The sequence below is a fragment of the Paroedura picta genome, chromosome 6 (assembly GCF_049243985.1).
Source record: "Paroedura picta isolate Pp20150507F chromosome 6, Ppicta_v3.0, whole genome shotgun sequence".
Classification (NCBI taxonomy): Eukaryota; Metazoa; Chordata; class Lepidosauria; order Squamata; family Gekkonidae; genus Paroedura; species Paroedura picta.
In genome coordinates, this window is record NC_135374.1 from 122,968,608 (window position 1) to 123,040,128 (window position 71,521).

The 71,521-nt window shown below is 46.4% G+C and overlaps 2 protein-coding genes across 11 annotated transcripts in view; both read right to left on the reverse strand.

Moving 5' to 3' along the window:
* Nucleotides 1-1,273: 1,273 nt before the first annotated feature.
* Nucleotides 1,274-45,683, reverse strand: AKAP11 (A-kinase anchoring protein 11). Of its 8 annotated transcripts, XR_013232207.1 has the most exons (14): nucleotides 45,569-45,635; nucleotides 39,220-39,462; nucleotides 33,639-33,734; nucleotides 32,700-32,807; nucleotides 30,055-30,099; nucleotides 26,255-26,389; nucleotides 25,597-25,858; nucleotides 19,853-24,437; nucleotides 15,693-15,848; nucleotides 10,098-10,181; nucleotides 9,365-9,411; nucleotides 7,320-7,474; nucleotides 4,473-5,027; nucleotides 1,274-2,447 (listed from the first exon to the last, which is right to left on the reverse strand). XR_013232207.1 is itself a non-coding variant. In XM_077344065.1 (13 exons), the coding sequence occupies exons 3-13, from the start codon at nucleotides 33,696-33,698 to the stop codon at nucleotides 4,878-4,880; spliced, it is 5,787 nt and encodes a 1,928-aa protein (XP_077200180.1). In that variant the 5' UTR covers nucleotides 33,699-33,734; nucleotides 39,220-39,462; nucleotides 45,588-45,638; the 3' UTR covers nucleotides 1,274-4,877. The 8 variants fall into 8 exon arrangements, 7 of the variants coding, with proteins under 7 accessions (XP_077200180.1, XP_077200182.1, XP_077200184.1 ...); XM_077344065.1 differs by having other exon boundaries at nucleotides 1,274-5,027; nucleotides 45,588-45,638; XM_077344067.1 differs by having other exon boundaries at nucleotides 1,274-5,027; nucleotides 39,224-39,462.
* A 12,107-nt stretch (nucleotides 45,684-57,790) lies between these two features.
* DGKH (diacylglycerol kinase eta) overlaps nucleotides 57,791-71,521 on the reverse strand; it is a 115,531-nt gene continuing 101,800 nt past the window's right edge. For all 3 annotated transcript variants that reach the window (XM_077344072.1, XM_077344073.1, XM_077344071.1), the window contains one exon: nucleotides 57,791-66,110. In XM_077344072.1, the coding sequence (XP_077200187.1) occupies nucleotides 66,021-66,110 (90 nt within the window). In that variant the 3' untranslated portion in view covers nucleotides 57,791-66,020. The remainder of the gene's footprint in view (nucleotides 66,111-71,521) is intronic.

A 71,521-nucleotide genomic window follows, 5' to 3' on the forward strand; every position in this document is an offset into this window, starting at 1 on the left:
GACAATGCCGGCACCAATGGTGATGGTGGTAGCAGAAGAAGCACCAACAGCAGCAGTGTGGTGGGCAGCCTTCAGTGCCAGCCCTCGTCAGCTGTCTCAGCACCCATTCCTCCAGCCACTGTGGCTGCAGGCCCTGGTCTCCTCCTGGATATATACCAGGAGAAGGAACTGGGGCTGGGGGCGGCACTGGCTGCGAAAGACAGCCAGCGGAAAGCGTGCTGGGGCAGGAATCAGAATTTGGCAGATCATGTGTTCCCACATAATCTGTGACAATCTGATTGTCCCACTTTTTTGTTTCATGGGGGGGTTGTTTGATTTTACTGTCAGCTGCCATAAGCCTACATGGGAGTGGTGGGTTATAAATTAAATTATAAACAAACAATTAGAAGAGTTGGTTCTTAGATGCCACTTTTCTCTACCTGAAGGAGGCTCAAAGTGGCTTACATTTGCCTTCCCTTTCCTCTCCCCACAACAGACACCCTGTGAGGGAGGGGAGGCTGAGGGAACCCTGATATTCCTGCTTGGTCAGAACAATTTTATCAGTGCTGTGGCGAGCCCAAGGTCACCCAGCTGGTAGCATGTGGGGGAGCACAGAATTAAACCCGGCATGACAGATTAGAAGTCTGCACTCCTAACCACTACACCAAACTGGCCAACAAGTTGCCAGAATTCTTGGTACAGCAGGGATGGAAATTGCTGTGGTCTGTTGGGCTACACTTTATCAGTTTGAATCCCAGTTTTGAACGTGTTATAAACCTGGTGTTGGAAAGGCAGAGTTGGTTATTCATTTGGTGTTCCACCTCCCCACCTACCAGTTTCTCTGCCTGAGCTGCTGAAAGGGTTCTCAGATCCAATATTGATGTCACCTTGCCTTGTGCAAGGAATGACTAGGCATAACCTCTGGTTTTAGATCCTGTCCTCTCCCCAACTCCACCAAAGCTCTAATCCCCTCTCCTCCCATTGTAGCCAGGCCATCCTCGTCCCAGCGGACTAGAGGCTGGCCACATCTGATCGACAGGCCTCTGTGGGGGATCCTTTGGTCCTTGGCTGCTTTTCCCCTTGGAAGGGCTTCCTCTGTTCTCTTCCTCAGCTTCCCTGGCTAGGCCAGTTGCCACATCACTTCAAATCCTGGCCAGAGTGGAAGCGTAATGAGATGTTTGCCCGTCAGTGCTTGGCTGCTCCATCCTGCCAGCTGGAGTGAGTAGGGCAGCATGCGGCAGTGAGCCCTTCAGCAAAGGAAAACAGAGAGGAGGAATCACTACATCACACAGAATTGGTTTGCACAATTTATTTCAAGATATTGCTAAAACAAGGATTAATTTTGTGGAACCTGAAATCACATCTGATAATGACCACATTTCTAAGAAGAACAAAATGTCATTGTTACTCAGTGAAAGATCTTTATGTTGCTTTCATTTAATATTATATAAAGATTTTTTCCAATTGTTTTTAGTTTATAAATGACACATTAAGGGCCACTCTGCATGTCATAACTTTTCTGAACATGAATCTATCCTGTGGGGAAAGAAGTAAGGAACCTATGTGTAGATGTACAGTTGCACACACTTATATATTTGTGTCTCTATGTACACACAACACATGTAAACACCACATCATGTACTCTCCATACAGGAAAAGCACAACAACCCTTCTGTGCCAGCTGAAGTGCAGTACAGACACCAAAGCTTCAACAGTTTACATCAGGACCAGCTGGCTTTGCAAGAGGCCTAGACAGCAAACCCCATCGGCACATCCCCTTCCCAGCCTGTGACTCCCAGGGAGGACAAAGGCTAGAGATTCCATGCTCAAGCTGCCCTTCTTAAGGATCACGTTCCAGAAGTTCCTTACTTCTCATCCTCTAGATGGACTGGAGGATCCTCTGGATGGACAGGACAAGTCAGGGAGAGAGGAAAGGTCGAAGCCTATGACAGATTGGGCTTTTCAATCTTTTCCCAAGCTGTACTCCAACTTTTCCCTCCCCCGGCAGCACATCTGTGCCTTCAACAGCTGCCGCTCAACAGGAGAAGCTGCCTGCTGTGCATCTCTGTGCCAAGGGATGCTATACATGGGCAATTTTTGCCCTTCACAAGATCCCTGCCAGACTAATAGGTGCCAACTCAACCACCTTCTCAGAGTGCAATGAAATCCATGGCATGTGGGCTGGAGGTGGGAACTATTTACAGCTTCCCTGTGAAGGAACCTGACTGAGAGGGGGCGGGGGGGGGGGGGCTTGCAGAGGGGGAAACTGCTTCTCTTTCTCAATGGCTACCAGCCACCTCATTTCTCAAACGTATTTGAGAAGCAGCTCTTTGATTTCACTTCCCAGTTAACTTGCTCAGGCTACAATTTACCACCCCCCTGTGCTATTAACCAAATCAACTGTATTCCCAGATAATTTGAAGACGTTGGATGTCACCAGGAACAGCAACTACCAGCTACATCTGCACCTGTAACAGGAATGGATAAAGACGTCTCAAAAGATAAAGCAACATTGACAAGAAGCTGAGTCGCATAATGCAACAAAGGCCATGCAGTAGGCGAAGTGGCAGCCCTCAGCCTTTCCCTCCCAGACGCCAGGGCTGCTTTTGTCTCTTCTGGAAGCTGACATGGTATCTTCTGACAGATGGATCCAAATTACCAGCAAGGAAGGGAGGGAGGGAGGAAGGAAGGAAGGAAGGTGGAAGCTTCCCATGCACTCCTCCCTGCCAGCAGTCCACCCTAAGCCCAGGAAGGCAGCTACTCAGGGATGGGGAATCATGTGGGTCAACAACTGTGCCAGCTGGGGGAATACAATGTGAAGAGAATAATGTTCCCTTTCCTGGGGTCAGAAGAAACTGCTGCAGGGAGAGGAACTGGGCAAAGAGACATTCCTTCAAGGGCTGGAGGGCACCTTCCCAGTGATACGGATCAGGTACAGAATGATGGCTTCCCTCCCAAACTGTTTGATTAGAACAGCTGTGCAGTTTCATCATCTCTCATCCAAAACATGCCATTTACCATGTGTCCCACTTTCACGCATATAACTGCAGACAGATAAAAGGTCCCAAATAAAACTAGTCAAGAGTGAGGTTAGTCCTGGAACCATACTCAGGGGTGTTGGCTTCCCGACACCACGGGAGCTACCGATGGGCTAATCATTCTTGCATACCTGATGCTATGGGCTGGATTCATGAGGAGGCGTTCTTAGATGCCTGCTCCCCGGTATTTTCTTTGCACATCCCGACTCCTTGTTAAAATATTGTCAATGTTGCCACTGAAACTTTTACATACTGGGGCCTATCCTCTAGAGATCTCTCACTAGAGCTTCTTACAAAAGGTCCCAAAGCATTACAGCTTTTTAGCACAAGACCTTCTGCTGAAAGCACAAGAGCACTGCGGGAGGCCCTCTCAGCAACCACAGTTTTCACACCCCCCTCTTTCTCCTGCAACTTGCCGCCAGGTGAAGACAGAACCCTGTTTGTCATGGCAGGCAGGGCAGGAGAGCCGGGAAACAGGGCCCGGAAACAGCACTGCTTGGGCCCCATGGGAAGCACTTTTGCCATGGTGAGGATCTCCAAGATGGGAACTGTCAAAAAGGACACATGAAGCAGAACGGATTGAAGACTGCTTCTGGCTACATTTCACTTCCAAATAAAACACAGAGAGACATGCTTTGAGGATGACAATTCTATCTGAACATAAACAACGCTTTTGAGGGAACAGAAGATCAGGATTCTCTGCAATTTTATCTCCTAATGACCTGAAACTTAGGAATGTGTTCAGTGTCACGTGACAAGGCAGAATCCATAAATCTAACAACAGGGCTGTTGATGGGGACAGCAAACTGAGCGATCATATGTGAGTACAGGTGGTTTCATCAACAGGCAGCAAAGGTTTTCCTGTATTAAGGGCAATTCCCCAGTTCCCCAACTCCAGAAAGTCACATTTGACCGGTTTGAAGGAGTTGTTGGTTTCTGACAAATGGCAGGCTTTAAAGCTACAGTGCATTTGGGAGGCTCTGCTGGCATCTGGAAAGCAGCTTCCTGGGAAGCACTAAGGTGCTACGACAAATGTGGACCATGGAATTCTGCCCTCATTCACCTGTGCCTGGATGGATCCTTTTTAAAGGCCAAATGACGGCACTTGTTCATACTATTACTAAGAAACAGTCCTCTAACCAGCATGTTACATTTTCTAATCTCCACTTGCTTGTGTCAGGAACTAGATTTTCTGGAGGGTCATCTGAGTGGAAGAGAGCCATGACAAGCCAAGAGACCCCTCCCCCCCCCCATATAATCTTCCCTTCTCAAAGGGCCTTCCAGCAAGAGGCAAAGTCCAGCAGCTGCTTCTGCTTCCCTCTCACGTTCCTTCTCCCCAGGAGTCAGCCGCGATTCCTAGTCTGCTGGCCTCACCCGCCAACCACAGAACTCAGCTGCTGCACGCAGCGCCCAGGCACAGAGAGGAGCCCAGCACACAAACCTTCCTGCACCAACCTGGTCTCACTCGAGAGAAAGCAGCAGCAGGAGGCTCCATGCCGATCCCCTGCTCAGGTCCTGGGCCAGGATAGGAGAAAAGGGGAAAAGGAAAAGGGAACCCGTTCACAGTGGAAGGCGCGGCATGCCGGCGTCTTGTGAGCCTGGGTTAGTGCATGGCAGTCTTTCTCAGTGCTCTGAATGCAGCACAGCTAAAGAGACACACACATGGCCTGAACAGAGATGCCCATGTTGAAGACGTGTGCCAGATGAACATGACAGCACAGCGACATTAGTTTTCCAACCTAGGTTCCTCACGAGGCAGACAGCAGCACATTCACGAGGAGAAAAGTATTATACACATGTTCCTTTCCTTTCCTTCAGAAGCAGAAGTTTGCCACGTGGCATCAACCTCTCCGCAGGTATTCAAATATAGTCCTGCAGCCATCCAAAGAGCGTTTGGCTTTCCAGAGCTGCCTCCCCATCTGCAGCCTTTTCCACGGCTTCACAATACTTCAGCACGGCCTGGAAGAGGTCCCCCACTTTCCAGCCTCTCTCTCGCAAGCTCTTCGAAAGCTACAAAGAAGCAGGGGGCGGGGAGGGGGGGGGGAGACGACAAGAACAAATTCGGCAGCAGTGAGAATCCCTCTGCCACAGGAACTTCAGTGATCGCCTGAGAAAACAATGTGGGGATCCCCACAACCCTCCCCAGGGCAGAGAGAGAGAGAGAACGCTGGCTTGTATCCATCAATCACAACCATGAGACAGGCTGGCCTTGCAAAATAGCCCACAATGGACTCACAGCTTATAGCCAATTGGGTGTCATTTGGGCCCCCTTCCTTGAGGGTGGTAAGAGGCTGAGCCAGGCATGAGCCCATCTCATGGGCTCTCAAAAGCATCCTCTAGGCTCTTCTTGCCCCTTCGTCGCACGTTGTTCTCCAAACGGACCAACCACAAGTATTAAGAGACAAACCAGGCCAGAATAGCTCAGGCTGGCCTGATCTCGTCAGACCTTGGCAGTGAAGCAGGGTCAGCCCTGGAAAGCATTTGGATGGGAGACCACTAAGGAACACCAGGGCTGTGACAGGGGGTCCCTGTAAGTCACCTATGACATGACAGCAGTTTCCACCACAAGCCACAAAAAATTAATATTTCATTGCTTTATTAACAAATCTTTAAAGATCAGATACTTTCTTCCTGGTGGACCACAAATAAAAGCAAATTATTCAATGACCATGAATACATTTCCTGCCACTGCCAGCAATGTGCACGCCACTCACACAGCAGATGTTCTGTAGTTGGTCAGCCTCAACCACATGCCTGATGGAGGAGCTCCCCTTTGCAGGCCCTGCTTACAGATTACATTGATAACCTGATTTTCTCCCATTATTGAAGAAGAGTTGCTTTTTATGCCCTGCTTTTTACTACCCAAAGGAGTCTCAAAATGGCTTAAAATCACCTTCCTTTCCTTTCCCCACAACAGAAACCCCATGAATAGGAGAGGCTGAGGGAGTTCTGACACTACTGCGCAATCAGATCAGCACTACCGGGGCTGTGATGAGCCCAAGGTCAACCAACTGGCTACCTGTGGAGAAGCGGGGAATCAAGCCTGGCTTGCTAGATGAGAAGCTGCCACTCTTATCCACTAAACCAAGCTGGTAACAGTTATATTGTGGCTATTTGGTTTCATGCACCTATACTTGTGAGTTCCTTGTGATTCTTGGAATGGCACTATATGTGAAATCCCTGCTTTGAATTGCTAAAGGCAGGTCAAGGCAATTAGGAGCAAAATTAAAACCTAGGGACAAGGGGCACATACTTTCCACATCTACAGTTCCTTTAGACCTCGGAGATGTTGGCTACCCCCCCCCCCCCACTTTTCTCTCAATGCTCCTTAACTTTAGCCTTCCTTTCCCTAGTTTCTTGGTGTACTTTAGCTGGAATTCAGTCCCCACTTTTATTTTCTCTCAGTCCGCATGAAGCCCAATGGACTTATTTAAACAGTGCCAAAATGTGGGATAAGCACCCAATTTCTCATGATCTCTACTTCAGTCTGCTGCTTGGATTAGATCCACCAGGCAGATTTCCATCCTCTTTGCCTAAAACTTATTAAAAATTAATGACAGCCTGACTCTCAAAAAGTATGTGGAACACATACCTGCTCGGGGGCTCCTTGGTCCCTCCTCTCTGAAACATACACATACACACAAACTCCTTCCTCCCCATTCCCCCTTATTTACATTTATTTATTTATAATATTTAACAGTAATCATCATCCCTTAGCTCTCGCTATTCTGACCTCCTCCCTGGCCCCTCATCCTCTCTGGCACACACCACTTCCCTCCCCATTATTCCTCCTCCCTCACCACTGGCACCTCTCGCTTCCCTGGTCCCTCCCCCCTTCCGCAGACCCACCCTCAGGTTCCTTTCTCCCTCTCGCTTCCCTGGTCCCTCCTCCCTTCCTCAGACCCACCCTCAGGTTCCTTTCTCCCTCTCGCTTCCCTGACCTCCTCCCTCCCGCCTTCCTCAGACACACACCCAAAGCCCTTCATCCCTCCCACCTGACACCATCCAGACTCCTCCCCCGACAGCCTGACTCTTCGGACAGTGTCGGGGTGGCCTGGCCCCAGCCAGTCAGCAGAGGAACCGACTGCCTAAGGAGGCGGTGAGCTCCCCATCACAGGCAGTCTTCAAGCAAGAGCTGGGCAGATACTTGTCTTGGATGCTTTAGGGTGATCCTGCATTGAGCAGGGGGTTGGATGAGATGGTCTGCATGGCCCCTTCCAACTCTATGGCTCTAAAGTTTGCTATAGCCGAAAGGCCACCGTCTCATTCGGTAGAGTGGAGGCATGCGTTATTTGTACTCACAAGAATAAACTCCTTTGGAACAGCGTCGTGAAAATGGAGCTCCGCCACCCCTGCTTGGGAAGCTGAAAGCCACTGCAGTGTCATCCTCAGCTGGGAATCCACCAGGTATGGCTCTAGGTCAACATTGATGATCACTAGTGACTTTCCTTTGCATCCTAACAGGGGGAACAACAAATCCAGAATTCAGTAGGAGTCCATTCCGGATAGACTGGGAGTTTCTAAACTAAACATACCCAAATTGACAACTTGTAGAGCATAAACAGTAATCATTTATGGCTCCACATAATACGTACATACAATGAAAACTACACTGCCAACATTGCAATCCTATGAAGAGTTACTATGGGATAAATATGCAAGAGATGGGACTGAGAAACACTTGGCAAGATCTAAAACAGCACATAACAAACTTGGATTTTACTTGTACTTGGAAGGCTTAAATAGATTTTGGCCTTTCTTTCCATTAAAAAAGGGAAAATATTATTTTATTATGAATTTGTAGACTGCCCCTCTCTGGCAACAGTATCGGGGCAGCACATAAATAGTGCTGGCTGAAATTGCTGCTATCTCAGTATGTACCCACCAAGCCATACCACTGACTGGTTTCTGCAGACTCCCCCCGAACGTGAATCCCTGACTTGGTACAAAAGATAAATTTTAATAAGAGCATCAAGTTAACCCAAACAATGCTTTGCCAGAATCAAAGTTCAAGAAAACAAGGTCAGCATATAACCAAGTCCCCTCTCCTGTGAGAACCTGAGAAGGTGGGAAATCTTTGAAAGGTAAAACTGTCCTGATACCCAGGCACTCTAAGGTCAAGACTTCGCTGGCAGGGGCTCATGGGAATTGTAGTCCATGGACATCTGGAGGGCCGCAGTTTGATTACCCCTGCACTAGACAGCCTGCCTGAGTGACTTGCTACCACAGGGGTTTGGTAACCTGAATAGAGTTTCTACAGGCAGCGGCTAAGAAGGAACGAGGGAAAACTGAGAGCCGGTGGTATAGTGGCTGGTGTCAGTCTAGGTAGGATATGGTTGACTCAGCTTCAAATTTTCACTATGCCAAGGAAGGTTTTGGGGGGACTCTGGGCCTGTCACAGAAGCATAGCCTAATCAGACTTCACAGGGATGCTGTGAAGATATAATGGGGGAGAGGAGAAGGATGTAAGCTTCTTTGCATCCTCACTTGGGATAAAGGTGGGGTATCAATGTAGCAGATAAATAATAAATAGGGTTGAAAGAAATTTTGATGAGTCAGAGGGAGGGAAGGAAGCAGAGAAACGGGAGAAGATATGGGGACTGCCAGGAGAGTAAAAGTTAATGGTGTAAGGAAGGGGATACAGGGAAAGATGAAGTAGCCCCCACAAGTCCTACTGGGCTCCTTGTTTGTTTCTCTTGATTACTGTGCTATCCCTAACACCAAAGTTCTGGTCCAAGCACTGCAAAAACTTAGCAAATTTTGGTACAATACATAAAAGAAAAATCCAATGTTTTATAGTAGCGATCCCCAACCTGTGGGCTGCAGACCACATGTGGTCCGTCAACTAACTGGAGGTAGGCCACGAAGGATGCCTTCTCCCCCCCCCGCCCCCGGCCCTTTACTTCATCCCCCCCCCGGCCCTTTACAACACATTTTGGGTGTCATTGTCTCTCATCACTCCCAGATGGGACTATCTCGTTGCAGAGAAACAAGCTCAGGGTTCCCATTGATGTGTCATTGTCATGAGTTAAAATTTCCATGAGAATAAAATGTTCCTTATGTTCATTGTTGTGGCGTGTCTGTATCTTATTTTGAAGGGATGTTTAAACATTACCATAGCGATCAGAGAGCGTTAGGGCAGTGGCTGAGAGTAGAGGAGTAAACTACCCCCCCCCCCCGGGCCTCAGTAAAATTGTCAAGCGTTGAGTGGTCCCCGGTGATAAAAAGGTTGGGGACCACTGTTTTATAGGGCCAGAAAACTTTAAAATGGTCTCATTGGAACTCTGGATCACACTCCAAAAGATTATCAGCACAAGAAACACTGCCCCTAGGACTAGCAATATTACCTAGAACGGTATTCTTGAGCTCTTCTTCTTTATCTTCTGTTCCATCACTGGAAAAAAGGCATAATTATTGTAACATACGAACTTGTTGATGCTGTCTATTCCCATAGGCCCAGGATGAACATTCAAGGGGGAAAATAGCATGAATGCATGAGGAATGGATGTGAAGGGAGGCTTTGCTTCTCACATCATTTCCTGTTACACAGCTTGCATGTAAAATATTTTTTATTTTAAAAAGCTGATTGATTTTGAGAAGAAAAAAAATCACAATGTTTTGCAATTTAATGTAACAAGAAACGCTTATATCAGTTCTAGAATAACCCAGTTATTTCAACCATCTTATAAGCATTTTACTCTATGAAAGGTTCTAACTTACAGCAGAGAGGGGAAAAAAGATATGTTGAGAAGAACAAATAAAAACACAAAACAGAAATCTTGTAGGAAGCAAGCTCTCATTTTATAAAGAATTATTATATTAAATGAAAGCATCTAGAAATGCAAGCAGGACATGCATAAGAACTTTAAAAATATTTTTGCTAGAACATTCAGACTGTAGCAGGTAAAAATGAACCCATTTATTATGAATTTGTTAGGGACAATCATGACTACATGAAAAGCAGTTTGTTGGTAATGTATCACACGTCATAAATACAAGATTCTTTGATCCGAGAAAGGAATGACTTCATGCATTAAAAGATGAGGAATCGATCTGTTTCAATGTCTTCGTTTGACCAACCTGTCTGACGTTGGAAAGGATAAATTCTCCTCATACATATCTCCTTCTAAACCAAGACTGCTCCAGCTACTGCTGTTACCAAGACTGCCAGAGGAAGAAGAGAACAGAGCTGAACTAGAAAAAAAAGTTAGCTCAAACTAGAACTTTTTGGGTCCTCAATGCTGTGAGTCTAGAGTCCAGCGTCCTTTACAAGAACAAAGAGCAAGCTCAGTTATTAGCACCATTTTGAAGGAAGGGGCCAATTCACAGTACCCTTTTTTCAACAGCAAAATTTAGACCAGAAGAACTTCATTCTCCAGGTTTCTAAACATATGAATGACCTTATACTGAGTTTAGATAATCTATTCTGATTAGCATCAGCTCTCCAGGATCTCAAATCAGCCTCCAGTCCAAGATGTATTCGTTTTTCTAGCGAGGGATGCTTGGGAATTCACCTAAAACACTCGCAAGACACAACGTACTGAATCATCACTGGCAATAATGCTTTGCTCAGGCAGCAAATTTAGAGAGAGGCTCATTAGGAATATGTTTCTTTTTCCAAATCTACCTGAGTTCTAGTAATTTTTTTTAAAGCTTCAAATTATACATTTCATTAAAAGGTACCTAGCAAATATCTAGCAACAGTACTCAGGAAACACTGAGGATTCAAGGATTTATTTTCAAACGAGGGGCAAAGCCTGTTGCACCCAGGAATACAACGGGCACTAGGATGCACCCCTGCACTGTGCCCTTCGTGGGAGCTGGTCCTCCTCCCCCTGCGACTTCCTCAAACGTGAAATCCAACATGCTGAACCATTCCATTCTATGACATAAATATCTATATTTAATAAATAGATGAAAAAATCTAACAAAGAGAAGCACTTGGGTTTGAGGGAAAGACACCATGCCAATCTAGATCTTCGGAATTTACAGTTTAAAGAGAGAAATGCTGCTATTGCCACTTCTAGCAGCTTGGCTCACATTTTGTACCCTATGATGTATCCCTATTGGGTTTGCATGCAGCTAAGTGGTTTGGATTCAAAGAATCACATAGTGAGTTCCACATACCTAAGATCCATTGTTCCTCAAACTACAATTCTGCCCCAGCGCCACATGGCAATAAGATAACACAGTGGTCACTAATAAAACCAAGGGGAATTTGAAACACAATCCGCCATTCAAACAAAACCAATAAAATCTCAAGATCCCTGCCTGCACACGGGAACACTGCACATACAACAAAAGGACTGAAGGAACTAGGGAAAGGCCTTTTCCTGGCTCCAGGGAAGGCTCCAGGGCTCAGTAAAACCACACCTGTTTGGCAAGCAGAAGGTCCTAGAAGCAATCCCCTGCATCTCCATTTAGAAGGATCTGGCAGCAGATGATATGAAGGACCTCAGGCCAGACCTTGGGAGGCCTGCAGCCTCTCAGAGTAGGCAATACTGTCTGTGGCGGGACAAGGGTTTATATGGAAATAAAACAGGGAATAAGCGAAAAGGTATTCCCAGAGGAAAGTGCTGAAGCGGAGGGGCCCCAGACATACAAATCCTTGCTGGCCAAGTCTTGTTGTAAATGGTAGCAAATTGAGTTCAGAGAGATAAGTACTTTCATTTTAACGTAACTATGGGGAAGAAGACTGGGGAAGGCACTGGCAAACCACCCCGTATTGAGTCTGCCATGAAAACGCTGGAGGGCGTCACTCCAAGGGTCAGACATGACTCAGTGCTTACACAGGGGATACCTTTACCTTTATGGGGAAGAAAGGGATGGAACTGTATAGACCTACTCTGGAAGGGTGGGGGCGATGGAGAAGCACATGCCTACCCCAGCCCTGTTTCTGTAGGCTCCCACAGCAGCCTCCCCTTGGTGAAGAAAAGAAAACTGGTGGACAGCGCAGAGTGCAGGTATGGGTCTGTTCACAAATCATCTGAAAATATTTCTGTGCTGTTATTTCTTGTACTGTGGGAGTGGCTTGATGATGTCACATCTAGTGGGAGCATCTGGGTGATGCCATTTTTTAGTTTCATGTGTCTTCTGGATGTGTGGCCTGCTGTCCTCCAGGGTTTCTTTCAGGGGTTTCTCAATGGTAAAAGGGATTAACAAAATTGATCTAAGCTAATGAACACGACTCTTGCCTCTTGTGGCGCAGAGTGGTAAGGCAGCCGTCTGAAAGCTTTGCCCATGAGGCTGGGAGTTCAATCCCAGCAGCCGGCTCAAGGTTGACTCAGCCTTCCATCCTTCCGAGGTCGGTAAAATGAGTACCCAGCTTGCTGGGGGGTAAACGGTAATGACTGGGGAAGGCACTGGCAAACCACCCCGTATTGAGTCTGCCATGAAAACGCTGGAGGGCGTCACCCCAAGGGTCAGACATGACTCGGTGCTTGCACAGGGGATACCTTTACCTTTACCTTTAATGAACACGACAAATGTTTTGTCATGGACTAAGTGGGTGGAGTCAAAGGATCTACAGCAGGTTTGATGAACTGCGTGGGAACAGTGACCACGAGGCTATCGAATTCAACTCTCTGGCAAACAATTTAATTTCCAATGAGGGAAATGCTTAAGATTGCCAAAAAACAAAATGTCAAGATTGCCAAAAAACAAAATTGTGAGAGTTAAGTTAGGAGATACTTTCAAAACACCACCACAAAGACCCAGACCAAGCACATGTCACAGATTAGTCAAGACCAAAGCAAGGCATGACCAAGCAGCAAGACAACGGAAGCCCTGAAAAGGCAAGGCAACTTGTGCAACCAAAAGAAGGCAAAACCCATGCTATGTACAGAAGGACAAGCCAAGTAGGAATCTGAGGAACAAGTTTACAGCAATATAGAAATGGAACACAAACAGTTCCTGAAAAACACCCAAATGAGGAAACAATGCAGAGACACAGCATGAATAGTACAGGAAAAGCGGTGCTTGTGGGTTCAGTTTTCTTCAGTGTGTACAATAAGTATTTATTTTATTGTCTATTATTAGTATTACCAACAAGAAACTGATTTAGATGGTTTATGTTAGAGGAAGATGAACTCAATCTAGAGTGCCTTGTGAGCTAAAATTGAGAGTAATAAGAAAGGTGTTCTTAAAGGCTTGGAAACTGCTTGACCCAACTTGAGAGACCTCTAACCTCCCCCCCCCCACGGTGCCACAAGCTCTCTCCTCACCACCACCATCTTTTTCTCACTTTCCTCTGCCTCTTTGTTTAGAGTAGGGGTTCACAAAGAGGGTGGTACGATAAGGAATTTGGAGGCAGTAGGGGGGCAGTGAAGAATTTTGGGGAAGTAGGGGGACAGTGAGGAATCTGGGGGCAGTAGGGGGACAGCAGTCTGACTCTTCTTGCTACAGGGGTGTTTTGCTAGCGAGAGACATTCCAAGGTGGCTTGTTGCTGCCTGCCTCTGGGTAGTAGCAACCCCGGACTTCCTTGGTGGTCTCCCATCTCAGTGCTGACCAGGGCCAACCCTGCTTAGCTCCCTGATGGAAATGACGGCTCCAGAAGGTGGAGTGGTTGGGATAATATTCCGATGAGCTCCTTGCCCTCCTTGGACTCTGTCTTTCCCAGATCTCCAGGAATGTCTTAACCCAACATTGGCAGCCCTTCCCCCAAAGCCTCCATCTTTGGGAGGCTGGAAAAGCCTTCTCTTGCTTGCTCCTGGCCATGGGATTCTCCATTGCCTGCTTCTCTTTCTTTCCCCATCTTTCTTTCTCCTCAATGAGGATCCAAAGTGGCTTTTACAAATAACTTTTTTTTCCTTACAAAAATATGGCTGCTGCACAACAGTCCAAAAAGTATAGGCAATACATTGTTTTTTGAATTTTCAGCTGACCTAACAACAGGAAAGAGTTGTGTGTTAATATGGGGGGGGGATGGGACAGGAGGAGGGAGCGGCCTGGGAGCCAAGGAGGTGAGAGCCCCAAATAGTTTGGGAATGACTGGTTTAGAGCAACAACTCCAGTTCTCTCTTCCTCCTACTGTCCCTTCCTCCTCACTGGAATGCAGCCTTCCTCCTGTCCCAAGACACTCTAACACTGGGACACACAGAATTCCCAGAGTGCCTCAAATACTATAATAAGGAGGGGGGTTGGCAGAAAGAAGAGAAACAGAAAGTTGGAACAAGTGCCAGCCACATAACAAAGGAGCAGAGCAGTCAGAGAAAGAGCATTAATCAGCAGCTGCAAAAGCCTTACAAGTAGGTGGGAGAGCCAGACAGTTTGCAAGAGGACTAAATGGGATGATTACAAATCAACGTTTCTTATTCTGAGACCAGGAATTACAAACTTCAGTAATATTACTGTTTTTATATAGATAAGCAGTGGGGCATTTTCTATAGATGAAGGGATCATGTTGCAGCCTCAAAAGGTTGTACAGTAGTGTCCACAAAGATGACTATGTGGAACTGAAATTAACAATGAGACGAAGACATGGGAGAATTTATCTAGAAACTCCAGCTGGTTAAGATGTTAATATAATTGCCCCGTGAGATGGCCCCGGGTGCCAAAGTGGTACAGTGGCTACAGTGCCAGCCTAGGACCTCGGACACCCAGGTTCGAATCCCCACTCTGCAGCAGAAGCTTGCTGGATGACCTTGTGAGGGGTTCTGCAGGACAATGCAGGTGAAGGCAACAATAGAAGCCACTTTGGGCCCCTGCTGAGAAGAAACATGGGGCAAGCGTAGTGTAGTCGTTAAGACGGACGGTCTAGGATCTGGAAGATTCAGCCGAGAATCCTCACAGTGGGAAAGATAGCTGAGAAAACCCGGGTCAATCGCTCTCTCTCCACTGAACCTATCTCACAGGGTTACTGTGAAAACAAAACAGGAGACAGGAAAATTGCTGTGAGCTGTTCAAGAGAGCCTGTTTGGTGTAGTGGTTAGGAGTGCGGACTTCTAATCTGGCGAGCCAGGTTCGATTCTGCGCTCCCCCACATGCATCCAGCTGGGTGACCTTGGGCTCGCCACGGCACTGATAAAGCTGTTCTGACCGAGCAGGAATATCAGCGCTCTCTCAGCCTCACCAACCCCACAGGATGTCTGTTGTGGGGGAGGAATGGGAAGGCGACTGTAAGCCGCTTTGAGCCTCCTTCGGGTAGGGAAAAGCGGCATATAAGAACCAACTCTTCTTCTTCTTCTTCTTCTCTCCGTTGGAGAGAAAAGCTATCCAATCCATCCATCCAAATAAATATATTAAACAAATATATAAATAGAATGATTTAAAGTCCATGATAAATAGATTGGCATGCTACAAATCATGTAAGAGCCATTGGTGTCGTGGTCCCGATACTGAAATCTGTTATTCAGTTTGAGTATTTTGGTTGTATGGGCTTGTTCCACGATATCTGCAGACCCCTAAGGTAGCACAACAAATCCATACAGGATCAGACCCCACACAATTAATACTTGATGTGAAAAAGTTTGGAAAGTTACACTAGTAAAACATGAGTTTTATTTAATCACACATTAAATATATTCAGAAATGCATATATATTTGGTTTCATCAATGAATTACGCTATACAGTCATGCTTTACGGTCAGGCTACAATAGAACCTTTAAAAACAGAGGTAACCACATCAAAGCACACTGCCAAAGGCAAAATACGTGAAAAGTGTATTTCCAGTTACCTCTCACTGAGGTGGAGAAAACTGCTGTTTTCCTCAGGCTGCTCATCATCAAAGCTCAGATTGGACCAGCTGCCGGAGCTGCCATCACCCATGCTGAGACTCATCTGCTGGCTGGCTGCGGACTCAGCAGAACGGAAGCCCTCTTCTCCCACAGAGCTAAAGGGCAAGGAAAAGGACAGCATCTTCGCTATTGCGCCACAAAGAGATCCACAGCAGTTCCAAATAAAGGGGGGGGGGGAGCAGCGGCTGGCCATTGATGTATTCTGAGGTCTTAAGTGCTGACAAGCCTGATTAGGAGATTCTTCCTTTTTGAGGAGGGCCTCAAACTTGCAATTAGCTGATTTTAGTAGCTAATCCACATGGTGTTCACAAATATGCCCTTGGTCTATGAACTGAAAGACCAGGTAACGCAAAGCAATATCGGAAGGACTAAATCCCACAATATGTCCCTGGAGGCAAACGCTCTGTAAAAACCAATTTGCTGGTGACCCCTAGCTTCAAGGACGTGCACCTGGTTCAGGTGGAATGACTTGCCAGTTGAGATCCAGGCCTTGATGAAGCTGTCAACGTTTTTTCCCCCTTAATTGTATTTATTTTTGGATTTATATCCTGCCACTCCCAGACGGCTCATGGCGGGTTATGTAGAGCCTGCAAAACGGTGCTCTTTCACCAGGCCTTCTCCTTCTTGGCTCCCCCTATTGGATCTCGTCTCCAGTCTGAGGTAGCTGGCAGAGGGCGCAAACTAGGTGGGGTGGGTTTTTTATTTTATTGAATGTTTTATAGTTATGAACCACCCTGAGTCCATATGGGGAGGGATGGTACAGAAAATTGTTTATTTATTTATTGTTATTATTGTTATATATCCGGCTGAATTAATACCTGAAAAATACCGATAAAGTTTTTTTCAAGTGTTTTTTTGCTCAGATTACCCAAATGCACATCCCTGGTTTAAAGTTCCCAGACATGAGATTTGGGGGAAAGGATGCCAAGAAGAAGATTTTGGAGGGCAGCCATGTTGGTCTGCAAGAGAAGAGCCTGATTTGAGTTCAGTAGCACCTGAGAGACCAAAAGATTCCCAGGGTAGGAGCCTTGGAGTGTCCAAGCGGAGCTGTTCAACTACAAGATGTGAATTCAGAGTGTGCATCACTTGATACGTGGATCTTGCTGTGAGTGTGTGAAAGCAAATTTAGAACTGCTACAGTCAAAATAAAATAAGCAGATAAAAACACAAATAAAATATTATTACGACCAACTACTAGTGGAATATGAAAACTCAATAGATTCCATGTCGGGCAAATAGATGCAGAAGCCATTCCAAAACCAGAGCGAACAACCGAGGAGGCCTCGTATCTTGTAGGAGCCCATCACAAATCATAAGAGTAGGAGGGAGGGGCCTTCACGTGGCAGACACATTCTCAGAAACCTGGTGAAGGTTGATCAGGTAATTAATGCCTATAATGCAGCTGCTGCATTTTATTCTAACAGAAGCTTCTGAACCATCACTGTAGGGCTAGTCCATAAACACCTAGTTTCCTTAAATGAAATGAAGTCCCCCAGGCCAGATGAATTGCATCCAAGGGTACTAAAAGAATCATCAATCTTATATGGCACTTTCACCCTCTGTCCACATGCCCCATGCTTACCAGACTGCGTCTTAATGTTGGTGGGGGTTGTTACTCTGTTAAATTACTGACCAGGTGTCCTCTACATCCTTCAAAGCCAAAGAGGTTAAGATTTCAGGTGCCTTCTGTGTACTGTTGAAATTACTGAGGGAATAGCAGCTATCCCTTAGAGGTTTCGTCCCCTCAGTTGGATATGGACTTCCTCACCTCCTTTTAAGCCACCAGTTCTGTCCACAACCACCATTCTGCCTGACTATAAGGGGGACCTGTCATTTGCTTCTCCCTTGGCAATCACCTTCTTAATGGCTTTCACCAAGGGCTATTGCTTTTATTGGCGTGTCCTACTCCATGTGGAAGAGTCAAAACCCAAATCTTGGTCCGACTACCCCAAGGAGATTCATTCCAGGGCCCTGGGAAATCCAATCACCCTTGAGAAAGCATGAGGGATTGGGACCCCCACCGTCTTTGGACACCAGGAACACCTTTGTTGAACCATGCAGAGGTCTCTATTAAAGGTGTCTTTTCCTCTGTATTTTTCAGTTCAAGTATATTGGACATGACAAAAATGAGGAATTCCCAAAACTACCTGGATCCAATTACCAGTAGGGCAATAAAAAAGCAGGAGCAAAGTCACTAAAAACAGCTGGAGGGCAGCTCAGTTAGGAATCTTTGGTTAAGAAGAACAGACTGGCCCAGAGTACAAGTATGGTTCTGTCCACAGATCATCTGAAAATATTTCTGTGCTGCCACTTCCTGTACTGTGGGCGTGGCCTGGTGATATCACATCTGGTGGGAGTGTCTGGGTGATATGTCTGCTGACATGCAACTTCTGGGATAGAAGATTTGAATCTGTTTGATATATGGAGATTGAGAAACGGGACTTCAAAAGGTTATACCTTTTATTCTGATAGATATAAGTCATTCTCTAGAACTGACATGATGTGGGTTTTGTTTAATATTGAAAACATTAAAAGTAGATATTGAACCTAAAGTATTCCCAGATCATAATGATGCATCAATGGTACTTAAAGACACAAACATTGGGAGGACGATGTGGAGAGTAAATGAAGAAAAATTTTAAAACAAATGTGTGGTGGAACAATGCAAAAAGCAAATAAAATAATTTTTCGAATTTAATTTAAATAATCAAGCTAAGAACTACTTTGTATGGGGCATGGCAAGTTTAAAAAGGAAACAGCAAGAAAAGGAAAACAATTATTAGGTGAACTGGGAAAACTTGCTAATTAAATTAAAATAGATCTCTCTAATGATTAGTTAAGGTAAAAACAGAAAGATCTTCAAAGACAAATCTCTATGTTAATAGTTTCTGATATGGAGCTCTCCATAATATATTTTTATCTACCGTATTTCAGATTTTTTTCCAGCATAGAGTCCCCATTATTACATTGTATAAGAGTATTTAAATATTACACCACTGGAGAAGGCCCCAAGAGGGGCTGAAACACTTTTTTAAATCATTCATCCATGTGTCAAAATGCTTTGGATTTGTGCAACAGCAAATGACTAAAGCTGATGCTTTAAAATGTTGTATGTTTACATGAATTATTAAAATAAATATTTGTATTTTAATATTGAGCATATTATGCTGCTGCACAGACTTTTAGACTTTAATTGTGTAGAGAGGTTGGGTTACTTCGTTCCCTCTTTTGTCCATTACGACAGTGGTCCCCAACATTTTTCAGACGGGGGGAGGGGAGAGGGAGAGTGGCACTCACTGCCTGGCACTCACTGGCAGGCGCAAACGCACAGGCGCGGAGCTGCCGCACCTGTGACTGCACCCGCACCTCCCCCCGCAGCACGGCACTCGCCGGTGGGCACAAATGCACAGGTGCGGCAGCTCTGCACCTGTGCGGTTGCACCTGCTGGTGAGCGCCTCACAGAAAGCGCCGTTCTCCCTCTCCCCCCTCCCTGGTCTCCAGGCCTCCCTCTGCCCAAGGCTTGAGCGATTTGGCTGCCGGTGAAGCGAGCGCCGCGCCGCTGGGGTGAAGAGGGAGGTGTTCTCGCTGGCACAATGGCGCTGGTGCCTCCCTCCCCCCACCGTGGCCCGGTAACAAGGGCTGCACGACCCTGTACCAGGCTATGGCCTGGGGGTTGGGGAACACTGTGTAGAGCAGTGGTCCTCAACCTTTTTATCACCGGGGACCGGTCAACGCTTGACATTTGTACTGAGGCCCGGGGGGGGGGGTAGTCTTTTGCCGAGGGATGTCGCTGCTGCCGCATGAACCCCTGCTCCACTTGCTTTCCCGCCGGCGCCCCTGACTTCCCACCGCCAACTGGGGAGCACTGCCAGCAGCAGCTGCGCAGTGCCACGCTGAGGGGGAGCCCCAGCCATGGCGGCCACCAGAGCACACCAAAGGTGAGTCGGCGGCAGAGTCTATATGGCAAGTTCTTATGACTCTTTCATTTTGTTAATTAAAACAATTGTATTGTATTCATTATGAAATAATACATGTTTACAGAAAACAGCAGAGATAACTCCATTTTCTAAAACCCAAATAGAAAAAAAGGCACCATTACCTTATGTTGACAGCCTGGCCCATGTTCGTCATGCAGGAAGTCATAATTTCTGCAGTCAGGCTTTCCGCAAAGCTGATTCCATCATGGCCGATTCCACTATCAGCTGCCAAACTTGTGTTGCTCAGCTGCCTCTCTGCTTTGTCAAAGCTGGTAGCAATCACACTGTCAGCAAATACAACCTTCTCTTCCATATTAATATGAATTTTAGGAATATCAATGTGAAAAACATGAGATTTTTGACAGCTGCCATTTAGTCTCGAGTTCGAAATCTGTCCACTCTTGGAATGAAGCTCTTGTCCAGGGAGGTGCAAAGAGGGCCTTCCAGCATAGTGCTGATGCTCCTTCATGCAGCAGTACCTGCAAGCAGTTGTCGAAAATGGAGATAGCTTTTCTGCGTGTGTTGACCTTTCTCCATTAGTCCCGTTTGCAGTGGTCTGGAAAGCTGCAGATTCCAAGCTTACTTCTAGAGTGTCATCAACTATTTTCCTAGCGTATTGTTCTATGGCCTGAATAATGCTGTCTCTGTAAGCACAGTCGTTTAAACTGCCTGTGCTATGGTACAGTTTTTGCTTGCAAAAGACAGGAGACAAGGCTTTAGAGAATGTCTTGAGATCATCCGTTACTGCACTGATTTGCGATTTTTTATACAAACAAGTGTCAGTTAAGGATTTTGGCAAGCAAACAGATGACATTTTCAGTTTTCTTCTGACATCAGAGGTTAGGCTGTGGGGAAGGGATTCCGAGAAATTTAATAACTTTGGATATTCGGTTCTCCTTATGCTGCATTTGCTTTCAGATGCTTGTTTACCAAAATGATGTATATTTTTTCTTTTCTGCTTCTTTGTTTCCTTGTTTACTAGTTCAAATGGACCAAGTGTATTGTTTAACTGCAAATTCTGATCAGGAGCAACCTTTCTATTAGACCTCGTTCTGAGTTTATGGGCAGCTTGCTGCATACCTGATTTTACAGATCTGTAAACAAGCCTGCTGGCAAACTGCTCCATTATAAGGTCACCATGACCACCTTCTCTTTTCAGAACCCGGATAATGTGATCTGCATACTCATCTGTTACACTTTCACAACTGGGAAATTTGGTGGTCAGGCCAGGAGCTTCTGAATTCTGGGGTAAAGGAAGGACAGAATAATCTGTGTCTTTTGACCGCTGGTCTGACAAGGGAAATGTCTTTCCTTTTGACCGACATTCACTGCAATTTCTCCTCAGATGAAGAGAGTCAGCCTGACGATTCACTTGCTTCAGCCTCAAATGCTTGCAGTGTCTCGACTGAACTATTCTCTTGGCTTCACCAATGATCTTGCCGGCCACATTGCTAGCATACATCCGCAAGGAGCCTACATTTCTTTCTGAAACATTCACACCTGCAGCAGGCCCAGGCTGTTGGTTTCCCACGTTTAGCTGGAGACAGTTTTTTGTTTCAACGGCTTCATTCTCTAAATGTGCAGCGGCCATTTCAGTGGCCATGGAAGTGATACACGTGGCCAGATGATCTGCGAAGGCGAGGGTCCGTAGCGATGCTCTAACTTTTTTCGTCAGTGCTTCCGGAGACTCGTCTTCGCTGCTTTCGACTTCTTCAGAAAGAGAGCGCATCAGTTTCAGTATGAACTCTTCCTTCTCTAAGAGAGAATGTCCATTTTCATATCCTCCATCCCCCTCTGATCTGTAAGGGGTAGGAGGAGGAGTAGCAGGGGCAAACTGCTTTGCAAGTTCCCCTTTAAGCTGCTTTGTTAAGTTTCTTAAATTCCAGTCAGAAGTAGCCTGAGAAGGGGTTAGGGGTGTTGGGGGTGGTGTGTCCGGCACCGTACCCAGAGTGGCCTCTCTCATTCTTGATCGATGTTCCATATGATAGGCTTCGTCACAGTTCGGCAACACAGAAGCAAGGGCAAAAGTGTTTTCCTGACCGGACACAGAGCAGCCTGCTGTTTTGCACATGTCATGTGTTTCCAGTGGGTTACTTGAAAATTTTACCGAACATCTTTCTGTCTCTGGAAACTCATCAACATGCTTGACAAAAGTCCCAGAACAAAAAGGGGTCGTGCATGTTGACAACCTGCAACCAACATGCCACTTCCTTTCTTGAGTATAGTCTTTAGGCCCGGAAAGCAAGTGTCTTTCACAGCAATCTGGAGTTACATGAAATTTAGACAAGCTACTCAGGGGCATCTGCTGCTGTCCCACAATGACCGGAGCACCACTCTTTTTCCCAGGTTGACTTGTGGTACTTTGTAATTCTGATTTTTCTTTATTAATTCCTAAGCCTACACAGTATGCTAGTTTCTCACTTGTAGCAGAACACGGAGACTTTGTTTCATCTCCAGACTGTTTTACTGGTCGCTTGGCCAAGTAATTAGCAAACACATTCCTACACGGGTCTTCACCAATGCACTGTAAATATGGCATTTTCTCAGTTCTTAAGATACTTGTAAAATGCTGTGATGTTTTAGAAACCTTTGAAGAAGTTACAGCTTCGTAAGCCTCAGTTACTATCATATCTACCATTGTTCCAGAAAAATTACTGATGGCCGGCATCCCACTTAAGTGAGAAATGTTACTGATTTCAGGATTATTTGCTTGTTTGCAGTCACTTTGCTCACCTGAAATGTGAGTGTTACATGCACTACTTGAATTGCTATCTGATGTCAAGTAAATCCTTCTTAAGGATGTTATTTCCTCTTGCCTCTTTCTTGAGTCGTAATTCGATTCTGCAGAGTCTTTATGCGTTTTCCCATAGTCATCTCTTGCTGAATGATCCTTCCTCTTGACATTATCAGTTAAAATCTGGTTGTGACAAAGTGCCCGTCCAGCTACGGGCACTGGAACTGAGCTGGCAATGCCAGAAGTGTAGAACAAGGCTGTATGGATGGTATATTCCTTCCTGGATTCCTGCCCTGGATTCAAAGCTACTGAGCAAGCGCCGGAGTTCTGCGTGGATTCTCGAATACTTTCAGCGCTAACATATTTTATGTTGTTCATGGATACACTAATTGCTGCCTGAGTTGTAAAGGTCACATCTACCTGGGATAACTCAATGAAAGCTTCCTGGATAACTGAATCAGATAAGTCTTCAGCATAGGACCGTACCACGTTGTCATCATAGTGGAAGGACCTGTTCTCAGAAGCAGCTGGGGTTGAAGGGTGAGAAAACTGGCACACTTCCATGATCCCCTCAAAAATGAGCTCCTCTGCAAGATCAGCTGCAAATTTTGCAACCCGGTTGGTAAACATTTGTTGCTTCATAGATTGCAGTTCTTTTAAAGCACCTGCTATGGCTTCACTCGCCAAAAGCCCTGCTAGCCCACCCATGGCCTTCTGCTTCAGTGAAAAGGCTTGTTGCCTACTGATCTCATAAAAAGCTATTTGAAAGGCTGAAGAAGTCAGCTTGGCAGCCAGGTGGCAGAGGACATTCGTACACGAAGAAACACCCCTTTGAAGGTCTCTAAACGCATGGCCAAAACTCTTTTCAACAAGGTCTGATGCAAATTTCTGGATGTGGTCTTTAATCACTCGCGCTTTCCGTTTAGATCTGCTTTTCTTATCGAGCTCTTTCCCAGAACTATCCCCTTTGATCTCTGCACCTGGAAATATTTCTTCTTGTGAGACCATTCTATTACGGTTGGAAAGTTCTCGGGAGTATCCACGTAATGATGAAGGACGTGAATTAAAGACAGATCCTAGAATGTCAAAGGAAACTGTATTTGCAAAATCTGAATAGGTATGGCAAAGTAAGTTGTGATTTTGGTTATTGGTAGCTCTATTACCACTTGGTGGACCAAGGCACTCTGATGAGAAGCCGTTGCTTAATGGACTGAAAGCTGATGACCGAATAGGGCTGAACAAACCTCCGCTCTCATCTCCCGGCGTTTTCAAAGGGCGGGGGGCATCTGGGACACCCAGAATGTCCTTACGACACGAAGATTCTGGTTTGCGGGGAGTCGGCTTCCTGACATCAGCTGGCAGAGCGGGACAATCCAATTTGAACTTCCGGGGATTCATTGCTGTCGTCGCAGAGCCTGATTTCTTAAATGAAATCGCTTTCTCTGGGGCTAAGTGGCCCAACATGGGTCCCTGAGACAGTTTACAGCCACTTTGCAGGGTCTGCTCTTGTTCATCAAACTGGTCAAAACTATCGAAAAATTCACTCACTTCGGAGTCTGAGTCTTCGACGCCATCCTTCATGACTGGGATCTTTGGCAACTGGAGCTTTGCCTTGAGGCTTCTTTGATATCCTTCTTCATCTAAGAAAATCACTGGGCTGGGGCTGGAGCAGTCAGACTCTGAGGATTCAGCCGAAGAGGAAGAAAATAATGTTTTAGGTAAAAAGTTAACACTCGGATCAGAACAATTATGGGACCGGAAAAAATCCATCTGTAGCCCAGGATCCGAAGCAGAAGTTGTGACTGAACATTTTACGGAGGGTGACAGTCCTTGAAGTTCCAGGATGTTGACTAGAAGAGCTGATGGTTTGGAAGATGGTTTAGTCATTATCCTTCGATCAGCAGAACCTAAGTGAGGAGCAACAATGGTCTGTGAAGCAGCATCCCGTAGGAGTTTCTCAGGGATAACTTGGTCTGAGTCACAGGAGGGAAAAAGAGATCAATGAACACACAAAATACCCGAACGTAAAATAATGCAAAAGGCTCGGATCTGCAGAGGATTTCTGCCGAGACTGTTACAAATTCCCATCTGCACAGTGAGACTTCTTATCTCCTACGTCATGCTGAAGTCCTAAGATCTCCCAAAATTCTGCTCCTGGGGGCTCAGGGGATAGCATAAGGGGAGATTCAGCAAAAACTGATCCACCTTTCATCAGTAAGAATTCCCCTTAAATTCAATTAGCAGGTCCCAAAATATTTAAGTAATATGACATTTAGAGGTGCAACTGGTCAAATGATTTAGAAGTCAGAATCTACATCTAAATCTAGCTATAATTCCTTCAGCAGAAACTTAAATTTCCTGGGCACAGATTTATGCAATCATAAGCCCCTGCGTGTAGAGCAATTAAGACAGACATTACATAAAAATCCATTTGAACAAGTATAGGAAATGATACTTCCTGAGAAGAAAATGTAATAAAATCACTTATTTTGATTTATGAGGAGGCAGGTCTACATTATAAATAATTCTGGTCTTGTAGGCTTGGCAAGGAGGTGTGCAGGGAAATCTCAGAGCAGCTGAGCTGAACCACACTCCCGGACCCAGCAGTTGAGCTTTCTCCTCCAGGGCAAGAGGACCACAGCCGCCTCCTGCTCTTGGCCCTCTACCCACATGACTGCCTCTGAAAAGAGGTTACATTAATCACTGGAGCAAATGCCACTAATGGGGCCTTCCTCCACAAATCTGTCGAGGCCTTTTTAAAAAGTGGTCATCAACACCACAGCCTGCAGTAGAGAACTTCACAGGGTAATTACTCTTTGAAGATATCATTCCCCCTATTTCATTCCTTAAGCAGAGCTTAAGGAAATCATTCAATTCTATATGCAAAAGTTTTCCAAAGTCAAAGTTAACTGCCCCACTTAAATCCCTTTTAGTTAACTAAAATACTATACTGTGTTCTATTAAGAGTCATCAATCTGCCACAACCGTTCAGGAATACTTAGCTGGGTTCAACAAAAAGAGAGTCCAAATGCACTCTGTGCATGCACTCGAAAGCTCCCACCTTAAATAAATCTTGGACACTATTTTTGTTGTGCTACTTCAGACCAACACGGCGACCCACTTGAATCTTACCTGGGTTCATTATCTTTGTAGGCTCATCTTCGTCCAGATGCTCTAAAGCAGTCACAAAATCATCCTCAATGGAAGACACTGAATGATTAGTGTCGTCATCTTCAGTCTGTGATATGCTTGAGACATGCTTCTGCAACGAAGATGTTTCCATAGCACACCTTATACCCACGGCGTACTCGCTCAACAAAGTAAACAGAGAATCGACACTGAGTCTTGGACGAGGAGTCAGTCTCATCACACACAGCATTTGTGAAGGGCAGTCCTTACAAAAAACAATAACAACGTTGCAGTCAATCAGCAACCCCTATATACCTGCCATGTGATTCTAAAATCAGCTTATTGTGCATTATTCCAGGACCCAAGTTTATCTAGAATATGAAGTCAAGTTCATTTGTAGTTACAACAGAACAGAAAGCACATTACTGGAATGCTTGGGAAATGTTGAGAAGAGTGACGTTAGGACAAACACACCATCAGTCTAAAGGTCAACTCATACAGCTTAATGTAGATCATTTGTAGGCTGGGGAACACACACATTCACTCACCTTACCCTCAGAATGGTGTGTCCCATGAACAATTAACAAGCCTTTCCTAAAAGACAAAATAATATGACAACCCATTCTTTTAGGAGTTTTACACAAAGGCATAAATGTGTTACCTGCTGATTAAGAACATCACCAATCTCTGATGGTCTCTGTATATCCTTTAGAAAAATAAACTCATCTTCATTTAAACTGTACCAGTGAAGTGATTTCAGAAGATCCAAGAGTTCCATAGAAATGGCTGCAAATTCCTAAACCAAGCAGAATACAAACAGGAGTAAAATTAATGCATGCATGCCAAGCCAGAGTGCACATCCAGCTGCTACAGAAACACGTGCTCGGAGGTCATGGAAGCCACGGAGATCACCGAGGCTCCAGTGGAATCATTTGTAACTATGTCAAGGTGTTAGCAAGGACTTGCTGAGGAAGGGTGCGAACCACAAATCGTTTACTCAACACATCTGCTTAAAATTCAACGTCTAACAACTCCTCAAAAGAAGTTTTTTTAATGTATTTGATGTAATGTAACTAAAATTTGAAGTGCTACTTGTGAAAAAGCCTCTTGTGGCGCAGAGTGGTAATGCAGCAGAAATGCAGTTTGAAGCTCTACCCATGAGGCTGGGAGTTCAACCCGAGCAGCCGGCTCAAGGTTGACTCAGCCTTCCATCCTTCCGAGGTTGGTAAAATGAGGACCCAGCTTGCTGGGGGGTAAACGGTCATGACTGGGGAAGGCACTGGCAAACCACCCCGTATTGAGTCTGCCATGAAAACGCTGGAGGGCGTCACCCCAAGGGTCAGACATGACCCGGTGCTTGCACAGGAGATACCATTACCTTTTACCTTTACTTGTGAATAAGATAGACCTTAAAATAAGCAGTCTTTTTAATTACAATTTGTTTTGTTTGTTTTCTTAAAAAACTGGTATTAGGATTTATTACAAGAGCTGGGTTTTTTACTCCACCTTCTACTACTTGAAGGAGTCCCAAAGTGGTTTAGCAACACCTTTTCTTCCCCTCCCGACAACAGACATCCTGTGAAATAGGTGAAATTGAGAACTCTAAAAGAACTGTGCCTGGCCTAAGGTCATTCAGCTGGCTGCATGTGGAGGAGAGGGGACTTAAACCTGGTTCCCAAATTAGAGTCTGCCTACACAGGCTTTTCTTATGGACTGCAGATATGCTATTTTAAAGAATAATCCCGTATACTCCTTCCAATGGTGACTCCACAGGGCCCATTATGCATGGAGTGGAAAGTCTGCATTCGGGGTGGAATGTTGGCGGCTAAAATCACCAATTATGCACGCCGCAGGCGGCAACCGGTTGCAGAGTCAACGTATGATGCCGAAAAAGCCACATTAGCGAGATGCGGAAGAAAGTGGAGCTTCCCAGGACCAGGGCGCAACCAAAAGCCGCCCCGGAGATAACTGGATAACGTGCATAACTGGATACTCAGGGTTTTGCCACCGTTGCGTTCCGTCCCGTGCGTAATCGGTTTGCTTCGCTTCTTCCTCCTCCTCGTTCTCCATGCCACCATTTCAGTGGCCGTGTATAAAAAGTCTAAAAATTCTGGTGTTAGGATTCTCTATCGTAGGGGTATGGAGAGGGGATTTTAGGGGGGAATACCCCCCCACACACATATCTAGGACTATGCATAAACTCTATTCTTGCCTGTGTAAGATCTGTGCTTTTAGTATCAGATATCATTAGGCTGAGGGGGGATTAACTACTGGGAAACTAGCTCCCCCAATCCAAATCTCCTCCCAGATAGTTTGCCAACCTCCAGCTGGTGGCTGGAGACCTCCTGGTTTTACAAGTAGGCTGCAGGCCACAGAGTCCTGTTCCTACATGCCTGCAGGTGAAGGGTAGGGCTTAGTTTTCTAGTTCTTATTTACTGCCTCTGTTTGGTTCAGAATTGCAGGGGCTGTTAAAAATTGTACCTAGAATATAAATAATTCTGCCAATTTTGTTTGCAAGCCTGCTTCAGATAATATGAGGAGAGGTGCTTTACTGAACTCTGGCATTCAGATGCAAGTCTTTTTGTGCTATTCCCTGGCTGTGGACCAGTGTTGGCTGGGCTTCTGAGTTCTGATTAGATCAGGCAAGCCTTATGTAACTTATTGCCCTCATCCTGGTCAATGGGGGGAAATAAAAATACAAACTTGGGTTTAAACAGGTTTGCAACTCAGAATAGTTGTTGGGTCACCATAAATTTCATTTCCAGGTCATTAGTCAATCTCTATGGAGCTGACTTTTGTGGCCCCTCAAACATGGTGCCTACATCTTGTACATGGGATATAAAATAACAGCAGAGTCACAGAGACCCAAATTCTTACACATTTGTCCCATTTTATCTTTAGCTCAGATCTGCATTACCAAACAGCAGATGCCAGAAAGAAATTTAAGGTTAATAGTCAATGTGAAATTTAAAACATGCATTCCCTAATTCACATTCTTAACCTGGTGAAAAAGCAGCAACCCCAACCCTCACACTGACGTTGGCTTTTTACACATAATGTCAAAAAATGTTGCAATGTAGTTTACTGTTGTTATATTAAGACTGTTACCCATGCTACCCCATGCTTAAGGACAAAATTTCATTTGTTTGTAATAAGAAATAAATACTTCACAATATATATTTACATACTGTTTTTGTGATTAATCTCTATGCTTTAATTATGTTCAATATGTAACAATGAAAATACATCCTGTGTATCAGATATTTACATTACTATTCATGGCAGTAGCAAAATTAGTTATGAAGTAGCAACGAAAATAATTGTATGATTGGGGGTTCCCACAACATGAGGAACTGTAATAAGGGGGCATTAGGAAGGTTGAGAACCACTGATCTAGAGCAGGGGCTCCTGGGAATTGTAGTCCATGGACATCTGGAGGGCCACAGTTTGACTACCCCTGCTCTAGAGTGACATCAGAGCACCCAGACCATATGGGAAGAGTTCATATCAAGGCTTTTGGGGGGGGGCTTGTGGTTTTTTTAAATATTCCACATTCACAATCATGCTGTATGATCACGTTTTGCTAATTTAAAGCCAGGGTGCTGAACATGCACTAAGGACAGCACCAGATGCACAACTCCCCCTATCCCCAAATAAAAGCCATGGAGAAGGAGGCCAGCGGGCATCAGCCTGTGAGAGGAACGAATGGAAAGGACTGCGGCCTGTGATCAGGCAACCTGCTCCCCCTCTTTAAACATCTCTAAGCCACATTCATATTGAGTCTAAGTAACTTTGTGGGCTTGGGAAAGCAATGCTGCCCACTGAACTATATTTGTGAATAGGAATTTGTGTGTAGATGCATGCAGGGGTAGCAGGAGTCGCCCACACTCACGGCAGGCGGCTAGATAAAATTTCTGTCTGGAAAAAGGCGATGTAAAACTATTAAAGGAAATGACAATGAAGAGCCACAGAACTAAAGAGGACGTGGTACTAACACCAGTTATTTGAGTCATAGCAACTGAAGTGTGGTTTGCTGCAACAGCCTAAGCCAGGAGTCCCCAACTTCTTTGAGCCTGTGGGCACCTTTGGAATGCTGACATGGCTTGCTGGAAGCAGGCACAACATGGTTACCACAAAATGGCTGCTGCAGGAGGCAGAGCCAGCTACAAAATGGCTGCTGCAGGAGGCACAGCCAGCTACAAAATGGCTGCTGCAGCTTACCTTCAGACGCACAGTGAATATCCCTGTGGCATGCCAATCCAAGGTATTGAACAATCTGTGCAGCTAATCAAATCTTCAACAGCTGCTCAGACACCTTGCTGGGCCAAAGCCCCACCTACTTTCTAACAACCAGAGTGCCAGGAAAGGTGTCTGTGGGAACTGTGGCAGCCACAGGCACCAGGTTGGGGTCTCCTGGGTTAAGCTAAACCACCTTTCCGGAACGTACTGCAACTACAATACCTTAGGAGCCATGGCCGTTTCATCCGCAAAGCACAGAAATGTAACCTGCAATATAAACACATCTTATAAGTGTGTGAAAGCGTTAAGTACCTGACCACCAGTGTTCTGGAAAAGACCCCTGACCGGATTGCCCAGGCCTTTTCAGAACTTGCAGCTGAGGCTTTGGTGGAGAGATCCTGGCTCATCTGCTTGGCAGGCAGAAGGTCCCAGGTTCCATCCCTGGCACCTCCAGTGAAAAGATTTGGCAGTCGGTGACATGAAAGGCCTGGTAAACTGCTGGTGTGTTTCAAACATGTGCTTCCCTCTCCCTTCTATCCGATCAAGAGAGGCAGAGATGACCCATCAGCTGAAGATGTGTAGACAGAAGAAAGTAGTTTTCAAGCTGGCGATGGGATCACCAGCTTGAAAACTACATTCTTCTACCTACTCGATCAAGAGAGAGCACCCACACCACCTTGTTACTCCAAAGTAAGTGTGCTGAGGGCCTTGAAATGACTAAGCATCTTACAATGAAGAACACTGATCAGCTGTGAATGCAACATTCCAGACACATTACCAGAAATCTTTGGGAGACCTGCATGCAAAACAAGCCAAGGGACCTTTGCTGTTTGTTCCTGTTCTGAATGCTCCCCTAAGTGGGATTGCTCAGAGAGGGGCGCATACTGAAGGAGTGTGTCTGGCTTTGACAGCAGCAAACCAGCATCTCCTCTGCCTCCCTGATGCACAAGGAAGATTCAGGAAAGCCAGTTCAGAGCCTTGGGCTGGGATTTCACCAATGTGCAAATGACACCCAGCTCTATCTTCTGATGGACAATTGGCCAGATACTCCTCCGACTGCACTGGTTCATTGTTTGGAGGCAGAATAAGAAGAGTGGGTTCTTATATTCCACTTTCTCTACCCGAAGGAGTCTCCAAGCAGCTTCCAGTCGCCTTCCCTTTCCTCTCCCCACAATAGACACCCTGTGAGGGAGGTGAGGCTGAGAGAGCCCTGATATCACTGAAGAAGAAGAGTTGGTTCTTATATGTCACTTTTCTCTTCCTGGAGGAGTCTCAAAGCAGCTTCCATTCGCCTTCCCTTCCTCTCCCCACAACAGACACCCTGTGAGGGAGGTGAGGCTGAGAGAGCCCCGATATCACCAAAGAAGAAGAAGAGTTGGTTCTTATGTCACTTTTCTCTCCCTGGAGGAGTCTCAAAGCAGCTTCCATTCGCCTTCCCTTCCTCTCCCCACAACAGATACCCTGTGAGGGAGGGGAAGCTGAGAGAGCATTGATATTACTGCTCGGTTAGAACAGCTTTATCAGTGCTGTGGCGAGGTCACCCAAGATCACCCAACTGTCTGCCTGTGAAGGAGGAGCATGGAATCAAACCCAGCTCACCAGATTAGAAGCCAGCACTCCTAACCACTACACCAAGCTAGCACCAAGCTAGCACCAACATAAAGTGCTGAGGTAAATAAAGTGAATCCCAGGAGTAAGTTAGAGGGGGGAAAGGAGGGGACGAAAGGAGAGACAGGAGGGAGGCCCTGCATTTTCCTATTGAGGTTATCTTGGCTGGCCTCAACTATAGTCCCGGAGGTAGAGTTCTGTCTTACAGGGCCAGTGGAATTCAGCAAGCCCTCTCAGGTGCTCATTCTACCGGGCAGGACCTGGCAGTGACTCCTGTTGAGGTCAGGCAAATTTATTTAGGGTCAGGGATCCTTAACTGAGGGGGGTTGCTAGATCTGAGAGCTCTCTGGGAAGAAAGGCAGCCCCTCAAATACATAGGATCCAAACTGCATATGGCTTTGTGAGGAGAGGAAAGGGAAGGCGACTCTGAGCCGCTCTGAGACTCCTTCAGGGAGAGGAAAGTGCCATGTAAGAACCAACTCCTCCTCTTCTTCTTCTACTAAGATGGGTTAGCTCTGATTTTACTGGCAATTAATTGTTTTTATATATTTTTATCAGTTTTGCTGTTTTATCCAATCAGTTGCACAACACCTCGAGACTGCAAAGTCCAAGAGGGGCAGTATAAAAATCCTTAAATTAAATAAATAAATAAATAAAAACCTCTGAATTGTTTTCATTTTACTTGCACTTTGAAAATAAAAAGCGTTTTCTCTGGGAATAAGTTTCAGTGTGTAAAGGCCAAGTGAAGGGAGGCTCGGGATAAAACCTATAGCTATGCTGACTTCACCACTAAGCTTTATCTTCAGCAATGTTTTCCTGCTGTGGCTGAAAGCCCATTTTTGCTCTCTGTGAATTAAATAAACAGGTTATGGACTTCTCTAAAAATATGCCTCTGTCTGTTTCACATGGTTTGGATGGGCCTTGTGGGGACGTGACATCTTCAGAATTTGAGGCAGAAGCTCTGGTCAACAGGACAACTTTTAAAATGAACGTTCTGTCACTGGAAAAGACAGTAATGCTAGGAAATGCTGAAGGCAGCTAGCAATAGGACATTTTGGAGAAGTAACCTTACGGCAGGGGTAGTCAACCTGTGGTCTTCCAGGTGTCCATGGACTACAATTCCCATGAACCCCTGCCAGCAATGGAGGACCACAGGTTGACTACCCCTCCTTTACGGCATTTCATTCGCACCCACACCCAGAGTTTTACAATATTTTTTCGCACACAACACAGACACAAAGGTCGGAGCAGTGCCTAACCTCATGGAAGTGTCCTTTCCCCTCCAGCTCTTCTGTGGAGACCGTGCATAATTCTTTTTGGCTTTGCAACCACACCTTCATGGGAGGCAAGGCACAGTCACTGAAGCTCTGGAAGACAGAAACTGCAGTTCATTTTTTGCTACGTGCTACTGTGCCATCTTATACTTTCCTCTCCATAAGTTATCAGTCACTAGGATACAATTCAAATCACATATTAATTTCTGCCAGATACAAATGGAAACTGTTCTGACCTCGGGCGTATCGTCTTCAACATGAGAAATGCGTTCAGCGAAGCAAGGCGTTGGGGGTAGGTTGGCTATGCCACCAAAAACCTTTCTTACCCAAATCAATGCTATAGTGGGCAACGGTGGGAGAGTTCTTGTGCTGTCCACAACCGCCCCAGAGGACTTGGGGAAATGCAGCCTACTGGAGAGCAGCAGGTGGCCCCAAGCATCTGCTGGGTTATGGCCAGCCAATGTCGTCACTCGCAGACCCCGTCCTCATCCTCCTGCTGGGAACTGCTTCCACGTTGAGTTCCCTGCACATGCTTCCAAAGTCAGAAACATCCAACTTTTCTTGAGGCACCACCTGTGACCCATTTCACCCAACAAGGCCAGGCTGTCCATCAGATCAGCCATCTGTTCTTGCTGCCTGCTCCCAGCGGCAAAAAACGGGGAGGCTGATAAGCACCCAGTGCCAGGGGACTGGATTCGAGTCACAAGCTGCCAGGCCTCTTCTAAGCTGAACACAACCTGTCCTCATAAGATCTTATCTTTAATCTTCTCTGAATGCCCAGATCTTAAAATGGGTCTTTTGAAGGCTAAAAAACAAACATCGCCTGAAGTATTTTTGCCTAAAGAGGGGGGGGGGATGCAATACTTCACGGAGCATCTCAACAGCAGGTGAATCAATGCCACATTTTAAATAGCAAGAGTTTACCTTTTTCATTGCTCCTCTGGACTTCATTTGATTCCTTCGGACTCTAGTAATGCCTTCCATAGTGCGTTAGTTTTTAAGTAAAGGGGTCAGAAACTTCTAAATAAAAAGAAAATGGACTGGTGATTATTTATATTGACCCAAATATTAAAAAACAAAACACCATGCGGATTAAATAGTGAAAGAGCACAAGTTAACTGACCCCAGAAAGCGAAATAAATATGAATTGCATCCTGACTCGACCCCCCTCCTCTCCCTTTTCTTTCATGCAGTGCATCTGGGCTGCTTTCGCTTCTCACCATAGCCGGAGATCCCCCACTGTCCCAGCCACGGTCTGGTGAATAAGAATTCACAGAGGAAGAATCATAGAATCATAGAGTTGGAAGGGGCCATACAGGCCATCTAGTCCAACCCCCTGCTCAACGCAGGATCAGCCCTAAGCATCCTAAAGCATCCAAGAAAAGTGTGTATCCAACCGTTGCTTGAAGACTGCCAGTGAGGGGGAGCTCACCACCTCCTTAGGCAGCCTATTCCACTGCTGAACTACTCAGACTGTGAACATTTTTTTCCTGATATCTAGCCTATATCGTTGTACTTGTAGTTTAAACCCATTACTGCGCGTCCTGTCCTCTGCATCCAATGAGAACAGCATTCTGCCCTCCTCCAAATGACAACCTTTCAAATACTTAAAGACGGCTATCATGTCCCCTCACAACCTCCTTTTCTCCAGGCTGAATATTCCCAAGTCCCTCAACCTATCTTCATAGGGCCCTTGGCCCCAGATCATCCTCGTCGCTCTCCTCTGTACCCTTTCAATTTTATCGACGTCCTTCTTGAAGTGAGGCCTCCAGAACTGCACACAGTGCTCCAGGTGTGGTCTGACCAGTGCCGTATACAATAGGACTATGACATCTTGTGATTTTGAGGTGATGTCCTTGTTGATACAGCCCAAAATGGCATTTGCCTTTTTTACCGCTGCATCACACTGCCTGCTCATGTTCAGCTTACAATCCACAAGTACCTCAAGGTCTCGTTCACACACAGTGTTACCTAGAAGCGTATCCCCCATCCAGTAGGCATGCTTTTTATTTTTCTGACCCAGATGCAGAACTTTATACTTACCTGTATTTGCCGGCGTATAAGACGACTGGGCGTATAAGACAACCCCTCAACATTTCCACTCAAAATACAGTACTATGGGCCACTATGGGCAACTATGTCTATCCCAATTAAAGTGCACCCGGCGTATAAGACGACCCCCCCCCCCACTTGGAGGCATGTTTTTCAGGGGGGAAAGGTAGTCTTATACGCCAGCAAATACTGTATCTTTATTAAATTGCAACTTGTTCTCATTTCCCATTTTTCCATTGTGTTCAGATCTCGTTGAACTCTCTCTTGAGGTCACTCTGAGCTTTGGCAGCTACCAGATAGGATGGAATCATAGAATCATAGAATCGTAGAGTTGGAAGGGGCCATACAGGCCATCTAGTCCAACCTCCTGCTCTACGCAGGATCAGCCCTAAGCATCCTAAAGCACCCAAGAAAAGTGTGTATCCAGCCTTTGCTTGAAGACTGCCAGTGAGGGGGAGCTCACCACCTCCTTAGGCAGCCTATTCCACTGCTGAACTACTCTGACTGTGAAAAATTTCTTCCTGATATCTAGCCTATATCGTTGTACTTGAAGTTTAAACCCATTACTGCGTGTCCTCTCCTCTGCAGCCAACAGAAACAGCATCCTGCCCTCCTCCAAGTGACAACCTTTCAAATACTTAAAGAGGGCTATCATGCCCCCTCTCAACCTCCTTTTCTCCAGGCTGAATATTCCCAAGTCCCTCAACCTATCTTCATAGGGCTTGGTCCCTTGATGCTCTCCCCCTCCTTCCCTGGAGGGTCACAAAGAGCAGCCAGGGGACTACAGCAGCCCCAGCAGTCAGATCGTTGGTGCATGGAACTAAATGCAGTCAAAGGTCCCATCAGATGCCCCCCTCAGAAGACCATGGAGCAGTCAGGGCAGAAGAACGACACACAACACTCAATAATTGGTTGGATTCAAACCACTCCTTAGTTGAGACTGGGCTTTAAACCCTTTCTTGCAATTGGGCTACAAATACTGATCCTGGACATTTCCAGGGGTCTTATTATACAATTCCAGGGGTCTTATTATACAGAAAAGAAGATGGGACAGAATGCTGACCAAGGGAATAACTGAAGTACAGAAGAGGGTTATGTTTTTTTGAAGAGATGTGGAGAATGAGAAATATAAACTGAGACTCCTCTATGGACACAAAAAAGAAGGCAGGTTTTATAGATCTTTCTTCCACATCAGCTATAGAGAAATATCTTTTTTTCCCCTCCTATTGATGAACAGTTAAGGCTCTTTAAATTAATTGTGGTGGTTCCCCTTGGGGAACTTGTAGCTCTATTAGGATTAACAAATGCTGGTTTTTCTCCACATCAGAGATGTTTCTGGATTACATTGATTTTTTCTCTCTTCTCCAATAAGAAAATAGTTAAGCATAGCTTCTTTAATTACTAACAAAAAAGTGGTTATTTTCCTTCTCCCCTGCCTTTTCTTCCTTGTGATTCCTCTTGATTAGACAAATTTTATTTCAGTTAGACTTGAATCCAACTACTAGTAAACGTGAAATCAAAAGCATGTAGAGTTCTCACTTATTTTTCCCTATCAAAAGAACACAAACCTCAAAATATTCTGTGCTCTGATTGTGAGTGAGTGGGTGGGCAGAAGGGATTGTGTCCATGCTTGGCTCTTCTGGCCCTTTCTTGCATGCCCAATTCAAAGCAAATTCCCTCCAGACCAGACTGGCCAGGGATTCTGGCCAGGGAGGGCGACATCATCTGGGCATGGAATTGGAGTCACTGTGGAGGACAGGTAATTGTAAATTTCATGGATTCTGCAGGGCGTTCCAACCTTAGAGTTGGAAGGAACCTCCAGAGTCATCTAGTCTAACCCTCTGCACAATGCAGAAACTCACAACTACCTCCCCACCCACAGTGACCCCACATTCATGCTTAAGTGATTCCCACCACCACCACCACCACCACCACCACCACCACAGATCTCCAGAATCCAGCCTGGCCTGGAGGAAATTCACCTACCATCCCACAGTGGCAATTAGTAATTCCCTGAGTATGTAAGGAAGGGCCACAAGAGACGAACACAAGCACATCCCTTCCTGCCCACCCACTCACCATCTGCCTAAATTCACAGAACCAGCATTTCTGTCTATATAGCCAAAACTTCCAAAAAAGGAGAACTTACAACCTCCCGAGGAAGCTTGTTCCACTGAGGAATCGCTCTGTCAGGAACTTCTTCTGGATGTTTAGCTGAAAATTCTTCTGAATTAATTTCACCCCATTAGTTCTGGTCTGACCCTCTAGGGCAACAGAAAAAACTCTGCTCCATCTTCAATATGACAGCCCTTCAAGTATTTGAAGATGGTTATCGTATCACCTCTCTGTCATCTTCACTCCAGGCTAAATAGTCCAAGCTCCCTCAACCTTTCTTCATACAACTTGGTCTCCAAACTCCTCACTATCTTCATAGCCCTCTTCTGGACACGCTCCAGTTTCTCTATATCCTTCTTCGGTTGTGGTGCCCAAAACTGAACACTGTACTCCAAGTGAGGTCTTACCAGAGCAGAGTAAAACAGTAACATCACCTCACATGATTTAGGCACCATACTTATTTAATACAGCCTAAAATCCCATTTTCCTTTTTAGCCATCAAGTCAGATTTCTGACTCATGTTCAGTGCATGGTCCACTAAGACCTCCTCAGATCCGTTTCATACGTACTACTGCCAAGACAAGTCTTGCCCATCTTATAGCAATGTATATGATTTTCCTACCTAAATGAAGAACTTTACATTCATCACTATTGAAATTCATTTGATTAATTTTAGCCCAGTTTTTTAGCCTGTCATGATCATCCTGTATTCTGATTTTGGCATGTTTGCTACCCCTCCCAGTTTAGTGTCATCTGCAAATTTAATAAGCACCCCTTCTATTCATTCATTCAAATCATGTTTAACAAGTATCCAACTATGTCGAACAGCACAGGGCCCAGGACAGATGCCTGAGGCACTCCACTCATCACTCCTCTCCAAGAAGATGACAAACCATTTACAAGCATCCTTTAGGTGTAATCTGTCAATCACTTATCGATCCAACTAACAGTCATAGGATCCATAACACATTTTACCAACTTGTCATAAGAATATTATGCGAAACTTTATCTAAAGCCGGACTGAAATAAAAGTAAACTGTGTCCACAGCATTCCCCTTATGGTAGTAACTTTCTCAAAACAAAACAAAACAAAAAGAGATGAGGTTAGCCTGATATTACTTGTTCTTGAGAAAGCCATGCTGACTCTTAGTAATTACAACCATCTGCTATAGCTGCTCAAGAACCAACTGTTTGATTTGTTCTAAAATTTTGCCAGCTATAGAAGTCAAGCTGATGGGTCAGTAGTTACCCAGATCCTCCTTTTCCCCCTTCTTGAAGATGGGGACAACATTTGCCCACCTCCAATCTTCTGGCACTTCACCTGTTCTCCAAGAATTGCCAGAAATAGCAGACAGAGGCTCAGAAATTACATCTTCAAGTTCTTGGGTGCAATTCACCTGGCCCAGAGGATTTGGTTTCATTTAAAGAAACAAGGTGTTTATGCCCTACCCCTACAGTGATCCTAGGCCACAACTCCCACCCCTCATCACGTGAAATGATTTTGCCATGTTGAGCACAATTCCCCTCCCAAGAGAAGATTGAGAAGCAGGAATGGAGCAGTTCGGCCTTCTCTCCATCACCTGCTACAGTGTCACTTTCTGCCCCCCATAATGGTCCTACCATTTCCTTATTCTTTGTCTTCCTTTTAATATAACTGAGGAACACTTTCATGCTGTTTTTAGCATCACAGCACTCTATGACAGCACTTAATGATTTTATGAGTCTAAAAAAAGAATTTTATTTCTCAGTTCTAAATTCACCAGATAGAGATGCAAACAGAATTTTATTACCGAGGGTACAGGGGATTTTAAAAGAAATTTTATTTTGAAATGCATATTTGCAGCAGTTTTACATCTATAATAGAAACACAAACCAATGATTAGCATGACAGATGTAATTGACATTAACTGAATCACTGTAAGAATATACTATATTACAGTGGTCCCCAACCTTTTTATCACTGGGGACCGGTCAACGCTTGACAATTTTACTGAGGCCGGGGGGGGGGGGTAGTCTTTTGCCGAGGGACATCACCACCACCGCCTGAGCCCCTGCTCCACTTGCTTTCCTGTGGGCAACCCTGCCAGCTGCTGCTGCACAGTGCCATGCTGAGGGGGAGCCCCAGCCATGGTGGCCACTGGAGAGCACCAAAAGTGAGCCAGCGGCAGAGTGGCAGGGCAGCCCCTGAAGCAGCAGCTGGGAAGGAGGACGAGGAGGAGCCGCGGCCCGGTATCGACTGATCCGCGGACTGGCACCGGTCCCCGGACCGGGGGTTGAGGCCCACTGCTACATTATACATTCAGACATTTTTTCACATTATTCAGAAATTCAAACTTACCTACCACAACCAGACTTAAAATTTCACAACCAGGAGGCAACCAGACTTAAAATTTCTTGTATTTGTTGTGAAGGATAAAAGTATAAGATAATGAGGGGCAGAGTGAAGAGATATTCTGTATTGCACAAAAACGGTGATTGGAAATTTTAAAATAGATCCAAGGAGACTCCAAAGTGCTTAAAAATAAGATTTAACATATCTTCAGAAAACTCAACACATTTCCTTAAAAGTCTTCCTCAGGGGCTATAAAAAATAAAAAATATATATAGTGAATATAAGAACTTGTAATATTAAGCAGTTTTCGCATCTTTGAAAAGCCAGGAAAATTCTAAAAACTCTGCAATCAGGAATTTTAAAAAACCCCTGGAAACAACAAAGGGACTCTCCAAATACCTGAGTGAAATAAAACCACAAGCTTCGCTCAGCTGGGTGTTAAATCAACTTACCTGGTTCAAATCTTTTCTAAACTATTCCTGCTGACCATCAATATCTGGTGTAAGCAACTCCAATCCTAGAAATATGAATTAACCACCAACAGGAACTGTTCCCTGCCCTCCTCTAAGTGACAACTTTCAAATAAAATCAGAGTCCAGTAGACCACCAAAGATTTATTCAGGGCGTGAGCTTTCGAGTGCAAGCACCCTTCGTCAGACTAAGAACTGACCATCATAAGAGTAGGAATATATAAGCAAAAGTTAATCCTGTTACTTTATTAAACTGTGTCACAGCATCCACACAAAGCCACACGATAACTCCCTGCTTGATAACTCCCTGTGGCTTATTGGGTATAGTGGAGTATGGGTGTTGTGTGCTATTTTGTGATGTCCTGTTTTACTGGGGTTTTACTGGGGTTTTTATAACCCGCCATGAGCCGGCTTCAGGAGTGGCAGGGAATAAATCTCATAACAATAAATAATAAATAAATAAGCCTGCCCACCAACTCTTGGCTATTGGTCAGTATTAAGTCAAATTTGGTTTATTAAGTCAAATATGGCCGAGCTTCTCATAGGTTCTTCTACTAGTTGATAAATGAAATTGTTAGCAAGGCAGGTCAGAAAGTTGACGACTGCCCCCCCCCCCCAGAGCTCTATACACCACTTCCAACTGGCTGGTGATCCCTGGCCCCGAAAAAGCACGTCTGATCTCAACCAGGGCCAGAGTTTTCTCTGTCCTGGTCCCCATCTGGTGGAATGAGCTCTTTGAGGAGATTAGGGCCCTTCCTGAACTTCTACAGCTCCTCAAGGCCTGCAAAATGGAGCTCTTCTGCCAGGCATTTGATTGAGGTCGACCAAACCAACAGCATCTACTGGGTCCCCCCAAAAACCCTACCCATGTCCACCTATGGAATCACAGTTAGCAAGTTAACATTGTCACCATTAGTACTGGAATTTTTATATGAAAATGTTACAGGAAATGTATTTTATTTATTAGATTTTGATTCCACCCTTCCTTACAGCCCAGGGCGGTTATAGATACTGTTATCAATTATTTAAACCACTGTTATTGTTTTTACTCGATGTTATGAATTTACTGTTGTTTATTTATTCAATTTCTAGCCCGCCTTATTCTGAAACCCAAGGTGGATTACAGAAAAAGTCATACCTCATTTTAAAAACCCTCCCCTAAAACCGACACCCAATAAAACATCAAGATAGTAAAGTTCCTCCACCCTGCCCCCCCCCAGTCAACCACCAGGGGGTTCACTCGATATAGCATAGGGGCCTGAGTGATCTTAAGAGACCAGCTTCAACCAAAAACTTGGCAGAGGAGCTCCATTTTGCAGGCCCTGCAGAACGTTGATCGTTCCGTCAGATTCCTCAGCTCTCCTGGGAGCTCGTTCCACCAGGTTGGAGTCAGGGCAGAAAAAGCCCAGGCTCAGGTAAAGGCCAGGCATATTTCTCTGGGGCCAGGGACCTCTAACAGATTGGTACCCACAGAGCAAAGAGCCCTATGGGGGGCATAAGGATACAAGTGGTCCCTCAGATAGGCAGGGCCCAAACCACTGATGGCTTTAAAGGTTAAAACCAAAACCTTGATCATGATCTGGATCACAACTGAAAACCAATGCAGCTGCCTCAGCACTGGCTGGAGATGGGCCCTTCGAGGTGTCCCAATGATAGAACCCGAGCAGCCCCATTTTGCACCAGCTGTAGCTTCTGGGTCAAGGCCAAGGGTAGGCCTGCGTACAGAGAGTTACAGAAGCCCAGTCTTGAAGTGACCGTGGCATGGATCACTGTGGCCAGACAGTCCGAGAGCAGGTAGGGCTTTAGTAGCCATGCTTGGCGCAAGTGAAAAATGCTGTGCACACTACTTCTGTGACCTGGGCCCACATCAACAGGGAGGCATCCAAGATCACTCCCAAGTTCCTGGCAGTGGACGAGATGTCAAGCCATTCCCCAGCACTTCCTGTCCCACTCCTTTCCTGTTCAGCCACCGAACCTCCGTCTTGGAGGGGCTGAATTTCAGGCGGCTCTGCTCTCACCATCCAGCAACAGCTTCCAAACATCTGGCGAATCCCCATTTTGAGAAGAAACAGAGCAGCTCAGGAGTACATATTTATGATGGAAATGAGGCTGTAGTATGATAAAAGTTCAAGAAGGCACTTTCTTTATAAAAGGAACAGGAACATAGTCTACTCCAGTGTTTATTGGGAGTTTATCCTGTTCTTACTGCATGGTCGTCCACTGTCGCAATTCCATTTTCTGCCACTTTTATGACGAATCATGCCTGATATGTCTTTCTTTTGCATGCATGGTTTTTCTACTTTTGTAACCCACTACACTGTTTACATGGTGTGCTAAAAAACTGTCAGAACCTGATTGTTTTATACATACTTTAAAATACCGTATCAAGTTCACATCGCCGTCTCAGATTTCCAAAAGAGACAAAATTAACCTAGCTATTTACGTTTACTTCCTGAATGCATGACTTAACAGGAACAACCTGGCATGTCATAAAATACAGTTCTGCCAAGCTGCCCATCAACAAAAGGAACACACACACACACACACGTACCATCTCCCACAACAGAAATGCAGAGGTTTGTGATACGAAATTAAGCAATTTATTAATTGGTATATTTTGGAGCCCTGTCAACATTTACAAAGCATCAACATTTATGGTGGGAACTAGACTGGCCAACTGCTGCGGTAAGCTGCCTTTATGTAAGCTACTATCCTATTTATGTACTCATTTCATCCCTGTTTTCGCCCCTATGTGTACCAAAGCAGCTTACAGCATCCACTATTTCCTCTTCATGAGGTCGGTTATGCTGAGAGTACTTGTCCAAGGTCACCCAGCAATCTTCCGTGGTAATCTGGCAAATGGAGTCGGGATCTGGCGCTCTTAAACATGACACCACACTGGTTCTTGCCATAAATTATTTAAGCATAATGCATCTGCAATTAGGCCTTTTTAAAACAAAGTGGCTAGACAGTTTCTCAAACCATACCCTCCATGAGCTCAACTTTGAAGCACTGTGAGAATTTGGTGACAGCATTCTGCTGAATTATTATTCTATATATATATAAGTAAAGCACAAGGGGTGTGCAAAAAACCCCAACAAGAGTATTTTGGGGGTTCAGGTGTACTGAACCTCAAAAATGTTGGTATTTCCCAAAATTCCTCGAGTTCCTATACCAGTATGCTATTCAGATGCAGTAATATTCAGAAATGCTGGGGGGGGGGGGTTGTTTGTTTTATTTTGCTCCATAGCTCCCATAGGTTATAATGGAGAATCAATCCAAGGATATCTGGGATTCTGGAAGAACGGCTGTTTTTTTTTAGGAAAATTCTCAGCAACGCTGCTGATGCCTCTCCTCAAAAAACCTCTACATTTCAAAAAGATTGGACCAGGGGGTCCAATTCTATGAGCCCTCAAAGAAGGAGCCCCCATTCTTTACAGGGAGGAGACAATTAAATTGTGAAGTGTCTGTGGTCCCTTTAAAATTTAAATGCCTTTTGCTAGCTGTGGCAGTGGCAGTGAGTGAATGCTGAAGGCTTTTAAAGGGACTGAGAGCCATTTAAATACATTCTAATTGTGGCTATTCGATGGTCCTGAAAAATCCCAAATAAAGCTTGGACATTTTGGATTGTCAGAAAAAGGGGGAAGGTTTTCAATTTGGATTAGCTGAATGCACACCCCTACAAAGAACCATGCAACTAATCCCAGGGGCTCAAGAAGGCCCCATGCCAGAAGGCTCCTCCCATTTGAAATGAGAAGACACTCAAAAGTACACTAGAAAAATGCAGGGCTGAACCCCAATACTGAGTTCCGCAGGGAAGATTTCTGGTGCACTGGCACTCAAATTAAGAAACAAGAAAGCTGAGCTTAATTTTAAAACATTCTCTGGTTAATATATTATCTCAGATAGTCTTGTTCTTATCTCATTCTCTAGATCTAATGATGCAAACCTAAGCAATGTTACATCCTTCTAGCACTATCAATATCTATCTGTCTTTCAGAATTTTGCCTCAAAGATGGCTACCACAAAACAGCAAGGAGAAAAATAGACGGATTTTCCAATGCAGGAGCCAACATTTCTTTGTCAGCCTTTTACGTGTATTTCTGAAGCAAATGCATAATGAGAAACAGTCTGCATTGAAGTATCCTCCTCTATACAAGTATTCAGGATAACGAGGCCTTTGAATTAGGCAGTCAACCACAAACACCTGGCTCACCACCTTGCTAACGCTGGGATGCAAGGGACAGCCCTCCAAAGGCTGATCTCTTTTCTCTGGGGTCATGGACACAGGGCAGCAACCAGAGAGAACCAATCACATTGCTGGAAACTCCCATGTGGATTGCCACAAGGAGCGGTTCTCTCCCCAATCCTATTCAATATTGCCCAGCTGGTGCACAGGTTTGAACTGGGATGTCATCAATATGCCGATGACACCCAGCTCTTCTTCCTGAAGGATGGCAACACTGATTCATTCCCAGACTCATTAGCTGGATATCTGGAAGCAGAGCCGTCTGAAACAAAATCCTTCAAAGATGGAAGTCCTGTGATTTGGAGGGAAGGGTCCCTGCGAGGAAGTGTGATTGCCCCACCTGGATGGGGTGCAACTACCTGCAGTACAGTCAGCCAGGAACCTGGGCATGATCTTTGACACCTCCCTCTCCATGGAGGTGCAGGCCACAAGAGTAGCATGGCTTCCACCTGCACCAAGCAAAGCTATTAGTGCCAGAACCTCTAGCCACAGTGATCCAAGCAATGGTCAACTCTAAGCTAGGTTTCTGCAACTTGCTCTACATGGGCCTACTTTTACCCATGATCCAGAAATTACAATTGGTGCAGAATGCAGCAGCTATGGCTCTTGTGGGAACATCCTGGAGGGCCCACATTTGGCCCGTGCTCCAACAGCTGCAGTGGTTGCCAGCTAAAGACTGGATCCGCCTTAAGGTTCTGGTAATCACCTGCAAGGCCATATGCAGCACCTGAGGGACCACCCCTCTGCCTATGCCCCGCAAAAGAGCACTATAAACACCAGCAAGCTGGTAATCTCTGGTCTGGGAAGCTGTCTGGTCTGTTTTGGTCCTGGCTCCCATTTAGTGGAAGGAGCTCCCAGAAGAGATCAGGACCCTGACGGAGCTAAAACAATTCTGCAGGGCCTGCAAAATGGGCCACTTCTGCCAAGCTTTTGGTCGAGGCCAAGAAAATAGCCACCCCCAGAACCCAGAGCCCCCCCCCCCAACTGCACCCAGCAGACACCCGGCGCAACTCCCAATCTGAAAGTGCTCCCAGTAAGGACTATAGTTGTAAAGTTATTCCACCGTCCTGTAAGGTAGGTATTGCTATTACCGTGTTAATGTTATTGCTATCACCATGTTATTATTACAAATGGAGTTCCCTGCATCGTTCTTGTTTCATGCAAACAGGGAACATAAGTACAATAACAAATAAATAAATGTCTGCAGTTTAACATATTTATGACCCTTTTTTTTTGGTCTTGTACGATGGAAGAGCCTTTCATTGCGAACTGCCCTGGGCTGGCTGGGAGGGAAGGAGGGAGGGGCTCACTATCCCGGCGGTGGTCAACCTGTGCTCCTCCACTCGTCCATGGACTACAGTTCCCATGAGTCCCTGCCAGCTCGTCGGGAGCGGCGGGATGCAAAGGCAGTAATAGTGAAGGTGCCCATAACTGAAACTCCCCCACCCCCACCCCCACCCCCACCCCCACCGAGGCGGCGCCCCAAGGGCCGGGCCACCCTCCGCGACCCCAGGGCTGGACCGGCCGCCTCCTTCCCGGGGCACAGGCAGAGGCGACCCCCCCCCGCAAGCTCCGTCGGCCCCCCCGCCCCCTGAGCGGCGCCCCTCCCCTCGCGGAGCCCCCGCCGGCCCCTCACCTGCCTGGCCTGGCCTGGCCTGGCCTCGCCTCAGGCGCCCCCGCCGCCCCACGCAGGCCCTCGCCCCGCCCCTCTCGCGAGACGCCCCCTCCCCCCGTGGCGGCCCAGGCAGTGGCGCCATGGCAACCGCAGCAGGCCGGGCATGCGCGGTACTCACCCGTCGCTCCCTTCTCTCTCCGCCCTCCCGCTACGGGCGCCGGCCTCCCAGGGGCCACGCCCACCGCGCCACGCCCCCAACCCGTCAGCCCCCCCCCCCCGCGGAGGCCCCTGCGTCTGGGCTCCCCCCAGCCCCCCTTTAGGGGTCTCCTCCTCGGCAGGAGGGCGGAATGGCCGGGGGGGGGCTCAAGGCAGGGGCAGCAGGGATCGAAGCAGAAAACACCCCCCAGCACCCCCTGGGGGAACCCTGCAGCTGCCCACCCACCCACGCCACGATTTACTCCTGAGAACCCCCCCCCCCCAAAAAAAAAACATTCCTCAGGAGGCGAGAAACCCTACTAGTGGTCCACCCCGGCAGGACATGGGGAGAAGTATGATGATAAATAAATTCATGAATGCAGGCAGGCAGGCATTCATCCAAAAGGCTCTTCCATGCAGCTCTGAATCATAGAGGAATAGGGTTGGAGGGTACCTCATCATTATGCATGGAGGGTACCTCATCTAGTCCAACCCCCTGTACTATGCAAGACACTCCCAACCCTCTCGCTCACCCACTGTCACCTGCCACCCCCTTGAGCCTTCACAGAATCAGCCTCTCCATCAGATGGCTCTCCCGCGTCTGTTTAAAATTTTCCGAAGATGGAGAACCCACCACCTCCTGAGGAAGCCTGTTCCACTGAGAAACCACTCTGACTGTCAGGAACTTCTTCCGGAGGTTTAGAGGGAATCTCTAATTAATTTCATCCCATTTGTTCTGGTCTGTCCCTCTGGGGCAAGAGAGAACAATTCTGCTCCATCCTCCATATGGCACCCATTTAAATACTTGAAGATGGTTATCAGATCCCCTCTCAGTCATCTCCTGCCTAAACAGGCTAAACAGACCAAGCTCCCCCAACCTTTCCTCATAGGTCTTGGTCTCCAAACCCCTCACCATCTTTGTTGCCCTGCTCTGGACATGCTCCAGTTTGTCTACATCCCTCTTCAACTGGGGTGCCCAAAACTGAACACAATATTCCAAGTGAGGCCGAACCAGAGCAGAGTAAAGCGGTACCATCACCTCCCGTGATCTGGACACGATACTCCGTTTGATACAGCCCAAAATCCCATTTGCCTTCTTAGCCACTAAGTCACACTACTGACTCATGTTCAATGTATGGTCTATGTATCCTTGGGGTACTCCACTTGTCACTCTTCTCCAAGGGGATGCTGAACCATTACCAAATACCCTCTGGGTACGATTGGTCAACCAGTTATTGATCCACCTGACAGAACTAGGATCCATACTGCATTTTACCAACTTGTGAACAAGGATATTATGTGGAACCTTATCAAAAGCTTTACCGAAATCCAGATAAACTGTGTCCACGGCATTCCCCTGATCCCCTGGCCATCAGGAGGCCCACCAGCAGAGCCAGAACTCCAGAAGCACTTCCCCATTGGTTGGTTTCCGGAGCAGGGATTCTGGGGACTTGCAGTTCACATGGCCTTCCCTGTGCGATGCAAGGGCTCCTGATGGCCCTTGGGATTTGGCACAGGCTGGTGGACTGGATGGGTCACTGGCGTGACCCAACATGGCATCTGTTTTGTTCTTATAACTGGGGCAGTGATGCTGTTTTACTTGGCGCTTGGGAGCAACAGAGGCAGGACTTCTGGAGTTCTGGCCCTGCTGGTGGACCTCCTGATAATCCCTGGGATTTGGTAGCTTTGTGACACAGAGGGCTGGATTGATCCATGGTGGCCTCTCTCATGTTCTTAGGTTAGCTGGCAGCCCATGTGGTGAATATTCCCAATCAGGAGCGAAGCTGGCTTCTGCAGTGCTACAGTGCAGGGAGATGAGGAGGTAGAAGTTGTAGCTGCACTCAAGGCTTCTGGTGGAAGGAGGATGCTTTACCCTGCCCAGAGAGGTCCTTGCTCAGGCTTCAGCCACAGCCTCTCAGATCCACCTCAGGCACCTTTCCCCTGAAGAACAAACAGCCAGCCCACCAAGCCAGAGTGCAGGTCTTGTTCTGTTCAGGAACCAAAGGAGATCACTTTGGAATTATTTGAGATCACTCCCCCCCCCCCCTTCAAGGTTGGCTTCTTTAGCAATGTGTGGAAGTCCAATGTAGGTGAGGGTGAGGTGGGTCCAATAGTTATGTCAATTCTGGTGACACTGGAAGAGGCCTGGCAACCCCACTTCCTGTGATGTGGGAGTGGTCTGGTGATGCCACATCCAGTGGGAGGGTCTGGGTGATGTCACTTCCGGTGCCATGACTTCTGGGGTGTGGCCAGCTGGCATCACTTCTGAGGATCCCCAACACCTGACAAATATTACAGCGGGTTCTCCGTGGTCAATTGGTTGAAAAATACTGAGGAAGCCACTGTAGCTTACCGGAAAAAGAAGAAATATTTGGGTTTTATATCCCGCTTTTCATTGCCCAAAGGAGTCTCAACACTGCTTGCAATTGCCTCCCTCTCTCCACAACAGAAACCCTGTGAGGTAGGTGGGGTCAAGAGAGCTCTGACAGGACTGCACTATCAGGTCTATGACGAGCCCCAAGTCACCCAGTTGGTTGCATTGGAGGAGGAGCGGGGAATCAAACCCGGCTCACTGCTCTTAAAGCAACCTAATTGTGAGCCATTCACAAACTTTCAGCCCAACCTGCCACACAGACCTGATGTCAGAATGAAATGGAAAAGGAAGTGCCACCCACGTACACCACGGAGTTCTGATTTGCAGGGCCACCCTGGGCAAGACCTAAAGCCACCAAAATCTGTGGGTTCAGAAGGGTGTGACTCTGTACAGGATGCTTGATAAATGGGAGAGGCTCTCGAGATCTGAAGGATGTCGTTTCACAAGCATCTTTTCTTCTTTACTCCGTCTCTCCCATTGGATAAATGCATGAAACAAACTTTAAGTTATTTAAGTTATTTATTATTAAAGGATAGTGTCTGGGTGGCAGGTTAACATGGATAGAGAGGTGGTCGAGAGGCATTTAGCTGCACTGGATGAGTTCAAATCCCCTGGTCCAGATGAAATGCACCCGAGAGTACTCAAAGAACTTTCCAGAGAACTTGCACAGCCCTTGTCCATCATCTTCGGAACCTCTTTAAGGACTGGAGATGTCCCGGAGGACTGGAAAAGAGCAAACGTTATTCCGATCTTCAAAAAAGGGAGGAAGGATGACCCGGGAAACTACAGACCAGTGAGTCTGACCTCTGTTGTGGGGAAGATAATGGAGCAGATATTAAAGGGAGCGATCTGCAAACATCTGGAGGACAATTTGGTGATCCAAGGAAGTCAGCATGGATTTGTCTCCAACAGGTCCTGCCAGACCAACCTAGTTTCCTTTTTTGACCAAGTAACAGGTTTGCTGGATCGGGGAAATTTGGTTGATGTCATTTACTTGGATTTTAGTAAAGCTTTTGACAAGGTTCCCCATGATGTTCTGATGGATAAGTTGAAGGACTGCAATCTGGATTTTCAGATCGTTAGGTGGATAGGGAATTGGTTAGAGAACCGCACTCAAAGAGTTGTTGTCAATGGTGTTTCATCAGACTGGAGAGAGGTGAGTAGCGGGGTACCTCAGGGTTCGGTGCTCGGCCCGGTACTTTTTAACATATTTATTAATGATCTAGATGAGGGGGTGGAGGGACTACTCATCAAGTTTGCAGATGACACCAAATTGGGAGGACTGGCAAATACTGCGGAAGATAGAGACAGAGTTCAACGAGATCTGAACACAATGGAAAAATGGGCAAATGAGAACAAGATGCAATTTAATAAAGATAAGTGTAAAGTTCTGCATCTGGGTCAGAAAAATGAAAAGCATGCCTACTGGATGGGGGATACGCTTCTAGGTAGCACTGTGTGTGAACGAGACCTTGGGGTACTTGTGGATTGTAAACTAAACATGAGCAGGCAGTGTGATGCAGCGGTAAAAAAGGCAAATGCCATTTTGGGCTGTATCAACAGAGGCATCACATCAAAATCACAAGATGTCATAGTCCCATTGTATACGGCACTGGTCAGACCACACCTGGAGTACTGTGTGCAGTTCTGGAGGCCTCACTTTAAGAAGGACATCGATAAAATTGAAAGGGTACAGAGGAGAGCGACGAAGATGATCTGGACCCAAGGGACCAAGCCCTATGAAGATAGGTTGAGGGACTTGGGAATGTTCAGCCTGGAGAAAAGGAGGTTGAGAGGGGACATGATAGCCCTCTTTAAGTATTTGAAAGGTTGTCACTTGGAGGAGGGCAGGATGCTGTTTCTGCTGGCTGCAGAGGAAAGGACACGCAGTAATGGGTTTAAACTTCAAGTACAACGATATAGGCTAGATATCAGGAAAAAGTTTTTCTCAGTCAGAGTCGTTCAGCAGTGGAATAGGCTGCCTAAGGAGGTGGTGAGCGCCCCCTCACTGGAAGTCTTCAAGCAAAGGTTGGATACACACTTTTCTTGGATGCTTTAGGATGCTTAGGGCTAATCCTGCGTTGAGCAGGGGGTTGGACTAGATGGCCTGTATGGCCCCTTCCAACTCTATGATTCTATGATTCTATGATTCTATGATTCTATGATTCTATGATTCTATGATTCTATGATTCTATGATTCTATGATTCTGTGTCCTTTAACAGCTGTTTAAATTGGAACCCATAGTAATATTTAATACCCTAAATTCTTTAGCCACAGTAAGTGGTGTTCCTCAGTAGAAGTTTTTAGAAATGGGTCTCCACTTGCCACTACTACAAGAGTTGGCTGTCCGAGCAACTAAATGCTAAATCTGACCTAGACTTAATGGTTTTCATCCCCACCAACAGAGAGAGAGATTGCAATCATTTGGGACCCTAGGAGGGGGCAAATGGGATGTTTTCCTCATGTCTCAGCAAGCTGAAGATGCTGGAAAGTCCCAAAAGGAGGGGCTGATGGCCTGGTGGGAAAGACAATGATTGCAACCTTCTGACTGATCATCCAGTTATTAAGAATTACCTATATTTCTACATCCTGGTCTGCCCTGGTTCTTTGGTTCTGACCAGGCAGAGAAAACGGCCTGTTCCTCTCTGGAATGTAGTTTTTGATAAGCTCTCTCACAAAACCAATAAACTGCCTTTATCTCAAGGGTAGAGAAATAGAAGAAGTGTGTGTCACAACTGTTTACGCAAACAATTGAAGAATATGGGAGAGAGCATGCAGGCAGCTTTTTGGACCTCTCAGCAGTTCCTGGAAGGCTGCTGTAAAGGCTGTAGAGTGTTCCTTGGAGGTGGAGTGGGGAGGTAGAGACCCCAGGCTATTGGCTCTTCCTGCAAAGGGCATCATCTTTCCCAACCTCCAAGGGAAGGGTATCCAACACTATGTAATCCTATTGTTCTCTATGCCTCTATTCCTTCTGCAGTAAAAATATTTAAAAGGTTTTTCTCTCATTGTGATTACTTGGGGCTGGACAAAAGAACCCTAATTAGGCCATCAGCTAGGTGTTCTAGGTCCAAGTAGGATGCTAGTCGTTTGGCTTGGTACAGGTGGTAGAATGCCAGCCACGCAACTCTTCTGATCTTTGCCTCTATTGAGAGGGAGGCATCCAGGATCATGTCCTGGTTCCTGGAAGAGTGACCCACTGATAGTTGGACCCCATCCTGGTTGGGCAATCACACTTCTTCACTTGGACCCTTCCTGCCCAGCCACAGGACCTCCGTCTTTGAAGGGTTGAGCTTCAGACGACTCCGCTTGAGCCACCCTGTCACTGCCTCCAGACATCTGGCTATGGCTTGTGAGGGTGAGTCAGGGCGGCCATCCATCAGGGGGAAGGCCTGGGTACCATCTGCATATTGATGACATCCCAGGCCAAACCTCCACACCAACTGGGCAAGAGGGCACATAAAGTTGTTTAATAAGGATTTTTGACTGAAGATGGCGCCGTAACACCTGGACTTCTGTCTGGCTCTTAAGCCATGCTGAGGGTCAGGAGCAACCGCCCCTGGCAGACCTGAGCAGATACACAAATCTCGCTTGCCGGTCGCCCCAGGAACCGGGAATGGCATCCTGAGGGTCCTACAGATCCGTGGAGAGGGAGGTAGACTAAGCTCTCCGGATCGCCGCAGCATGTGCTCAAGGTCATGATGGCACCCTTGTCGTAAATAACTTTCTAAGCCTGAAACAACCAGCTGACCCTACGTTCTTCCCAGATCATCTTTTACCAGACTGACAGGAGCTGAAGTCTACAACAGTAAAGACTGTAAGTTTTCTGGATTTTCCTTTTCTTTCCCCACAAGCTCTTCCCCCCCCCCTCAACAAATTTACAAGTGAATTCTTTCGTCGAGTGAGAGGCTCCCAGCTAATTATACCCACTAACCAAACAAAGAGAGAGCTTAAGAAAAGAGAGACTTTAAAGTTTTGTTGGAGAGAGTTCAGTGGGGGAAGCTGACTTGATACGGAGATCGACAAACTGATAATTTTGGATCGCTCGTGCTCCCGCGAGACCTCACGAGACTTTCTGTTTATAGTTTGTGACTGCATAGAACTATGGAAAAATTAACTAAGGCACAGCTTTTCCATTTGTTATGCGAAAGGAACTCAAAGATACTGAAAGCAGTCAATAAGGTGGAAAAGGAAATCCGAAAGACTAAGAAAGAGCTTTTAGACAGAATCGACGGTATGGAAAAAATAGCTGATGAAAACACAACTCAGCCAACAATACTTCAAACGAGAATTCAATGTCTGGAAGTTAATCAACAGGAGGGGGAGATAGCTAGGGACGTAAAAATCCAAAGCACCTTGGAAGAAATTGGGAAAACAGATTTAAGGAAGGAAAGCACCGAAAACCTGGAAGTCTATTTAGAGCAGGAAGTGATTTGGATCAACAAAATAAAAAGAGTCTATTCAAAGGCGACAGCACACAGGAAGCTATCAGGAGATATCTCTGTGCGACCAGAGGAAGAGATCCAGATTGATAAAGTATACAGAGCCTACTTAAAGGCGACTGCAAGCAAGAATCAAGCAAGAGACTTCTTTGGCCCTGACAGAAGGACAACTAGAAATACTCTACTATGGAAAAAAACACAATTTCATTTTCTGCGACCACCTGAAGGATGTGATGAACAGTGGAGCATTCTCCTGGTTTCCTGTGGGGAAGACAGCAGCAGTAACCTTTAGGACAGGACCAATATATGAAGGGAACTAACTTTATATCATCTAAGACAATAATAGAATATATTCTTATAATAGATTATACTCTCATATGTATCAACAATTACTCTGCTAAGAAAGATGGTAATAACTTCTAGATCAGGATCAATATGTGATGGGAACTGAATATGTATGCCAATATGTATGCTAAAAGAGGATGGCAAACTATACTTCATATGTATTAACAATACAGCAGCAGTAACTCTTAGGTCAGGGCCAATTTATGAAGGGGACTGACCTTATATCACTTAAGATAATAATAGAATATATTCTTATAACAGATCATACTCTCATATGTATTAACAATCATTTTGCTAAGAAAGATGATAAAAACTTCTAGATTAGGATTAATATGTGATGGGAACTGAATATGTATGTTAAAAGAGGATGGCAAACCATATCAGCTGGTCGCTTTTTTCTCTTTACTTTTCTGTAAATGCTTCATATAATAATAAATTATAAAATTATATATTAAAAAATAAGTTGTTTAATAAGATTGGGGAGAGGACTGCTCACTGTGGGACTCCACATGGGAGCTGGTGATGGCTTGATTCTCTGGCTCTCCAATTGCTACCCCCTCTCCACAACCACATAGGTAGCCATTGAAGGGCTGTCCCCCATATCCCAGTGTCAGCAAGATGGTGAGCTAGAAGAAGAAGAAGAAGAAGAAGAAGAAGAGTTGGTTCTTATATGCCGCTTTTCCCTACCTGAAGGAGGCTCATAGTGGCTCACAGTCGCCTTCCCTTCCTCTCCCCACAACAGACACCCAGTGAGAGGTGGGTGAGGCTGAGAGAGCCCTGAGATTACTGCTCAGTCAGAGCAGTTTTCTCAGTGCTGTGGCGAGCCCAAGGTCACCCAGCTGGCTGCATGTGGGGGAGCGCAGAATCGAACCCGGCATGCCAGATTAGAAGTCTGCACTCCTAACCACCACACCAAACTGGCTCTCATGCCTGACTGTTGTGAGGTCTAGTAGCATGAGCAGCACTGACCTGCCTCAGTCCAGCTGATGGCGGAAGTCATCCATCTGAGTGACCAGCACTGTCCAAGCCGGAAGCCTGACTGGGATGGGTCTAGGACTGAAGCTTCATCCACGAATGCTGATATTTGGTCTGCCTTGGCCCTTTCCCCCATTTCCCCCAGAAATGCTAGATGCAAGATGGGTCAGTAGTTGGCAGGCTCCCGTGGATCTAGAGATGGTTTTTTCAGCAGCGGGTGTACTACTTGCTCTTTCAGCACCTCTGGGAATTCTCCCATTGAGAGAGAATTATTGTACACCCATGCAGCAGTCCACCTTGCGTCTACTGGAACAACAGAAGCTTGGCCCAATACTCAAGGATTCTACGGCCATAATTTCTGAGGAAATCTCCCTTCCTTCTACTCTCTGAGTTTGGCCAGCAGTGGGGCTGCGGCCCTCCGGGCAGGACGAGGTATTCTGCCAGAATAACAACGAACCAGTTCCCCTGGGGGAAATGCCAGATTCCAAAGACCCTCCTGCCCCAAAATCTGCCTTCTCCATATCTCCAGAAATTTCCCAACCTGGAGCTGGCTACTCTGCCTAGAAAGGAGAGCCAATGCAGGGCATGTTTTTCTGAAATAAATCCTGTCCTGTTTTATTGTCTTTTTGTAAACCGCCACGAGCCAGCATGGTGGTCAACAAATCGAAAGATAAATAAATATAAATATAAATAAATTTGCTGAAATAAACACAGCCTGGAATTCAAGCTGCGTCTGTTTTCTTTTGCCGGAACAGAACCGATGGGGCAGCAAAGGGAAGCAGGGTTCTGTTGGGAGAAGCCCCCAAGCAGGGGCGTGTTCCACAGCCAAAGAAGGTTCAGGAGAAACAGCTAGTACAAATACTTCCCTGTTTGGGAAGAGGGGCTGTGTGAGGCTGCCAAAACAGGAAGCCGAGCACTCGGCTGTCTTCAGCAAGCCCTTTGAATGAACAGCTCCCGTCCCACCTGCTTCCCTGGACACAAGCATCTTCCTGTTCCAGGAGGCAGCCAGGCATTTCCGCAGTGTGGTCCTAACGCCCTGACACAAATGCTGGCAGGGGCTCATGGGAATTGTAGTCCATGGACATCTGGAGGACTACAGGTTGACTACCCCTGGTGTAGAGGACAGGGAGGCGAAGTTTCAAGCCATGAGACAGTTTGTTCTCTTGGGGCTTTTGAGAGGACAGAAAGGAGACAGGGAAACCACCGATGTCACCCCAAGCGTCTTGAAGGGACAACTGGATTAAAATGAATCAAAGAACGTTACGTATGTCCTGTACGTCCCTTACTTTAGTAGTACTTTAATTGGCTGCAGAATGTAAGTCCATGGACATCTGGAGGGCCACAGTTTGCCCACCCCTGATGTAAAGCATCCCACATTCCCTGGGATCCAGTAGCTGGAGGTATCAGGGAGTGAATCTGGGGCCCGCATTCTGACTCTGACCTGTGGCCACTTCCAAACGAGGAGATTCAGCCATTCAGAGCCGGCTTGTGGGAAAGGAGGCCAGGAAGGGGCTGTGGCTCAGTAGAAGAGAATCTGCTTTGCATGTGCAGAAGTTCCCTCTCCAGGCAAGAAGGACCAGGGCAGGAGGTGACAGAAAGAGGGTGTGTGTGGGACAGAGAGAGGGATGCAGTCTGAGGCGGCTTCATGTGTGAACATGACAATGCTGCGCTCTTAGAGATCACATCGCGTTCGGCTACTGCCGTCTACTGCAGCCAGGAGGAGAGAGGTGGGCTCCAATCTCAGCTGTAATTTTTTTTCTCATTTAAAACGAGGATATTGAAGCAGGATAATGGCCGAAAGGAACAGATTCTCCCATTCAAAAAAACGGATTCTCAGACACTTGCATGCTTAACGAGATGGCCTGCCTCTCTTTATTTTGGAAGGAAGATCAAGCAATTGCCCTTTAAGAGCAGCATCTCTCAGAAATGTCAGTGAAATTAGCAGAGTTTTCCAGCAACATACAAAATACACGCCTCTGTGACTTATAAACAGATAATCATGCATCCAGGGATAAAAAGGCACAAAAACTCATCACTTAGGAATCATAAAATTACTTTTAACAGAGCCAGCCAAATATTCTGTACAAGAAATATATTCAAAAAGTTCAAAAACACATAGAATGTCTCTCAAAACTTTATATGCAATAAATACCTCAGTTGCTATATATCTATAAGCCTGTGCCATTGTAAACCATGTAAAGGGCCTCGAGGCTTCTTCCAAAGTGTGACCAATACCTGCAGCCCACACGTAACCCCCTTGCCGCTGCCAAGTAGATCGTGGACCTTGTGCAGCACGCAGAGGAGCTTCTTGGTAGTCCAAGGCCACCTTCCGCAGCTTCTCCTGGTGCCAGCCTCTCCTCACTGAGGAGAATTCACGGGGCGAGAACTGGGGGCCCTCCACGGACGATTCACAGCATGGTCTGCAGCAGTGGCCCCCAGCTGGTGCCGTGGGTGCTGGGGGCCTGCCAACACCTTTCCTGACACGTGCTGAGTGATTTCAGACAAGCAGGCAGGGCCACGCACTGCTTCTGCCCAGCGAGATTTCGATTTGGCTGTGCAGATTTTCAAAAAAGTGTTGCTTTGGCATCAGACGCAGCCATCTCATGGCGGTCTCCACCTCCTGCAGCATCCATTTTGTAGCTGTGCCAGATTTCCAACCATGCCCACAGGGTCAAAAAGTTTGGGGACTCCAACTGACATTCCCTCTCTTTGCATTTGCAACCTAGTTGCCTCCAAAATGTCTTTTGTAAACTATCTGGGAGGTGCAGAATCACAGAGATCTCAGACTGGTTCATGCTCAGAGAACAAGAAGCCCCATGCCTCCACTTTTTTATTTTACTTCCCCTGTCTATTAGCACTATAACCACATGCGTCTGGGTACAGCTACTGATGTGAACACTGGGAAGCAACCTTGTTAAGAATCCAAGGATGAGGAAACCTACTGCAAGAAAAAACACAGCAACATGAAGAAAGGAGGGCTAAAATGAGCTCAAGGGAACTCACTCCCTTTGAGGGCAGGTGCCTGCTTAATGCTAGCATCCATTTTAGAGTATCTTTGATCCAATTATGTCAGCACACAATTATCTGATAATCACGTGGAGGTAAGAAGACCCTGGACTCGGTGGCTCTCTCTGACCAGAGCTCGGGGTTGGGTTTTGTTCTAACTGAGACGAACAGGCCTTCCAGCTTCCTATCTTGACAAAATGCTCCAGGTATCCAACGAGGGAAAGGCAGGGTGCATGGCCACCCTCAGTCTGAATTGGCTTTTAGAGTTTGCTCCCACCAGAGCGAACAGTTGGGAGCCAAATCATCCTGGAGGTTTTTGACTTCTCCTTAGAGTTCATTACTAACTTTATGACTACTGATGGGCATCCTCTGAAACTCCCTTTCTCGACTTTTATACCATTATGACACCCCTGAAACATCCTTCAGGATTCAAGGAACCCCAGAAGTGGCGTGATCATTCAGGATATGGTTGGGAAGCAGAGCTGTGGACACGCCCATGTTTTATCAGATTTGTGGGGTTTCGAGGGAGGTTTGAGGCACTGTTGAGTTTTCATGGGGAGCAGCTAGTAGAGCCTGATTCTTGGAGACGTCACCCCCGGTGCAGCAGGCACTTGGTCTTGCTGTATACATTTGAAGACATAATATAATCCTAGCTGTGTCCTTTTCCATTTCATCCAGCAAACTTCCCAAGACTGCTTCATGACCTGGCCCAGCGTACTTTTCATCATTAACACTTTCCTGCATTCTTGTAGGACAAAGTCTTTGAGCAAACTCCTTCTAAGGAAGATACTGATTTTTAAAGTGCTTATTCAAGATATGTTGAAAGTACAGGAAGAATATGTTAAAACCGTATCTTAAAACAGTAAGAAGTACCCTTCAGAATTGGGAATTCACGGAAAACAGGAATGTCCTCAGGAAGTGTAGTTTGTTTATTTGAAATTATTGAATTTTCATTATTTATTTATTTATTTGCAAACAGAATTTTTCATTATTTATTTATAAATAATTCCGGTTCCAAGACAGAACAATTATGTCAAACTGCATATATTAGGGACAAATTTAGATGAATTTATTAAATAATTCAATACTATTTCCACAATGGGAAGATACGTATTTCCTTTTCCCCTTAAAAATCACATTAGACAATATAGTAAACAACAGAATAAAAATCTATAGGAGATCTTAGGCAGCGTGTCAAGTGTGCCCTGCTCTTGGACACTGTATTATAAATATTTAAACAAACTGGTCCTGTGCGGATTTACATAAGAACGCTGAAAGCCACTGAAATCCCTGTGCTAGTGGCTTCTAATTCTGCACAGCACTGCAGCCTAAGATTCTGTAAACATTTTGAACCATCTAATTCTCAACATTTAATACAAAACTAATACAGGCCTACCTATTTGCATGCTCATATCTGCGGCTTCTCACATGGACTAGAACAGTGCATTACGTTACATGGATGCATAAACACAAAGGCACAGGTAAAAAAATATGGCTGTGTTTAGTTACTTATGTAGAGTTTATATTTATAAACGTATAGAGTCTGGCTTACCCCAAAACACTGGCAGTCTTAAGAGCAGAATGCCTTGTTGTTATACTTGGCCCCAGTGATCTGGCGCATATCTAGGGTGGGACAAGGCACGTGCCCTGGTCACTACATTGGGGGGGGGCACCACTGGGCCCTTCACAGCCCCCAAGGTGTGTGTCTTCATATCCAGGGTGGCCTCCCTGGGTGCCCCCGTCAGTCCCCATCTGTCTAGGTGAGCAGAAGTTGAGGCCAGACAGTTTGCAACAGACTTTGAATGTCTAAACTGTAAGGCTCTCTACTATGTAAGAATCCTTGTTGAGAAACAAAAAGCTATATGAAAAGCAGATTTAGGATTCCCAGCAGTGTCTGAGAGATGGGAAATGATGTGCTCAACCCCACTTTAAGAAGGCTTCTAGCAAGGACGAAGCCTTCACCTGGACCTAGAAAGGTACAACTCCCCTCAGCGCTTGACCGTAAGCCAATTCTGCCCCCACATGACTGAGCGGGGGTGGGTGACCTTGTGTGACGTGTCACCATGCAGGTTTTCTTCTGGTTTCTGGGCCAGACATTCTTCAAGAAATGAGCTTGCTACCTTTATTATGCACAAATGAAGATGGCTTGAAGACTCCATCGCACACATATCTCTTGGCCTTTTCCTCACTGCAGCTACTGTTGGAAACCCTCCTCTTTGTCCCCTCAGGGACCTGGTGCCAAAGGAGAAATGCCCATTCCTATGAAAGAGTCAGTCAGTCTCCTTAGTTTTTATTCTAAGTGGTGTACAATTCTTCAAGACGTGGGGAAAAGTTCAAAGGATATGCAGCTGCTTTCTGGCTCTCAAGCTGGGTCCAGGCAGCTTTTCTGCTCAGGCCAACGTCTCCTCCTCATTACGGCCCATGCCCCCAACGGCTTTTGCTCATGAAGCTTCCATGTTCTCCAAGAGTTGCGGTTTCTGTCCTTTGCCATTCTGCTTCTTTACACATTTGGGGTTCTGTGATAGCTTTTATTTCATAACTGAATGGACGTTTCAGCCAGAAAATTCAGAAAAAAAGAGGTGAGCTACTGAAACAGTCAATGAGAGTCTTCAAATTGACTTCAGCGAGCAGACAAAATACAGCCTTGTGGGATATATATATTTTGTGGGGGGAAAGTCTCCGTATCTCATTATCAAGCACATCAGGCCTGTAAGAAGTTACAGAAACTAAAGCAAAGGAAGCAGAAGAACCTAAGTGTGGATTCCTTACACCAAGACTAAAAAGGAACTTCACTGCAGAATCACTGGAGGCCCTATAGTGGAGGGGAAACTAGAACACCTGGGGACAAGGGCAGGTTCTCCAGCTGTGTGGCCTGTTTTTTCCCTGAAGAGTGAATGGCAAGCATTTATTTCATTGGGACAAAAATACTGCAATGGACCTCTGTCCCCCAGACCCGCCATATCTTGGAAGAAAGGAGAGATGCTACAGTGCCGACCGGAGCCTGTGCATTTTAACCAGCAAGGCTGAATGGGAGCCACCAAGTCCAGAACCTCAACCTACCTGCACAGCCTCATCTCAGGTTCCATTTTTAGAACTAGAACAGGTGTTGCCAATCTTTGCTTTAAGGAGACCTACTTCTGAGTAATGAAACTATCTCTAACTGCTTCACCCTCCACATACCCACACACCCCCTTTTAAAATTTTCTTCTGGCTTAGAAACTGAGCATGGAGTAAAAACAAACGTTTGAGAAATGAAACAATCAGCTTGGCAACACAGAGCAAGGCCCTTTTCTTCCAGGAAGCCTAGATCAGCTCTTTCTGCAGCCCTGGTGGGGTCTTCCTGAGAGCCACTCAATGGAGACCCCTGTGAAGGAACGGCCTCTCACACACGTGCTGTCTCCTCACCACCCAGCTTTGTGCTTGGACATTCACTATTGCGTTGATTTAAAAACTCTTCCACAACTTAAAGCAAAAAAGAACCAAGGATACATTTGGTCCTCTGCCAAAATTTCATGTTCACCGAAACATTTCTGTCATGAGCAAACAATTCCGTTTGATCACCACCGCATTCAAATATTTGTAGTCTCAAACGCCGACTGATAAGAGATATTTTATCAATATACAATTGTTCCAACTTAATTTTTGCACCCTCCAGCTCAAGATAAACATGCCCTTGACTTTTCTACATTGACCACCAAACATTTTTATCAGTCATTGATCAGGTAATTCATGGGCTGTAAACGTATCCTTGCACATGGCCCATTTCCCTACAAAACTGCATGTCCGGGTTGGATATGCCAGAGAGAGAGATGAATCCGGAGGGGAAAGCTCAGCAGAGGAGCCCTGACTACGAAGGACCAGACGTTAGTTGCAGAGTTACTAAAGGGGTCTCTATGGGGAGGGGGCCATTTTCAGCCACTGTTCTTCCAGCTGCAAAAGGCATGGAACTCACTTGTCTATTGGCAAATGTTAAGTGACTGAATAGAATGTGCTCCCCCCCCCCCGCCTTTTAAAATCTGTATTTTAATGTATAACGTGACACACTGTTCAATTAAATCACTGGAAAATAGGAGAAATTTTGTTTCAAATGCAATTTAAAAAAATGTTCCGGCATCTCATACCCCATTCTTTGGCCTACATTTTTGCTGATCGTGGAAACGGGCCTTAGGATGGGTGTGTGCGTGGGGGGGGGAGGGAGAAGGGAGACCCTCTGAGCAGCAACTAGCAGGGCTGAGCTATTCCAGTTACGTATTTCCTTAGTTCTTGCACAGCTTGGGTAGCAGAAGGCACCGACCACTCGCCTGCTAACCAGGAATGCCCCAACCTGCCTGTCCGGAATGCTGCAACGAGGAGGCCTCACGCCATGGGCCTCGCTCCGGCCATGGTTTCTGAAGGAGGACGCATAGGCCTGAACTACGTCCCAGTTCAACCTTGCATGCCCCAGTCAGTTGTGACTGTGGAAGGCAGAGCGGGGGAAGGAAGGAAGGAAGGAAGGAAGGAAGGAAGGAAGGAAGGAAGGAAGGAAGGGAGGGAGGGAGGGAGGGAGGGAGGAAGGAAGGGAGGGAGGAAGGAAGGAAGGCAGGGAGGGAGGAAGGAAGGAAGGAAGGAAGGAAGGGAGGGAGGGAGGGAGGGAGGGAGGAAGGAAGGAAGGAAGGAAGGAAGGAAGGAGAGGGGCCGCCTAGGAAGCAGGAAATAGAGATTCTGGTACAAGGGGGCTGTTTTGCCAGCTTGGGCACTTACATGAGTGTGACCAACTCTAAACAACTTCTGTAAGAATTCAGTAATTGCCACAGTGGCCCAAGTCCCACGTGAAAACGGGAAGATCAATGGCAAGTACTTAATAGATAAGATCCCAAAACCCCATTTGAAATGGCGTCATGCTGCCTGGTCAAAGACAACTCTGAAGAGCAGCCCTGCAGCCCTACACTGACATCATCTCTCCCAGCCTCTCTTTTACTTGCAAAAATAAGCAGAGGAGAGACAGCAAACAACTTGAGAGTTTCCTGAAGAAGACTGGCTTTGAAATAGGCTGCAGCTAGCTATCCAACTTAGAAGCACTAAGAATTGGAGCCCTCGAGCTGGAAGTGGCCATACTAGTCCCACCCCCTGCTCAGTGCAGGATCAGCCTCCAGCATCCAGGAGAAGGATCTGTCCAGCCGCTGCTTGAAGACGGCCAGTGAGGCTGCCCACTCCACTGCTGAACTAGACTCCTAGAATCCTAGAGTGGGAAGGGGCCACACAGGCCATCTAATCCAGCCCCCTGCTCAGTGCAGGATCAGCCTCAAGCATCCAGGAGAAGGATCTGTCCAGCCACTGCTTGAAGACGGCCAGTGAGGGGGAGCTCCTCACCTCCTTAGGCAGCCCCTTCCACTGCTTAACTACTCCTAGAATCCTAGAGTGGGAAGGGGCCATGCAGACCATCTAGTCCCACCCCCTGCTCAATGCAGGATCAGCCTGAAGCATCCAGGAGAAGGATCTGTCCAGCCGCTGCTTGAAGACCGCCAGTGAAGGGGAGCTCCCCACCTCCTTAGGCAGCCCCTTCCACGGCTGAACTAGACTCCTAGAATCCTAGGGTGGGAAGGGGCCATGCAGGCCATCTAGTCCCACCCCCCAATCAATGCAGGATCAGCCTCAAGCATCCAGGAGAAGGATCTGTCCAGCCACTGCTTGAAGACCGCCAGTGAGGGGGAGCTCCCCACCTCCTTAGGCAGCCCCTTCCACTGCTGAACTACCCTGATCGAGACAATCCCCCCCCCCCATATCTTGCTGGTACCATTCTCCACATAGTCTCCCTGAGTTGGCCTTGGGGTATTGTATTTCTTGTGTGCTTTGCCATTTTGATACCCATGCCATCAGTATAACTGGCTGAAGACCTTATCTTGTTGTTACTTACAGACTGTATTTTTTTCCTTCTCAGCTTTTGTTGTTATGAAATGTCAATGATCTTCACAAACCTGTGTGGTTTACACAAATTATTTTGTTGCGTTCACTTTTCAGGTGTGCTTTTTGTGTTCTATCTCCAGCCTGTAACAACCTGTTATCTACTGAAGGCAGCTAAAACGTAAGCCATTGGGGGCAGGGGGCCTGATAGGGGCAAACACTTTTCCCCTTTGCTATGATGATGGTGACAACTGCAAACTATGCCTTACAGCAGGTGTAGTCAACCAGCATTTGCTGGCAGGGGCTCATGGGAATTGCAGTCCATGAACATCTGGAGGACCACAGGTTGACTACCCCTGCCTTACAGGCCTCCAAGCTGAGTTCCCCTCTGGCCACATCAACCCAACAGCCCCCTGCCAGGCCGAAGAAAAGATGGCTAGTTATTAATCCAGGCAAAGAGGAAATGGGGGGGGGGGGCAGGAGCAGAAGGCAGCGAATGAGGGGCTGCCCCTTCTAGTCATTTAGGACGGGCCAGAGGGAGGAAGTCTTTCTTCTGGGACACCCTGGGCATCTCTGCCCTGCCACCTGGCCCAGCCACCCCCCAGCCTCAAGCAGGTCAGCTAGAGAGGGGCTGGATGATGCCAAGCCATGTCCTTATTTATTTATTTGTTTGTTTGTTTGTTTGTTTGTTTATTTATTTATTTATTTATTTATATACCACTCTCCAAATGAACTCGTGGTGGTTTACAATAAAGATACCCCCCCCCCCAAATATGGCTTCTACAACTACAGAAAAGCCTCAGGTGATCCACCTTTACCAAAACATAAACTAGATACAGGAGATGTCTGCCTAGTGCATGTGAATCTGAGCTGGGACAATTCTGCTCTTTTAAAGGGTGTCTGATTTCAGGATGTCAGGCAGCAACTGCAGTTCTACTTGTGAGCCTGTGATGGCAGCACATTAACTACCTCGGCTACCTACCGTCTATGCTGGGCACAAGGGGTGTGTCCTGCTCATGGTGGGCATGGGATTGTGGGAGAAAACCCTCCAGGTCAAAAAGGATACCGATATAACATCACTTTATGGATAATACACCTTATCCCTTTGAGAGATTTTGTTCAGAAAGCTTAGCTCACAGTGTACGGCAGAGAGGAATCTCACTCAGAAGTTGCAGTAGATAATGTGGTAACAGAGAAGTCCAAAGAAAACACCCACAGAGGAAAACAGACACACACACACACACATGTATCTTTGTTGCTTCACCAAAGTATTGCTACAATGACATCTCTCCCAGCCCTCTTTTACTTGCAAACATTAACACACCTCTGTAAAGGAGCTGCCTGCCTTTACGAGCAAAGTCCCTCTAAAGGGAGCAGAAGGAGGACGCTCTGTGTCTCCTGTTCTCCTGGAGTCTGGCCACTCTCCAGAGAGCCCCTCTCCCCCCACCCGGGGCTCCCGAGGACCTAGGAAGGCTTCAGGGGGTGGGCGGACAGGGGCCAGGTCTTCCCCTTTCTGTGGAGGACGTAGCTCGCAACAGATTTATACAGGAGTGGCTGTTCTGCCCCTGACAGACGTCTTCCATGTCCCCGTGCTGCTGCATACCCTGGGATGGCAGAGCCAAGAGCCCCTCGCACTGCGTGAGCCACGACTTCACCCAGTGGATGAGGAGGGCTTTCCCCTGCCTGTGCATCAGCACACCCACAGACCTTGACACTGAGCGCCTGCAAAACATTCGGGCATTTTGCTGCACCGATAACTTAATGTTGCAATTCTAATCTACTTTTCTAAAAAAAAATGCAATTTTATAAAAGGATCTTGGAATATTCATAGAAGAGACAGCTGAAAGGCTCTCTGTGAAAAATCAGAGAACATATTGATCATCGTCAAAGATCTGGCACAAGGATAAATGTCACTTAATCTCCACACCCTTCCGAAGAGGACATTTTGAACAGGTCAGAGAACCAGTTTTATTGCTGGACAAAGTTCCTTTTTTCTAAGTTATTGGACTTCAGTACATGCATTAACAGCAATCTCAACTGGATCACTATAAGCCCAGATGTGTGTGAGCGTGTGTGTGTGTGTGTGTGTGTGTGTGTGCACATGTGCACTTTGCAGAAGACATTTATAAAAAATAAACAAATTATCAAAAAGAATAAAGTCCCACGTGAAATCCAGAAGATCAGTGCCAAGTAGTTAACAGAGACGCTCCCAAAACGCCCCGGCTGCTTGTTCTTGCTGAAGACTAAGACTTCATCTGGCTGGCAGTTTTCACTACGAAAGCATTTCCACGCTTGCCTGCATTTTCAGAAAACTGGTCCTAGGGGTGCCTTCAATGTGAAGTAGTTTTAAGTCACGGCTCTTGACTCGGTTGTCGTCTCTGAATCTGAAAGCAGCCGGCTGACTATTGGCCGTGCTGCCCTTGTGCGAGGGAAACCAGCCGTCCCTTCAGAAGGGGCCGGAAGCGGTGCCTTTCTTGGCCCAGGCTCATAACTCCCCGAGGAAGCAGGCGTGATCGTCCTTGCCATCAGGAGGCAAACAGGAGCTTCTCATTGTCGGTCGCACTTTTCTTGCCATGCAGGCCAGAGAGGTTTGCAGTCAGTTACTGACCCAACAGCACATTTAGGTTGTGTACAACGCACAGCAAAGGGGAAAGTCTCTCATGAGAGCCCAGAGTTGTAATAAATCTTCTTGAAAAAGCTACAAAAGTTGTTCAGTTGCATAAGGTGCGTCATGCAAAAACCATAGGCAGTCACAGTTTGGGCAGACAAACCATGCATGACATCGTTCGCAGTCCTGGGGTACTGCCTAACCCTAGACTTACTTGGGGGGAGGGGGTGGCTGAGGTATCAGTGTCACCTAAAAACTCACATGTGATCAATCTCTGTCAGAAAATTGTGCAACGGATTCTGGGAAGTTCTCAAATTCAGCCGTCTCATTTCACGAAGCCAGTGGCTGCTGTACTGATAAGAGACCCAGATACGGAATTACACTTGGACTACCCCTGACAGATAAAGCACAAAACCACACAACCCACAATTTACACAACTGTTCTTCACAACATATATTTCACAGCGTTTTGAGAAACGCAAAACCTTTTGAGCTCTCCGCATCCAGCTCTTCTTGTCAAGCACTGCAGATACAGTAAGACGCGTGTTACATACGGATGCCCACTCATCCACAAAGTGACGTGCGCTGAAGACCACATGCTGCCACAGCTCTGCAGAAGTGGCACTTCTCCTTCCGAGGTAGCAACCCTGCTACATTTCAGGCAAAGGTGTCGTCCTGCCCAGTTCTTTAATTCCCTGCAGAATTCGCTTCATATGCCCCACCTTCGTTATCCCCAGGTCCTACAAGACAAAGAGAACGTAAAATTCACTTACAGGAAGCAAGAATCATAGAATCATAGAGTTGGAAGGGTCCGCAAGGGCCATCTAGTCCAACCCCCTGCTCAAGGCAGGATCAGCCTCAAGCATCCAGGAGTATCCAAGAGTGAACAGTTTTATCTTTACTCAGAAGGACCAAGACAGATAATCCAGTTTCTACGGAAGAGTAACGTGACCATAGTGACCTGCAATCAATTTTTCCTTCAACCAGTGTGGTGTGTACTACATTAAATCATAGGGCAAACCTACAGGGCTGGTGTCAGGATTACAATGAGAATGGTGAGTGTTATTATTCGGTTCTGGTTATTTTGCACAGCAGATGCACTTCCAGACTTGAAAAGAGAATGCTATTTATTACTTTTAATGCAGAAAAAGACATTAGAACTGACTGAGAAATCACTTTGATTTAGAGGGAAATTACTTACCTTAGATTAGAATACCCAACTCTGAGTCACATCCCTGCAGCCCAACCCTAAGAGCATTTTCCTGGGGCATTAATAGACAAGAGTAGGTTTCTGGGCAGGGTTGCTTGGGTTGTTCACCCAGTGTTTTAGACTTAATAATCAAAGATAATAACACTCAAGGTATTTTAAAGATGCTACAAAGTGCTAAACTTTTGCTCCTCTGCATCCTAAGCCATTACTCTGTGGGCCATGGGGGAAAACACAGAATAAAGAGTAGCCTTTTCAGATTTCCCTCCTTCATGTGAAGACTGGTAGAGATTTCCTGGCTGGTACAGAAGGAAAAACTTCCCTCCAGAGACCAGTCACTGAGAAGACTTTTACTGACGTGTGCAGCCCCAGCTCTCAAGGCAAGGGAGGAGGACAGGGGGTTGGCCTTCCTTCCTTCCTTCCTTCCTTCCTTCCTTCCTTCCTTCCTTCCTTCCTTCCTTCCTTCCTTCCTTCCTTTCTCCCTCCCTCCCTCCCTCCCTCCTCTTCCTTCCTTCCTTCCTTCCTTCCTTCCTTAATTCACTTCCTTCCTTCCTTCCTTCCTTCCTTAATTCAATTTCTCCTTTCCTTCCTTCCTTAATTCACTTTTTCCTTCCTTCCTTCCTTCCTTCCTTCCTTCCTTCCTTCCTTCCTTCCTTCCTTCCTTCCTTCCTTCCTTCCTTCCTTCCTTCCTTCCTCCCTCCCTCCCTTCCTTCCTTAATTCAATTTCTCCTTCCTTCCTTCCTTCCTTCCTTCCTTCCTTCCTTCCTTCCTTCCTTCCTTCCTTCCTTCCTTCCTTCCTTCCTTCCTTCCTTCCTTCCTTCCTTCCTTCCTTCCTTCCTTCCTTTCTCCCTCCCTCCCTCCCTCCCTCCTCTTCCTTCCTTCCTTCCTTCCTTCCTTAATTCACTTTCTCCTTCCTTCCTTCCTTCCTTCCTTCCTTCCTTAATTCAATTTCTCCTTTCCTACCTTCCTTAATTCACTTTTTCCTTCCTTCCTTCCTTCCTTCCTTCCTTCCTTCCTCCCTCCCTCCCTCCCTCCCTCCCTCCTCTTCCTTCCTTCCTTCCTTCCTTCCTTCCTTCCTTCCTTCCTTCCTTAATTCACTTTCTCCTTCCTTCCTTCCTTCCTTCCTTCCTTCCTTCCTTCCTTCCTTCCTTCCTTCCTTCCTTCCTTCCTTCCTTAATTCAATTTCTCCTTTCCTTCCTTCCTTAATTCACTTTTTCCTTCCTTCCTTCCTTCCTTCCTTCCTTCCTTCCTTCCTTCCTTCCTTCCTTCCTTCCTCCCTTCCTTCCTTCCTTAATTCAATTTCTCCTTCCTTCCTTCCTTCCTTCCTTCCTTCCTTCCTTCCTTCCTTCCTTCCTTCCTTCCTTCCTTCCTTCCTTCCTTCCTTCCTTCCTTCCAAGGGCCAACACTGTTCAGCTTCTGAGACCGGATGAGGCTGGGCTGTGCCAGGCTGCCTCCCCTCCCAAGCACACCTTCCTGACCTGGCCACACCTTAAATAAGACAGCACTCACGGCTGGGTAGTGAACAGCTGAACATCACATGGTTATAACCATTAAAGTGTTATTAAATTCAAAACGTTGCAAACCCAAAACTGTGATGGGTTTCTGTATTGTTATATTCAAAGTGTTAATAATAATAATAATAATAATAATAATAAACAATAACAATAATTAATAATAATAATAATTGTTGTTGTTGTTGTTGTTGTTGTTATTTAATTTATATCCCGCCTCCCCCCGGAGACTCGAGGTGAGTCACATAAAAACCAATCCCCTAAAACAATAAAAGCACAATAAAACATAATACAATTAATACAAAAGTTAAAACAAGAATGGCGGCAAAATTCAATATAGCTAACCCAATTCCACACCCCCTAAGAAGGGGAAGGGAGAGGGCAGATGACAGACGCAATCATCACATTTGTGAGGGGGGCTAGATCTTCTTGCTGCCCGGCCTCAACCAAAAGCCTGGCGGAAGAGCTCCGTCTTGCAGGCCCTGCGGAATGATGACAATTCCCGCTGGGCCCTCAGCTCTTCCGGGAGCTCATTCCACCAGGTTAGGGCCACGACCGAAAAGGCCCTGGCCCTAGTCGAGGCAAGACGAGCTTCCTTGGGATCGGGAATGATCAATAGGTTAACCCCACAGAGCGTAAGGCCCTGTGGGGGGGGGGGCATAGGCCGATAGGCGGTCCCTCATATACACTGGGCCCAGACCACAGATGGCCTTGAAGGTCAAAACCAAAACCTTGAACCTGATCCGGAAGATAACCGATAGCCAATGCAGCTGCCTCAGCACTGGCTGGATATGGGCCCTCCAAGTTGTAGCTGTGAGGACCCTAGCAGCCGCATTTTGGACGAGTTGCAGTTTCCGGATCAAGCCCAGAGGCAGGCCAGTGTAGAGCGAGTTACAGAAATCTAATCTGGAGGTGACCGTCCCATGGATCACTGTGGCCAGGTGTTCGGGGGACAGAGAGGGCGCTAGTAGCCGAGCCTAGCAAAGATAGAAAAATGCCTGGCCAGCTACCTGTTTGACCTGTGCCTCGAGTGTTAGTGAGACATCCATGGTCATCCCCCAGGTTTCTGGCCTGGTCTGCTCCCCTACAGCCCTACCATAGGACCTCCATCTTGGAGGGGTTGAGTTTCAGGCAACTCTGCTCGAACCATCCAGCCACGGCTTCCAAACATCTGGTGAATGGATCTGGGGGAGAGTCCTGGTGGCCGTCCATGAGGAGAAAAAGCTGAGTGTCATCAGCATACTGATGGCAACCCAGCCCATAACTCTGCACCAGTTGAGCTAGAGGGCGCATAAAGATGTTGAATAATGTAGGAGAGAGCACTGAGCACTGTGGAACCCACAAGGGAGCCGGTAAGGGCCCGATACTTCCTCTCCCACAGCTACCCTCTGTGTCCAGTTTTGGAGGAAGGAGCGTATCCAGCGCAAGGCTGTACCCCTTATCCCCATTCCGGCGAGGCAGCTCGCTAGCACCTCGTGATTGACCACGTCAAACACGGCCGACAGATCTAAAAGAACTAGCACAGCAGAGACGCCTCGGTCAAGCTGGCGACGGAGGTCATCCAACAAGGAGACCAACACCGTCTCAACCCCATGACCAGGACAGAAGCCAAACTGGTATGGATCGAGCGCCCAAGTACCTTCCAGGAACGCTAGGAGCTGGTCCGCCGCACCCTTTCCACCACCTTACCCAGGAACGCTAAGTGCGCTAGCACGCGGTAGCTTGCGGGGTCATGTGGGTTCAGAGATGGTTTCTTGAGGAGAGGGCACACCATCGCCTCCTTCAGCACCTCAGGAAACTCTCCCGACTGGAGAGAGCAGTTGATGATGTCCCTGAGCTGATCACCTATTCGTCCATTCCTCCCCTTAAGGAGCCAAGATGGACAGGGATCGAAGGGGCAGGTGGTTGTGTTTTTGTGTACTATGAGCTTTCAACTTTTACTGTAAACTGCCCTGAGCTGTAAGGGAGGGTGGTATAGAGATGTAATGATGAAATAATATAAATAAATAAAATCATTTCTGTTTGGGGAAAAATAAGGCATGCACTCATTGGTGAAGTCTGAGGGGCTTTCCGCACTCCTTAAAAATTGCACAATGGTTGCCAATTGAAATCGCTACTGATTTGCCGTTATGCACAACGTCGTTGACAATCTGCAACACTCCTGAAAACGATCTGCAAAAAGTGCTTCGTTGTAGCACTTTCAGGGAAATCCCAAAAAGTGGATTCACCCTCCGGAAAGCGCTACACTCATAGAATCATAGAATCATAGAATCATAGAGTTGGAAGGGGCCATACAGGCCATCTAGTCCAACTCCCTGCTCAACGCAGGATCAGCTCTAAGCATCCTAAAGCATCCAAGAAAAGTGTGTATCCAACCTTTGCTTGAAGACTTCCAGTGAGGGGGAGCTCACCACCTCCTTAGGCAGCCTATTCCACTGCTGAACTACTCTGACTGTGAAAAACCTTTTCCTGATATCTAGCCTATATCGTTGTACTTGAAGTTTAAACCCATTACTGCATGTCCTCTCCTCTGCAGCCAGCAGAAACAGCATCCTGCCCTCCTCCAAGTGACAACCTTTCAAATACTTAAAGAGGGCTATCATGTCCCTCTCAACCTCCTTTTCTCCAGGCTGAACATTACCAAGTCCCTCAACCTATCTTCATAGGGCTTGGTCCCTTGGCCCCAGATCATCTTCGTCGCTCTCCTCTGTACCCTTTCAATTTTATCTACGTCCTTCTTGAAGTGAGGCCTCCAGAACTGCACACAGTACTCCAGGTGTGGTCTGACCAGTGCCGTATACAATGGGACTATGACATCTTGTGATTTTGATGTGATGCCCCTGTTGATACAGCCCAAAATGGCATTTGCCTTTTTTACCGCTGCATCACACTGCCTGCTCATGTTTAGTTTACAATCCACAAGTACCCCAAGGTCTCGTTCACACACAGTGCTACCTAGAAGCGTATCCCCCATCCAGTAGGCATGCTTTTCATTTTTCTGACCCAGATGCAGAACTTTACACTTGTCTTTATTAAATTTCATCTCGTTCTCATTTGCCCATTTTTCCATTGTGTTCAGATCTCGTTGAACTCTGTCTCTATCTTCTGGAGTATTTGCCAGTCCTCCCAATTTGGTGTCATCTGCAAACTTGATGAATAGTCCCTCCACCCCCTCATCTAGATCATTAATAAATATGTTAAAAAGTACCGGGCCGAGCACCGAGCCCTGAGATACCCCGCTACTCACCTCTCTCCAGTCTGATGAAACACCATTGACAACAACTCTTTGAGTGCGGTTCTCTAACCAATTCCCTATCCACTTAACTATCTGAAAATACAGATTGCAGTCCTTCAACTTATCCATCAGAACATCATGGGGAACCTTGTCAAAAGCTTTACTTTTGTAAATGACATCAACCGAATTTCCCCGATC

What these genes read in the sequence shown, in the direction of transcription:
- AKAP11 (XM_077344068.1), bottom strand. Translation starts at nt 33,698, where the DNA reads ATGGAAGGCATTACTAGAGTCCGAAGGAATCAAATGAAGTCCAGAGGA. An exon ending in TCCTTTCCAACGTCAGACAG is followed by an intron (nt 9,412 to 10,097) that starts GTTGGTCAAACG and finishes CCTTTTTTCCAG; the next exon opens with TGATGGAACAGAAGATAAAG. An exon ending in TTCCAAAGGAGTTTATTCTT is followed by an intron (nt 5,028 to 7,319) that starts GTGAGTACAAAT and finishes GCTTCTTTGTAG; the next exon opens with CTTTCGAAGAGCTTGCGAGA.